The 72,089-nt window shown below is 38.5% G+C and overlaps 2 protein-coding genes and 1 long non-coding RNA gene across 5 annotated transcripts in view; 2 read left to right on the top strand and 1 right to left on the bottom strand.

Annotated features, from left to right (window-relative positions):
- Positions 1-1,111, bottom strand: part of LOC135277927 (spermatogenesis-associated protein 31A7-like) — a 6,051-nt gene extending 4,940 nt beyond the window's left edge. The window contains exon 1 of the mRNA XM_064384099.1: positions 881-1,111. Within this exon, the coding sequence (XP_064240169.1) occupies positions 881-1,111 (231 nt within the window). The remainder of the gene's footprint in view (positions 1-880) is intronic.
- A 3,090-nt stretch (positions 1,112-4,201) lies between these two features.
- LOC135278030 (uncharacterized) lies at positions 4,202-10,768 on the top strand. Its single transcript, XR_010345580.1, has 3 exons — positions 4,202-4,316; positions 6,856-7,656; positions 9,770-10,768. It is a non-coding gene; the product is annotated as an uncharacterized LOC135278030 (long non-coding RNA).
- An 11,053-nt stretch (positions 10,769-21,821) lies between these two features.
- Positions 21,822-71,811, top strand: LOC135278028 (integrator complex subunit 8-like). Of its 3 annotated transcripts, none has more exons than XM_064384396.1 (12): positions 21,822-21,941; positions 32,325-32,464; positions 33,980-34,270; positions 39,669-39,736; positions 46,758-46,899; positions 53,367-53,437; positions 53,806-53,981; positions 55,106-55,239; positions 57,415-57,525; positions 60,460-60,661; positions 66,095-66,216; positions 71,191-71,811. In XM_064384396.1, exons 6-12 carry the CDS (start codon positions 53,421-53,423, stop codon positions 71,440-71,442), a joined length of 1,014 nt encoding a protein of 337 aa, XP_064240466.1. In that variant the 5' UTR covers positions 21,822-21,941; positions 32,325-32,464; positions 33,980-34,270; positions 39,669-39,736; positions 46,758-46,899; positions 53,367-53,420; the 3' UTR covers positions 71,443-71,811. The 3 variants fall into 3 exon arrangements, with proteins under 3 accessions (XP_064240466.1, XP_064240465.1, XP_064240467.1); XM_064384395.1 differs by having other exon boundaries at positions 39,561-39,736; XM_064384397.1 differs by lacking the exons at positions 21,822-21,941; positions 32,325-32,464; positions 33,980-34,270; positions 46,758-46,899.
- The last annotated feature ends 278 nt before the right edge of the window (positions 71,812-72,089 follow it).

Here is a 72,089-nt window from a genome sequence, read left to right as displayed (position 1 = left end):
AGATCACACAGATGAGGCCAGGCCTTCAGCCACCTGCCCCAGGAAGGGGCTTATTATCACCCTCCTGCAGAGACCTCCCCCATCTCCTGACTGGTCCTCGCCACTGAGTCCCGGGGTTTCGTTTTGCCCTGACTCCTCCTGTGCTCCTCTACAGACGGACTGAGAGCTTGGGATGGAAATCCCAGTCCCTACTGTAAGGCCGGTTGCTTTGCTGGGAGCTCGGACACTCCCCCACTTCCTCGTCGGGAGCTAGGACAGGCTTGGACATGCTCAGATATGCTCACGCATGTTCCCTTCTCGCAAAGCCTTCCCTTAGGGAGCCCAGTATGCAAACGGGGCCTTGTAACCTTAGCCTCTTGCTAACCAATAGCAGTCAAGTCTTATTGACCAATAGCAGTTAAATCTTAATAGCCAATAGCAGTTGAGTCTTAACACCCAATAGCAGCTGAGTAATTCCAGCCAATGACAAGCCAAGTCCTAGATAAAGGCTTGTGACTATACCCAATAGCAGTCCTGCTCTCCCACAACCAATCGAGGTATTTTACTCCCTATAAAACCCTATGTCTGAGAGGAGTCTGTGTGACTTCTCCGGCTCCTTCTGTTGGACCACAGAACCTTGCCCGGGAGCCTGAATAAACCCTTCATATTGGATCTTCTTGCGTTGGCCTCAGTTTCTTCCCTTTTAAATTCGGCAAGAACCTAACAAACCTCACACCTACCAACCCCTGACTGCTCTGCCTCTCCCTAGAAGGACCATGTTCTGGTCTCTCCTGACACTTCCCATTGCAGAAGTCTCTCCACTGGATTTGGAAAAGTAGAACTAATAATAGAAAGATAGGAGAGAATTGTGCTGTGTGGGTCCGGCCTGAGGGCTACTTACCATTCTCTTCTTCTCAGGTGATGGTGAGGGTGGATCACAAAGGAAGTAAGAGAGGTAGGGGCGTAATAGGAAAAATAACTCCACGGCAAATACCAAGGTGAGGAAGATATTCAACATCCCTGATGTGGAGCTGGGGGTGTTTATCCACAAATCACTAAGAAGTTTTAGAGGAAACGGAAGATTCTCAATTTGAATTGGTATGCTGCCTTCAAGCAACTGAGCTCTGGGCATTCCCTTGGAGACTAGGGACTGGGGCCCAGGCCTGTGTCACAGAGCTGTGGCCTTCACCTCACAAAGGGCCTCTGATGTGGGAGGGGCAGTTAAAGGAGGAGGCTGAAGCACAGCTCCTCCCCACCCCGCAATCCCGGGATCCCTCCACCCTCCCACCTTCCAGATCCCTCCTTCCCACTAAGTTTTGTCAGTGACAGAACTCAGCCAATTTTCTGTTCTTTCTCCCTGGAACACAGATATCATCTGGTTCCTTTTAGCTGTTGGAGACGGTGGTATGAGGTTATCTATTTTAAAATCCTTGAAAATCTGAAGTTGACTCTGAAACTTTGACTATGTACCAGGGATTTTATTCTCAGAATCTCATTCGTCCTCAACTCCAGCTTTCGCACATAATGTTTTTGTATTACTTCAATCCAGGGACAAAATGTAAATTTGTTTTACTGTTATTTAGTTTTGTAAATTTTGAATAGTAAGGTTTTTTTTTTTTAAATTATTTCCATTTCACTTTCAATCTAAGGAACCTACCCACATACAATTAAGATAATTTTTAAAATTTTTAAAAATTTTATTTATGTGTTTATTTTCTTTATAGTTCTGGGATACATGTGCAGGACAGGCAGTTTTCTTACACAGGTAAATGTGTACCATGGTAATTTGCTGCATCTATCATCCCATCACCTAGGTATTAAACTCAGCATGCATTAGCCATTTTTCCTGATGCTCTCCCTACCACCGGCCCTCCCCCAACAGGTGCCAGTGTGTGTTGTTCTCCTCCCTGTGTCCACATGGTCTCGTTGTTCAGCTCCCACTTAGAAGTGAGAACATGTAGTATTTGCTTTTCTGTCCCTGTGTTAGTTTGCTGAGGATAATGGCTTCCAGCTTCATCTACGTGTCTGAAAAAGACATGATCTGATTCATTTTCATGGCTGCATGGTATTCCATGGTGTATATATACCACATTTTCTTTATCCAGTCTAGCACTGATGAGCATTTGGGTTGATTCCATGTCTTTGCTGTTGTGAACAGTGCTGCAGTGAACATACACGTGCATGTATTTTTGTAATAGAGTGATTTATATTCCTTTGGATATATAATAATGATATAAATACCATTATATATAATATATAATATAATATATAATGTCATATATAATATATATTATGGCTGATTAATATATTCTAGCTAATGCATGTATAATATATAACACATATTATATGTTATATATTATACATGCATTAGCTAGAATGACATGTGTTATATATTATACATGCATTAGCTAGAATAACGTATATATTATGTATTGTCTATGCATTAGCTAGAATATATTAATCAGCTGTAATATATATTATATATTAATATATAACATAATATATAGTATGTAATATATATTACATATTTTATATATAACAATTATATATATATAAAATATAATGGTATAAATACCATTATACACAGTAATGGGATTGCTGGGTCAAACGGTATTTCTGGTTCTAAATCTTTGAGGAATTGCCACACTGTCTTTCACAGTGCTGAACTAATTTACATTCCCACCAATGGTGCAAAAGCATTCCTTGACTTTTTAATAATTACCATTCTGGCTGGTGTGAAATGGTATCTCATTGTGGTTTGGATTTGCATTTCTCTAATCATCAGCGACATTGAGCTTTTTGAAATATATTTGTTAGCTGCATGTATATCTTTGTGTGTGTGTGTGTGTGAGAGAGAGAGAGAGAGATGGAGTCTTGCTCTGTTGCCCAGGCCGAAGTGCAGTGGTGAGATCTTGGCATACTGCAACCTCTGCCTCCTGTGTTCAAGCAATTCTTCTGCCTCAGCCTCCTAAGTAGCTAGGATTACAAGTATCTGCCACCATGCCTAGCTATTTTTTGTTTTTTTGAGACTGAGTCTTGCTCTGTCACCAAGCTGGAGTGCAGTGGCACAATCTCAACTCACTGCACCCTCAGCCACCCAGGTTCAAGTGATTAATCTGCCTCAGCTTCCTGAGTAGCTGAGACTACAGGTGTGGGCCACCATACCCAGCTAATTTTTTGTATTTTAGTAAAGACACAGTTTCACCATGTTAACCAGGATGGTCTTGATCTGACCTCGTGATCTGCTCGCCATGGCCTCCCAAAGTGCTGGAATTACAGGCATAAGCCACCATGCTTAGCTTAATTTTTGTATTTTCAGTAGAGATGGGGTTTCACCATGTTGGCAAGGTTGGTCTTAAACTCCTGACCTTAAGTCGTCTGTCTACCTTGGCCTCCCAAAGTGCTGGAACTTCAGGCATGAGCCACTGCACCTGGCCTCTCTTTTGAGAAGTGTCTGTTCATGCCCTTTGCCACCTTTTAATGGTGTTCCTTTTTTCTTGTAAATTTGCTTAAGTTCCTTGTAGATTCTGGATTTTATTCCTTTGTCAGATAGATAGATGCAAAATTTTTCTCCCATTCTGTAGGTTGTCTGTTTGCTCTGATGATAGCTTCTTTTGCTATGCAGACGCTCCTTAGTTTAATTTGATTCCATTTATCAATTTTTGCTTTTGTTGCAATTGTTTTTGGTACTTTCATCATAAAATCTTTGCCCATGTGTATGTCCTGAATGGTATTGCCTAGATTTTCTTTTAGCATTTTTATAGTTTTGGGTTTTAATTTAAGTATAATTCATCTTGAGTTAATTTTTCTATAAAGTGTAAGGAAGGGGTCCTTCCTCAATTTTCTGCATATGACTAGCCATTTCTCCCAGCACCATTTATTAAATAGGGAAATAGGGAGTCCTTTCCCCATTGCTTATTTTTGTCAGGATTGTTAAAGATCAGATGGTTGTAAATGTGTGGGTTTTTTTCTGAGTTCTCTGTTAAGTTCCATTGGTCTGTGTGCCTGATTTTGTACCAATATTATGCTGTTTTGGTTAGGCTTGTAGTATAGTTTGAAGTAGGGTAACGTGATGCCTTTAGTTTTGTTCTTTTTGCTTAGGACTGTCCTGGTTATACAAGTTTTTTTTTTTTCTTTTGGTTTTGTATGACTTCTAAAATAGTTCTTTCTTTCTTTCTTTTTTTTTTTTTTGAGACGGAGTTTCACTCTTGTTACCCAGGCTGGAGTGCAATGGCGCGATCTCGGCTCACCGCAACCTCCGCCTCCTGGGTTCAGGCAATTCTCCTGCCTCAGCCTCCTGAGTAGCTGGGATTACAGGCACTCGCCTCCATGCCTAGGTAATTTTTTTGTATTTTTAGTAGAGACAGGATTTCACCATGTTGACCGGGATGGTCTCGATCTCTTGACCTCGTGATTCACCCGCCTCGGCCTCCCAAAGTGCTGGGATTACAGGCGTGAGCCACCGTGCCCGGCGTAAAATAGTTCTTTCTAATTCTGTGAATAATGTCAATGGCAGATTAATGGGAATAGCATTGAATATGTCCATTGCTTTGGGCAATATGGCCATTTTCATGATATTGATTATTCCTATCCATGAGCATGGCATGGTTTTCCATCTGTTTGTGTCCTTTCTGATTCCCTTTAGCAGTGGTTTGTAGCTCTCCTTGAAGAGGTCCTTCATGTCCATTGTAAAGTGTCTTCCTAGGTATTTTATTCTTTTTGTGGCAATTGTAAATGGGAGTTCATTCGTGATTTGGCTCTCTGCTTGTCTGTTGTTGTAGGAATGCTTGTGATTTTTGCACATTGATTTTGTATCCTGAGAGTTTGCTGAAGTTGCTTATCAGTTTAAGAAACTTTTGGGCCGAATTGATGGGGTTTTCTAGATATAGGATCATGTCATCTTTAAAGAAAGACAACTTGACTTTCTTTCTTGCTATTTGAATATCCTTTATTTCTTTCTTCTGCCTGATTTCCCTGGCCAGAACTTTCAATACTATGTTGAGTCAGAGTGATGAGAGAAGGCATCCTTGTCTTGTGCCAGTTTTCAAGGGGAATGCTTCCAGCTTTTGACCATTCGGTATGATATTGGCTGTGGGTTTGTCATAAATGGCTTATTATTTTGTGGTATGTTCCTTCAATAACTATTTTAATGAGAGTTTTTAACATGAAGGGCTGTTGAATTTTATCGAAGGCCTTTTCTGCATCTATTGAGATAATATATGTTTTTTGTCTTTAGTTCTGTTTATGTGATGAATTACATTTATTGGTTTGCATCTATTGAATCAGCCTTGCATGCTGGGGATTAAGCTGAGCTGATCATAGGTTTTTTGGATTCAGTTTGCCAGCATTTTATTGAGGATTTTTGCATCGATGTTCATGAGGGATATTGGCCTGAAGTTTTATTTCTCTCTTTTTTTTTTTTTTTTGATCTTTTACAGGTTTTGGTATCAGCATGATGTGGGCCTCATAAAGTGGGTTAGGGAGAAGTCCCTCTTTTTCAATTATTTGGAATAGTTTCAGAATAAAAAGTACCAGCTTTTCTTTGTACCTCTGGTAGAATTCAACTGTAAATCCTTTTTTTTTTTTTTTGGTTGGTAGGCTATTTACTACTGTCTCAATTTTAGAACTTGTAATTGGCCTATTCAGGGATGCAACTTCTTCCTGGTTCAGTCTTGGGAGGGTGAATGTGTCCAGGAATTTATCCATTTCTTCTAGATGTTCTAGCTCATTTGGATAGATGTGTTTATAGTATCCTCTGATGGTAGTTTGTATTTCTGTGGAGTCAGTGGTGGTATCCCCCTTATCATTTCTGATTGTGTTTATTTGAATCTTCTCTCTTGTTTTATTTATCAGTCTAACTTGTGGTCTATCTTACTGATTTTTTCAAAAAACCAGCCCTTTGATTTGTTGATTTTTAAAGGAGTTTTTCATGTGTCTGTCTCCTTCAGTTCTGTTCTGAGTTTGGTTATTTCTTGTCTTCTGCTAGCTCTGGGATTTGTATCAACAAGCATTGTATCAACATTTGACAGATGATCCCAGGCACCACTGTCTTAACTCGTGAAATTGACAAATTGTTGGCACAAACAACTTCTTCTGCACACTTCTCCTCTCCATACATACACTAAGAGACTTGGCCAAATTCCAACACGGCCTCTATCAGCTCAGAGCCATGTCCCTAGGATGCCCCAGCCCCCTCTAAAGCACCTGCCTGGGAACATTCAATTCTGCTAAAAGAATTTTCTATTTGTCCCAGCCAAAACTTGACTGTAGGCCCCTGACCTCCGATTTCTAAGAGCCTTAACTTTAGAAAACCTGCAACTATAAACCTTTTCTCTGCCCCTTTAAGATGTAAATTTCCTACAACACAGAAATGTCTTTCTCAAAGACCTGGGAGCCATTCCTTAGAACTACAATGATCAAGAAGGACACAGGATTGTCTCCTGGTCTCTGTCTCTGCATAGGAGCCTAACTTTGATAAGCAGCATTAGCAAACACAGATGGCCTCATCACATTGACCATCCTTTCCCCAAACATCCATTCATGCTTTTCCATTAGCACATTGCAACATTTGCAAAGCCTTTTGCTTCAGTGGGGTTGAGGCTTTGTAACATACTATGAATTGATATGTCTATTCATTGATTGGAAGACAAAAATTAATCACTGAATTTCATTGCCAGGCTGATTTTTAGGATTAAAAGTAACCTGTGGTTACAGGTGCAACGTCTTTACATTTCTAAGAAAAATAAGAGAGATTTGTCTTTGGTTCCTTCAGACCTCACTGATTAATAGAGAGAATTGATCAGGTTTGGATGATACAGCACAACTCAGTTTATTAAAGTTCCAGGCAAAGAAAGCAATGGTTATTTTTCGTTCCAGGAAGTGAATTATTCTTTGGGACCACAGAAGAGAAGATTTGAAGAAAAAACAGGGACATATCTAAGGTGACTGAGTGTGCTCCATCTCATTAAATTAAGCTATTTTTTTTTTTGTTCAAATGGCTTCCCCGCACAGTACATTTCATATCTAAAGTGCTATTCCCTCTCCCATCATTTTATTATGTACTGAATTTATGAGAACCTCTTTCTTGTCCTCCTTCTTACTAGTTAAGAACACAGACCGTCCTCTCTTTGCACAGCAGTGCAGGGCCATAAAAATCACTATGTATCCTGAAGATCTGTAAAGTGACCTAAATTATCCACGTGAAAAATGGATTGTTCTGTGTCATTTAACAATTTTGGCCAAAACATTAAAAATCTCTTACTGTTGGTAATAAATGTATAAGGAAATAAAGCATATTAAAATTAGTACTAATTTTTTCACTGTAATTTAAAACATTAAACAACAGCCAATTAAAGTGTTTTATTTATTTACAAAAGTGTATCAAGCCCAGTTTGAACAGCGCTTGCCTCCTTCTTGCCATTTAGCTTGTGATAAGGAGCCAGCAGGGTTTCTATGCCTTGGTGAATTGCTGTACTGTTGGAACAGCATCTAACATTTTATCCTCCGCACCATCAATGTCAAGCAATATCTACAATAGTTCCTTTAATATGAAATTTGTTGCTGTCTTAGCTGGCGTCACTTCCTCTGGGGCTTCTTCATCCTTTTCATCACAGCAATGCTCCTCATTTATGTCAAAACACTGAGTTGCGCCAAGTTCCTCTTGCTGCATTTCCTGTGGTGAGCAAATTCTCTTATTCCATTTACATTGTATTTGAATTCCACTTCCAGTGTTATCACGTTTTTTATTTCTTTGCTGTGCGTCAATGGTTGTTGACCAGCTTTTTTTTCTGATGATTTATTTTAATAAATGTCTCATGGATTTCTCACTGGGAGACAAGGAATCAACACAATTGCAGACTTTGCTAACTGCATGCAACCTAGCAGATGCACAGTGATCAGTCACTGACAGGCTTTGAAAGAAGTGAATTGTGTCCCCCCAAAAAGGTATGTTTGAAATTCAGATCCCCAGTATCTCAAAATAATATGGGCTTATTTGGAAATAGCATCTTTACCGAGGTTCTCAAGTTAAAATGAGGTCATTAGGGTGGGTCCTAATCCAATAGGCTAACTGGTATCTTAGAGTAAAGGAAAATTTGGATACAGCTCCAGACACATACAGAAAGAAGATGATGTGAAGACACAGAAAGAAGATGGAGTGACATATCTGTAGATCAAAGAACAGCAAGGATGGCTGGCAAACCCAAACAGGAAGGAGAGGGGAGGAAGGATTCTCCCCTAGAGACATCAAAGAGAGCATGAACCTGCCGACACGTTGATTTTTCACTTCTAGTCTCCGTGAATGTGAGCCAATACATCTCTGTTGTTTTAAGCAACCCGGTTTTTCGTACTTTGTTGTAGCATCCCCAGAAGATTAATGCAGTCACAGATCATGATGCTTGTCTGTTATTTGTCTGTTATTTACTTACACCGGAATTTGTGAAATTAAGAGCTAGGAACAAAGTGTATATTTTATGCAGTTACTCACAGTTAGCATATTGTGGTAACTGAAATTGTAACCATGTTGTTGGGAGACCAGTGCTATTTGACTAAATTATATTAACTAAATTTGTGCTTATTAAAATGTACAAAGCCAGAATTGTTTTTATTTAGTTCAGGTATTTAGAGGGAAAGACTGTTTGCCTCTTTTCAGAGCCTTAGAGCATGCCCTGTGCCAGCAGGCCCCTTCCCCAGCTACTTGTCGCCTCGTCTCATCTTACCAGCCACCTCTTGACGTAGATGACCAGCAAGGCCATCTTTGACTATCAAAATGAAGTAGCCCCTCTCTACTTTGACCACATTTACTTGCTTTAGTGTTTTTATAGCATTTTTTATTTACTAAAATAATATTTTCTCATTATTTGATTCTTTTCTTGATTCAGTACTTCTGAAAAATGCAAATTAAAATTCCAGTGAGAAACCAAGGTGATTAACATTAAAAAGTGTGATACTATTAAGTATTGTTGAGAGTTTAAATCTGCCAGAACCTTTCACTTCACATGGGAGCGTAAATTGGAGAACAGTTCATTTTAAGTGGGTAAAACCAACAGTGTATACATCTTTTGATACAGTAATTTAAATGTTGGGTTTATACCTTAGAGAAAATCTCTTATGTCCAGGAGACTCTACAAGAAAAGGACATCTACTTTTTGTAATAGAAAAAAATGGATAATAACCCCAATCTAATAAAATGGAATGCTTGTTATAGTATTATCCTGTGATGGAATAGTATAAATCAATGCACAGAAAGTACAGATGAACCTGTCATAAGTATGACTCTTACGTATTTGATATTGAACCAAAAAGCAATTTCAGAAACATAGATGTGATACGATTCCATTTGCTTGAATTGCAAAACCATAATGTTAAATATGTAAAACAATAATGTTAAATGTCCTTTACTAATGCATTTATGTTGGCAAAATTATAAAGATAAGAAATGGGACTAATTAATAGGACAGTGTTAAGGACTCCAAAAATATGGGTAGTTTTTAATTCTTAGGCAGGTGGTGTGTACATCAGTGTTCATTTTATTTCTTACACCATCTTCATGACTTACACATAATATTTTGCTAGTTTTAAAACATAGGATGTGGTAATAATCCAAACAGACCAAAGGAAAAAAATGAATTTTTTTTTTTAATAAAAGACAGATAATGAGTCCTGTCGGGTAGGAAGCATAACAAAGGAAATAGAAAAACTCTCATGAATATTTTATTCAATAAAACTATGTTTGTGCTCCATAACACTTCAACATTTTAATGTGATTTTTGATGTTTCCTTTTTGCAACAGTGATTCTCAGTTGCCTCCCTCCTATGTCTTTACAAGCTTAAATCAAGTGAAGGTACTTCTGACTTTTTCTAAAACTGAAAGACAACATGAAGCTCTGCTTATTCTTTGATATGTGCACGTATGTGGCACTTTTCCACGATGCAACAGCAGCGGGCCTCTAGCTAAGCTACAGCAGCAGCTCTGAGAGGCAGAGGACCCTGAAACAAGGCTCAAAGAAAGAATAATCCATAACTGACACCAGGCAAGCTGCTGCTGTAAGCAAAGAAAGGAGGCTCACAGGGGTGCAGACTCAGGCCAGCTCAAGCTATTGTGGGAGAACACTGAGCACATATGTGTCAGCTGGAAAGGGGCCTGCTCAGGAGACAAAACAGGCATGAGAGAAAACTGAAAAATTAATATACGTAACTATCCTTGTAGAAATGTATAAATGTTTCGATTATTTTGCTTATCTAGTTATAATAATGTTTTTCTAAAAATGTTTATGTAAACTATTGTGTACATTTTTGTTGTATCTCATAATCTTTATCTTACAAAGATTATTTGTATTTGAATTGTGTAGTTATTTGACATTCTCCACCATGCTTCATGAAGAAACTGACATTCAAAGAGACCGGTTAATTCCCTTTGGTCAGTGGCTGACCTGGGACAGAGTTCAGATTTTCTGATTCTCAGCCTTTGTTGTTTTCACTTCATTTTAATGTGAATCTAAATGTATATAGGATCTAAACAAATATGGCATGTAGTATATTATTTCTTGTTTTCTCTGCAATGGATGCCAGGTGAGATAACTGTATTTACAAAAGCCCATCCAGTGGCTCAGGTTGCATCTATAGTTGCTATTGAATCATTAATTCAATGTCAGGATGGTAAAAGGAGGAGCTTCCCCAAACTGAAGCAGAGTGGCATTTGTCCCAGGTTGTAGAGTATTCCCTGCCATAAATAAAGACATGCTGGTTCTTGTTATTTATGCAGGCACTGGTGGTCCCATTAGCTCTTACATTTTATAGTCTTAGAGCAAGAATCTAAAGAGCGATTTAGGATACAGTGTAAAGATACTAGTAAATTAAGACAGTTCTGCAAGATCTGTAGGACTTCTATTTTTCTTCCATTCATCATTTATGAAGTATTCTTGCTGGAAATAGTTTATGTTTCTTCTCTCTTGCTGAGGGATGACTACTCAGCCAGGATGCTAAAACGTGCCTTGATGAAGTATGTTGTGTTTCTGTATGTTCTTGTTTCTTTCCCTGAAATGTGAGAAAGTAGAAAAAGATATTAATCATAAACCAAGTATTCATCATAAACCTTAAAATAATCAGTAGTACCATTGATTAAAATTATTAGACCCCAAAAGAAACTTACTCCAAAGTTAGCACAATACTAATAGAGAATAATAGAAGCTTTGCCAGGAATCACTGAGGCATAGTTCCTCATATGGGAAATATGGGAAGTAAAACCACCTGAGGAGCCACTTGATGGTAACTCAGGCTGTTTCTAGAAGAGTAGGCCGTGACTACCAAACTTTGTCAATTAAGGACTATTTATAATGATCTTTGAGGACTCCTTAATTGACAAACTGCAACTGCCAATTTAGGGAAAGAATGTCAGTTCATGACTGCATATTACATGACAGAATCACAAAAACCATTTCATAAGTTATTTAAAAAAACAACAACTGATGCTGATGCAGGGCAGGCAAACTCCAAAGTGGGGCTTAGCCTGCGAGCGTTCCTGGCTTCACTCAGGAGAGAATTCAAGGGCAAGCCAGTGGCAAGGTGGAAGAAAACACCTTTATCAAAGCAACACTGTTACAGCTCCTGTGGTGTCATAGCTCAGTGCCTGCTCCCAGGGCTGCCCCATAGGCAGGGTGCTGAGAATAGCTGCTCAGCCCAGTTTTGCAGTCATATGTATATCTACTTTTAATTATATATAGATTGAGGGGTGGTTTATGTAGAAATTTCTATGAAAAGGGTGGTAACTTTTGGGTCATCAGGTCTTGCCACTGAAAGGGGTGATAATGCCTGGGTATTGCCATGGCAGTGGTAAACTGACATGGCACACTGGTGGGTGTATCTTACAGAAAGCTGCTTCCACTCTGTCCTTGTTTAGCTAGTCCTCAATTTTCTTGTTTGTAAATGAGCAAGAGAGTCATGGCCTTGGAGTTTTATACCAGAAATGCAGTGGACCCCAGAGCACTCTAGACCCCGGAGCTAAACAAAATCACAGCATCCCATAACTGTGTCCACCCCTCCGTCACTGATTGGCTGCAATCCCACAAGTGGACCAGAAGGGAGGGTTCATTGAAAACTCTTTGCTAATTGACAAGTCTTTAAGAAGGAAAAGGCTCTTAAAGATTGGTATGGGATAGGGGAAGTGTTTGTGGTCACCATGGCACCCCAAGGCTGTGGCTCAGTCTTCTCTGACTACCCGAGACTCAGCCAAGCCTTTTTCTCTTTTTTTCTCACAAAACCAGCCTGTGCTAAAGCATATCCTCCTGGCCTACATACAGTGGCTATGACTTCCAAACTCGTCCTGGCTACTTCTGATTCGGTGTTGCCCACTTGATCTGTATGTTCCCATGCTGTGTCAACCTTATTGCCTGTCTTTCTCTCTGCAGATTCAAGGTGTTAACCTCCTCCATTCCTTGCCCCTTGCTTCTGGCTGTGAGTTTTAAACGATTTAGTTTGCTCTGTGAGTCTTTCTGTTTCATGACCTCTGCTATAGCTTGCCTGGTAGTGTTCTCGGAAGCTACAAAAACTGCATCAAGGCAATTTTTTAAATGATACAACCCTACTGCTTCCTACCTCTGGCTTCCTTAGTAGAATCATTTCTTTTAATTTTTCCTGTTTTTCTGCATATATTCTTCTATTTCTCTATATATCAATTTTAACTCCCAACTAATACCTCATTATAAAAGATAAGATGTTATTTATATTCCCCTTCACTCCTTTGTTTCTCCACCTCTATGTTATTATAGAAAACTTCTTATATTTTCTGTTGACTACTATGATAACTTAAAAAATGAACTTAATCTCTGATTTATGAGCTTCATTTTGTTAATACTTTTTTTCATTGAAAAAGTAATAAGTGCACAGAGTAAAACATAAATAGTATGAAAGGGAGCAAAATGAAAAGGAATTCTCCTTCTTAGCCTGGTATCCCGCTAAAGGCAGATACTGTAATCATTTATTAAAAATTCATCTATAAAGTTTATTTATAATTAGAAGCACACGTGTATATATATTCCCTTTATTTCTTACTCTAAGAATATTAAATGATCTCTATATTTTCCTCTCGAACTTTTATGAGCCCATTTTGAAACCAACTTTATTGAGGTACAATTTATATATAATAAAATATACTCATTTTAAGTGTCTGATCTGATGAGTTTGACAGATGTTAACAGTCACTCAATCAAGATATAAGGTATTTCCATACCTCTAAGAGGTCGTATTCCTTGGCCTCGTACTCCTGGCCCTAGCCAAACACTGAGCTGCTTTCTGCCACTGCTGGACCCATTTTAAAATCTTTAATTTACCTAGAACTTATTTTAGTGTAAGGAAAAAAGAGGGTCGAGCTTTGTTTCTTTCGGATAGCCAGTGTCCTTATTGAATCATCTACCTTCTCCCATTGTTTTAAAATGATGTCTCAGGCCTGGTGTGGTGGCTGACACCTGTAATCCCAGCCCTTTGGGAGGCTGAGGTGGGCGGATCACAAGCTCTGGAGATCGAGACCATTCTGGCTAACATGATGAAACCCCGTCTCTACTAAAAATACAAAAAATTAGCCAGGTATGGTGGCACACACCTGTAGTCCTAGCTATTCGGGAGGCTGAGGCAGGAGAATGGCTTGAACCCAGGAGGCGGAGGTTGCTGTGAGCCGAGGTCATGCCACTGCACTCCAGCCTGGGCAACAGACTCTGTCTCAAAAATAAATAAAATAAAATAAAATGCTATCTCTAGCATATATAAAATTCCTATATGTGTTTGAAGAGTATTAGCATTGATATGTCTTTCCCTTCCTGTGCACATCCCAAAGTGTTTCAATAACTGTAGTTTTATATTATTTTAAAATATGTGCCAGGGCAGTGCTCCGCACCCTACTGTGGCCATTCTTTTAAATGTTTTTTTCATGGCTTATCTTGCATGTTTGAATCCCAGATACCACCCATACATTTATCCCTTTAGAAGCAATGTGTCTAGTCCTCCTAATAATCCTGTTTTTTTTTTTTCAATTGAGATCAGATTAATTTAGAGATAATTGAACAGTTAAGAGGTATTTTAAATAAAAATGTAGAGATAATTGACTTGATATTTTTATATTATTGATTTGTCCTGTTTAAGATTAAATATATAATTTCATTTGTTTGAGTCTTATATTTCTACATAGAGATTTAAAGTTTTCTTCATGTAGGACTGCACGCATTTCTTGTACAATTCTTAAATATTTCTTGTATAATTCTTAAATATTTTGTCTTTCTCATGCTTTGATCAATGAGATGTGTCCTTTTACTATATTTTTGAATTGGAGCAGGGGTATAAAGGCATAGTAGCTAAGCATAGGGTTTTGGTGACAGATCCCCTTATTTAAATATGGTCTTTAGTTGTGTGAACTAGGGCAAGTTACTGAGTCTTTTTGTGAGACTTGGTGTCCCTCTTTGGTTTCCTTGGAGTCCCACTGGCCAAAGATAGTACAAATTGAGCTTGAAAAAGAATGATAGTTGGAATCAATCAAAATCTATCAAATATGTTTAAATCTGTGACTTTTAAATATATATATATGTATATATTTAAATGTAATTGATCACCTCTGGAGGATGATATTATCTTGAAAACTTGTGAAGACTGGGAAAGAATCAAGCCTTTCCATTTGAACTTTAGTACTGAAAATGATATTGCAAAAGGGTGAAAATACTCTTTAGGTAAATATTTAGGCTGATAAATGTGAAATAAATAATAAAATTAGAATATCACCATTTTGCAATCCTTGATTAGCTCTACACATAGAGCTTCAACATCCTTTAATATGAAAAAATAGTGAAGATTGAACATTTTGTGCCTCCTAATGAAAGAATATATAATCACCTTGAAAACACTATTGAAGAAAGAAGCCAGTCACAGGAAACCCAACACTATATAATTCCATTTATGTGAAATATCCAGAATAGGCAATTTATTAGAGACAGAAAGTAGATTAGTGGTTGCCTAAAGCTGATGGGGAGGACTATGGATTTAAAAGGATAATGGCTTGAGGGCATGGGGTTTCTTTTTGAGTTGATTAAAATGTTATAAAATTGACTCAATACTACAGCTAATTTTACCACATTTTTTATTATCTATGAATATACTAAAACCCACTGAATTGCAAACATTAAGTGGTTGAATTGTATAGGATATAAATTTTATGTTAATAAAACTGAAACAATAAAACTTAACAACAAAAAGAAAAAACAAGGAAAAAAAAGGAACACATTACCACCTATTATCCTGTGAGAAGAATAGAACCTGAGTCCAATCCCAGCTCTGAATCTAGATGCCCACTTTTAGGAATACAGAGAAGATGAACATGCTCAACTGCACCATAAGTATGCACTCAGCAGGGTCCAGACTGTATTTTTCAATACATAAAATATAAGGAAAAAAGAGGAATAGAGGGGAAACCTATGCATTAAAAAAAGCCTTGAGAGATATCAAATTTTTTTAATGATTGAGATTAAACTCTAACAGCTAAGGATGCGTACTTGGGTGATAAAATATCCAAGGAATTGATTAGTGTGAAGCCCAGGAGGGTTGAGACTGAGATAGTGAAAATGGAGGGGATTCTGGGTGGGGAGCAAAGTTCTCTTCCTGGAGCTGAGCAGTGGTTAAATGGATGTTCTTCTAAGAGTAATTCATTAAATTATACTTTTGGTTTGTGGCTCTCTTTTATCTTTATTTTACTTTACAATAAAAATGGGACAGTAATAAAAAGTGCTTACGATAATATGAATCATGTAAATATTATTTTGTGTAGAACATGCCTTTGGAAGGAACTGTAGTCATATGCCACAGAACTCAACTACACAAAGTAAAATGTTCCAAGCATGAAGGTCAAATGAATTACCTTTCCTTTTCACTCTCAATGGCTCAAAGTTGTACTGCAGTTTGGCTTCGTTCTGAATTTGGTTGTGGTTTTTTATTATTATTATTATTGAATGCTTCTCCCTAAATATGGTTTCTATTTTTCTTTTTTTGTGGCTTGTTTTTTTACTGTGGATAAAAGAAGCACATAACTTCATATTATCACCAAGACCATCTAGCTGCTTAATCTATTAATGTGGTTTCACTTCTTGAAGACTTATTTTCTGAGTTCTCTGATATGTCATTTTAATTTAGATTGGTTACTTCCTAAGCTGCTGTACAACTGTTAGCCCAGGCTTTAAAATTTTTATTTTATTTTATTTCTTGTTTTCCTTTTTTACATTGAGCTACTTGTTTGTGTCCCCTGTGTATTAGAGTCCATGCTTTTCTTTTTTCTTGGATTCCATATTTTCTTTTTACTTGCTGGATACGTTTAAAGGAATTTTTTTTCCAAAAAGATTGTGTGGGAGGTCCTTTTTTTGAGTTCTTGTGAGACAATTTCATCATTTTCACCTCATACTTCATTGAGAGTTTGGCTATTTACAGAATATGAGGTTCAAAATAAATTTTCTCTTAGAACTTTGAGACTATTTTTCAACATCCATTGTTGATTATTCATATGACACCAATCTAATTCTTATTCCTTTATAGTTAACCTTCATTTTTTAAATCTAAGGACAAACAGATCTTCCCTTTGTCCATGGCATTCAGAAGTTTCAATGATGTACCCTTGAATGTGTCTTTTTTATTTCTCTGCTCTGTACTTGCTAAGCCCTTGTAATCTATAAAGCACGTATCTTTCCTTAGGTCTGGGTAATTTTCTTCTGTTATTTATTTTCTGTTTTTCTCCCTTGTATTTTCATGGTTTTCTTTTTCTGAAATTCATCAGTAGGTTACTGGGATTAAATAAGGTTTGTATTTGAATTTTCTTTTTTAACATGCAGAGCATTGTTACTTTAAATTAGATCCTCGGCTGCCTAGACAAAAATATACTTCATATGCCTTACTTGCTAAGTTATTTCTGAAGCAAGAAATTAGTGCCTGCTTGATAAATAAGTGGAAATTATGCAAGTACAATTATACTAATGTTTAATAGCGCTACTGAATAATGTTGATGTAGTTTTAGGGAGACTTTAGTTTGGCAACACTTTTTTAATGTTTTTTTACCCAGGTGTGGTGGTAAACATCTGTAGTCCCAGCTACTCAGGAGGCTGAGGTAGGAGGTTGCTTGGGCCTGGGAGGTCAAGGCTGCAGTGAGCTGTGATTGTGACACTCCCCTCCAGCCTGGGTGACACAGCAAGACCCTGTATCAAAAAATTGAAAAAAATAAAAAGATTAAAAGAGAACTCCTTTGGTGCAGAGAGGAAGGATTAGAGAGGGAAAAGCCTGAAGGCAGACCAATAAAGAAGTTACAGCAAAGTTACTCTATGAGCAATTCTCCAAGAGTAGTCTCTACACCAGTAGCTCAGGTGGAGATCTGTTAGAAATGCATATTCCTCCAGCCTAGGCAACATAACAAGATCCTGTCTTTACAAATTATATATTAAAAAATTAACCAGCAATTCTCCTGCCTCAGCCTCCCTAGTAGCTGGGATTACAGGTGCTTGCCACCATGCCCAGCTAATTTTTGTATTTTTAGTAGAGATGAAGTTTTACCATGTTGGCCAGGCTGGTCTCAAACTCATGACCTCAGGTAATCTGCCTGCCTCGGCCTCCCAAAGTGCTGGGATTATAGGTGTAAGCCGTAGCACCCAGTCACATATTCTTGTGTTTTAAATGGAATAAGGTTTTGAGGTATTCATTTAGAAAAAAAAATGCTGAGTTACATGACTTTCATTTTAAAGCAATAGACAAAGTTAAATAAAAATTTTTAAACTTTTTTTCAACTTAATAAATCTTGACAAATTATTTGAGTTGACAAACTGTGTAGTATTCCCCACTGAAGGTCTCTTGGTTTGCTAAGAGATGGCTTTGGGTGTATTTTGGTAAACCTTTGGTCCTCAAATCTGCAGCTGCTTTCAGTTGTTTCCTCTAGGAGGGATGCTTTCAGACATTCTGGTAACCCTGGAATGGTACCATTGCTACTTACTCAGACAAAACAGTTCACCTGGCCCTTCCAGAACAAGTTGGGGTCCACTGGAATCATTGCTCTCTTTAAGTTAAAAAAGGAATAAAAAATAATTAACTTGAAAGCCAAAGTCACATAAAATAAATATTATCCAAAACTGCTCTATAACCATGTGAAACTTATTAATTTATTTTTTATTGAAGTGAAGTCTCACTATGTTGCTTAGGCTGGTCTTGAACTCAAGCTATCCTATTGCCTTAGCCTACCAAGTAGCTGGGTTTACAGGCACACACAAGCATGCCCAGCTAGCATGTGAAACTTAAAAAAACTTCAAAAATTTCCCTCCGAAACTTATTTTGATGAAAAAATTAAGAAATTAGGTACTAATCCTGCTTTTGCCATTTATTAACTTCTTTGTGATGTGAACAAATCACTAGTGGGCTGTTACTTTCTCATATTCTGAAACATAAAATAGGATTAGGAATGTGTTGTGGGGAGGTAAATATGAATCAAAAGAGAAATGTATTACAGATATTTATTACAGAGTTAAGGTAAAAAATAACAATCCAGAAGCTGGGCACGGTAGTTCACGCCTGTAATTCCAGCATTTTGGGAGGGTGAGGCGGGCAGATCACCAGGTCAGGGGTTCGAGACCAGCCTGACCAACATGGTGAAACCCTGTCTCTACTTAAAAATACAAAAATTAGCCGGGCGTGGTGGCGCACACCTGTAATCCCAGCTATTTGGGAGGCTGAGGCAGGAGAATCGCTTGAACCTGGGAGGCAGAGGTTGCAGTGAGCCAAGAGAGCACCACTGCACTCCAGCCTGGGCAACAGAGCAAGATTCTATCTCACACAAAAAATAAATAAATAAAATAAATAACATTCCAGAATTGACCAAATATAGTGGCTAGGAGACAAGTGGGATCACAACTGAAAAAGAAGGGTAATCAGACTAAAAGGAGGTATACAAATTATTTTTCTCTTCTCTACTCTTCCCACCCCAGCTGTAATGTTGATGCTGCTTAACCAATTAACATTACCAATAACTAATAACCAATTGATGTGTTAATTCAACATTATATTTACAGAGACTTTTATCTCCAATATTTATTACTGTTAACCCCAAGGCAGTACAATATCCTTACAAAAAATATTTAGGGGTGATATACTTGGCATTTAATGATTAAAGAAGGAAATGAAATATATACCAATATATTCATTTTCAAAGATATATGTATCCACATAATTGGACAAATACTTAGATTTTTTTTCTTTCGAGACAGGGTTTCATTCAGGTTGCCCAGGCTGGGTTTGGATTTCTAGACTCAAGTGTTCTCCCCACTCAGCCTCCCAAAGTGCAGGCATTACAGGCATGAGCCACCACACCAGGCCTACATTGCATTTTATTAGTTTCCTTAAAGATAATCCAAAATCAGACTATATACACTTCTGCAGAAAAGTACTTTTGAACTACACATTATAGTATCCTTTGCATTACCAGGTACTTCATGTTTAATACTTGTTGAGTACTAGAAATCTGTTTTTTAAACTTTTTATTTGAACTATGTTTGACTTATAGAACACTTGCAAAAACAGAACAGAGAGTTCATGTATATACTTCCTCCAGCTTTCTTTCTTTTCTTTTTTCTTTTTCTTTTGAGACAGTCTTGCTCTGTTGCCCAGGCTGGAGTGCAGTGGCGTGGTCTCGGCTCACTGAAACCTCCACCTCCTGGGTTCAAGCGATTCTCCTGCCTCAGCCTCCCGAGTATCTGGGATTACAGGCACCTGTCACGATGCCAGGCTAATTTTTTGTATTTTTAGTAGAGACAGAGTTTCACCGTGTTGGCCAGGCTTGTGTCAAACTCCTGACCTCATGATCTGCCTGCCTCGGGCTCCCAAAGTGCTGAGATTACAGGCCTGAGCCATCTCGCCCGACCTTCTTCTTCTTCTTCTTTTTTTAAGAGACAGTGTCTCACTATGTTGCCCAGGTTGGTCTTGTCTCAAATTCCTGGCCTCAATTGATCCTCCTGCCTTGGCCTCCCAAATAAGCATCAACAAATATTTATTGAGTGCAGTCTGTTAGACTAGTAGTGTTCTAAACACATGAGTACAGCAGAGAATAAAGCAAAGATCCTGCCCACATATAGCTTATATTCTAGAGTAATAGAAAAACACTAAAAAAATAAGTATATGTTAGGGAGTGGAAGTGTGATGAAAATCTATAAAGCAGGGTAAGGGAGATAGAGGATGAGACAAGAGCACCTGGGTGCAGTGGCTCATGCCTAACCCCAGCTACTCGGGAAGCTGAGGCAGTAGAACTGCTGGAACCTGGGAGGCAGAGGTTGCAGTGAGCTGAGATCGCATCACTGCACTCCAGCCCAGGCCTACAATAGCGAGATTCAGTCTCAAAAAAAAAAAAAGTAATGGACTGTCACATAAGACCCTTTGACAAGTTAACATGTAATGATCCGAGGTGAAGGAGCAAACCAGGTGCAAATCTGCAAGAGGCATGTCCCAGGCCACCTGTAGCCAATCTGTTTTAGATTTTCTGAACTTCCCAGATTACATTAAGGTAGGCTGCAGACACGATGAGAGCTAGTTTGTTTTCTGGTTACCCTCACTCTTTATCTGTCCCAGTCCAAAGAAGAGGGAGGTGTGGTTTACTAGGGTGCCCAACCTTGGCAGGCCCCCAATTCAAATTCTTGTAACCCTGGCTCCAGGAGCTGCTAAAAGCACAACTCAACTTATGAGGTGTTCTTTATTACTGGAAAAAGTCTCAGGATAAAAGCTCCATAAGCACATTACTCTTTTTTTTTTTTTTTTTTAATTGAGACAGGGTCTCCCTCTGCCACACAGGCTGGAGTGCAGTGGTGCTATCTCGGCTCACTGCAACCTCTATCTCCCGGGTTAAAGCTATTCTCCCGCTTTAGCCTCCTGAGTGGCTGGGATTACAGTCGCCCGCCACCACACCCAGCTAATTTTTGTATTTTTAGTAGAGACAGGGTTTCACCATGTTGGCCAAGATGGTCTCGAACTCCTAACCTCAAGTGATCCGCCTGCTAAGCCTCCCAAAGCACTGGGATTACAGGCGTGAGCCACCGCGCCCAGCCTCAAATTACACTTTTAAATGGCTATACCTATTTACACTCCTACCAGCAGCCCAAGTTTCCATTGTTTCACATCTTCATTCAACACTTGATATTTTTTAGCTTTTACTTGTTGTCAAACTGTTGGATAAAACTCAGTAAACAACCTTTAACCATTCTCTCTGATTAGCCTTTCTAACACCGTTTTTCAGGGATAGTTGACTGTGTCATCGCCTAGCACTTGGAAGTTGCTCAGTAAATACTGATTGAATGATGTCACTTTCCTACTTAACTTTAATGCTTTTCTAAATCCGGAGGCGGCCCCCCTTTTCTGAGGGCCTAGTAATCATGTATTCATTTCTATATTTCCAGAACCTAACAAAGAGTTTGAAAAATATCCTGCAGGCAACAGTAAATCAATGCTTTTTCGGATGCATGAATAACCAGTAGGATAATCGGTACCTCTGCGATGCACGCATTTCTATTATCGCACACACCGAATCATAACTTATTATTTGTCCACGCAGATGCTGAGGTCTGTAGCCTCAGCCTGTACACCGTGTCTGACAGTAGGCACTAAACCAGTATTTTTTAATTGACCAGTAAACTAGAATCAAATTTGGGAGCATGCAAAGGGAAACGCAAAGGTACATGCGCAGTGTTGCAGTAAGGGTGTCCAATCGGAGTCAGGCTGGCTGGACGGGGCGTCGCAGCGGCTAGGTAGTGCGCACGCGCAGCGTGCTCGTCCGCGATTGGCTGCGCCGAGGCGGGAGCCGTGAGCTTCTCCGGCGGCGAGGCGACCGTTGGTTGCCAGACGTTATTCTTTGCAGGGCCGGTGGTTTCTGTCAGATTTTCGCCGGTGCGTCCTGGACGAGGAAGCTCTGGAGGCTGTGACATCCTGTAGGTTCGTGCGGGACAATGCAGCGAGTGGTGCGGGAGCAGGCCTCCAAGGGAGGAGGGAGGGAAGGCGGCAGGAGCGACCGAGGTGGCCTCCTGCAGGCCTGCCGCTTTGGTTTGAAGTGCGAGGGACGCCCGAGCTGTTGGCCCCGGGGGGTCCCGGAGCGACTGGCGGGCGGTGGGGGCTTGGGGGTGTGCGTTTGTGTGCGAGGGGTGGTTCTGGGTAGAGGCCCCCGGGATCGCCCCTGCAGTCGTTGCGCGCAGGCTCCTGTGGCGTTTGGGTTTCTCTCTCACTCCGGCACTGGGAAGCTCCTTCCCCTTCCCCAGGGCCGGGACGGGGGGTGGTGAATGCTCCGCGAGCGCCCTGGAGATTGTCGGTACGCCTTCTTTAGGGGCTTTTATCTCTTCATTGGTCAGGTTTTTCTTTTATTTTCTTAAAACCTTTTAATTTCTTAAAACCTTATGAAAGATTTTCTAGGTAGGTACAGATGCTTCTCGACTTACTACGGGGTGACCTCCCGATAAACCCATCCTAAGTTGAAAATATCCTAAGTCGAAAATGTATTTAAAGCTGCTAGCCTGCCTTTGTTATCAAAAAAAAAATAATTTCAACTTTTCATTTTAGATTGGGGGTGCAGGTGCAGGTTTGTTGCATCGGTGTATTACCTGATGCTGAGTTTTGGGTACGGTTGATCTTGTCACCCAGGTACTGAGCGTAATATCCGACAGTTTTTGAACCCTTGCTGCTCATTTCCTCCCCTCTCTGTTTGTCTCCACTGTCTATTGTTGCCTTCTTTTATGTTCATGAATACCCAATGTTTAGCTCCCATTTATAAGTGAGAACATGCAATATTTGATTTTCTTTTCCTGCTTTAATTCGCTTAGGATAATAGCTTCCAGCTGCACCCACGTTCCTTTTTATGGCTGCGCTAGCCTAGCTTAAAACATGCTCAGAACACTTACCTGAATCTACAGTTGGGCAAAATCATGAACACAGACGGTTGTGTGGTTACTTGTACAGCTTCTCCTGAATGCTTATGGCTTTCTTAAAAGTCGAAGAATTCTAAGTGAAACCATCCTAAATTGGGAACCACCTGTATAGCCTGAGTGTCAAAGTCAAAGGAGCAACTTAAGGCATGACGTGAAATAATTGCTAACTAATGTAGTTGGAAGTCGAAAAGCAGAAACAGCAGACAGACTCTTGCTGGTTCTTTTCCTTGAACAAGAAACGAGAGAGAGTGATCTCTACTACTCATTCCTCAAACTACGCAAAGACTGGTTATATATACAATATTTACGTGTTTCATCATTTTAACATTGATGAAATTGGGAAGTGTCTAACCATCAGTGATAGTGTGTCACGGTTTAATTGACTACACTTTTTTTCTTGGAAAGGTAAAACAATGGTACATCTTACAATAAAATTTTTATTTTTAACATTTTTATTTAAAAAATGTCTTTTTTTTTTTTTTTTAAAGACGAGGTTTCACCATGTTGGTCAAGCTGGTCTTGAATTCCCGACATCAGGTGATCCGCCCACCTTGGCCTCCAAAGTGCTTGGATTACAGGAGTGAGCCACCACGCCCGGCCTAAAAAATGTCTTTTCCTGGGGGCAGTGGCTCACGCCTGTAATCCCAGCACTTCGGGAGACCGAGGCGGGTGGATCACGAGGTCAAGAGATCGAGACCATCCTGGTCAACATGGTGAAACCCCGTCTCTACTAAAAATACAAAAAAAATTCGATGGGCATGGTGGCGCATGCCTGTAATCCCAGCTACTCAAGAGGCTGAGGTAGGAGAATTGCCTGAACCCAGGAGGCGGAGGTTGCCGTGAGCCGAGATCGCGCCATTGCACTGCAGCCTGGGTAATGAGCGAAACTCCGTCTCAAAAAAAAAAAAAAAAAAAAAAAAAAGTCTTTTATATGGATTAGCAATCAAGAGTATAGCCTACAGTTGATGGCATTTTATATCTGATGAAATATGGTAATTAAAAAAATCGAATTAATGGTCCTTTGCCTGTTACACAGGTAACATTTTCATTTTAAAAGATTTGAGATATACAGAAAATAACTCAGAAGAGAATAAAAATTACTGGTTATTCTAACCAGACCTAGAAACAATTAGGATTAATGTTGTGGTATCTTTCTGGATTTTAATAATGATTGTGTATTTTAATATATAACATATCTACTTTATAACAGTGTAATTTACACTGTGCCATTAGATGTGTACATTTTGATGTTTTGATATACAGCTGTATATACACTCCCGTAACCAGACTACAATCTTATATAGATTATTCTATCACCTCAAACAAGTTCCCTCATGCTCCTTTGCGTTCTAGTCTTTTAAATGTACATAAACACGTTATCCTTTTTCTTTTCCTTTTTAAAAATTGGAATGAGGCCAAACATGTTTTGTGGCCATTTTTCCTTTGATTTATCAAAAAATATTTCTCATTAAACATTTTTTAAAAATGTGGTCCTCCCCATCAATGGTATCATTCACATAACAAATACTGAACTCCTTCTGTGTATTTGGTACTGGTGATATAGTGATGAATTGTACGTAAGATTTCATGCCTGAGTTAATAGCTCAGGGAGAATGATAGGGCAAATTTCATTGCAGTGTGAAAAGTACTTCGGTAGTACACATACAGGAAGGTCCTCCAGTCCAGTCTTTGGGAAGAGATGAAGAGGGCTCATGGTTAAGACTCCTAAAGGATAAGGTAGAATTAATCAGGCAAAGAAAAGTGGGAAAAAGCATTCCCAACTTTGTATAAGGGAAAGTTTGTTCAAGGCCTAGAGAAAAAGAGAACATGGCTAGCATGGGGAACAGTACTGACTCAGTTTTGGTGGTATATGAAGAGTGTGTTCAGTTGTGTGGCTGTACCATAATTTATCTAGTACTTCATTATGGACATATACTCGTTTCCTTTTCTCCCCCTACTGTAAGTAATACTAGCATGATTATTTTTGTTTATTTATTTATTTTTCTGAGACAGTCTCGCTCTGTTGCCCAGGCTGGAATGCGATAGCACAATCTCCGCTCACTGCAACCTCTGCCTCCTGGGTTCAGGTGATTCTCATGCTTCAGCCTCCCGAGTAGCTGCAATTACAGGTGTGTACTGCCATGCCTGGCTTTTTTTTTTTTTAGATGGAGTTTCGCTCTTGTTACCCAGGGTATAGTGCAGGATGGCGTGATCTCGGCTCACCGCAACTCTACCTCCTGTGTTCAAGCGATTCTCCTGCCTTAGCCTCCCAAGTAGCTGGGATCACAGGCATGCGCCACCACACCCAGCTAATTTTTTATTTTTAGTAGAGATGGGGTTTCTCTGTGTTGATCAGGCTGGTCTCAAACTCCCGACCTCAGGTGATCCGCCCGCTTCGGCCTCCCAAAGTGCAGGGATTACAGGCATGAGCCACTGTGCAAGGCCTCAAATTTTTATATTTTTAGTAGAGATGAGGTTTCACCATGTTGGCCAGGCTGGTCTCAAACTCCCGACCTCAGGTGATCCACCTGCCTTGGCCCTTTAAAGTACTGGGATTACATGCGTGAGCCACCTCATCCTGCCCAGCATGATTATTCTCATACATAGTTACTTGAGTATTATCTTTGACCTTAGGTTACATTGCCAGAATTGGAATTTCTGGGTTAAACAGATAACATTGGTAGTCTTGTTGATGCTTGCTGATGGCTTATGTTAAATAGTGTCATGTTGATCCTTGCTGATGGCTTATATTAAATAGTGTTTTGTGGTGTTGTTTTGAATTGGAGTGCTTGCTACTGTCCATTGCAGAAACGTGATGTATGTATGTAATGTTCTTGTTTTCCATCTGAACCCCTATCCAGTTCCTAGTGGAAATAGAGTTGAGCGAAAGTTGGGAAACCTGGTTCTAGTCTCTTGATTTATATTTTTAAAAATTCCACTGTTTTCGAATGAAATAGGATAGTAAAAACAAATTGAATTATAAAAATGTCTTTTAAATTGCCAGATTTCATTCATTTCAAATATTTGTTAGTGATTGTAATGTATCTGTCATTGTTACCAGACACATGGTAGTCATTAGCGGTGGAGAAAACAAGCATGAGATTGCTACCCTCATGTGGTTTGTGGATTATAGGCATGAGGAATAGAAAAGCAACATTTTTCATATTTTTATGTAAATTGTATTTCCTTACATTTTGAAACTTTTATGTATTTATTTATTTCTTTTTTGAGATGGAGTCTCACTCTGTCACCAGGCTGGAATGCAGTGGCGCAATTTCAGCTCACTGCAACCTCCGCTTCCTGGGTTCAAGCGATTCTCCTGCCTCAGCCTCCTGAGTAGCTGGGACTGCAGGTGTGCACCACCACGCCCAGCTAATTTTTGTATTTTTAGTAGAGGCAGAGTTTCACCATGTTGGCCAAGATGATCTCCATCTCTTGACCTTGGGATTCACCTGTCTCGGCCTCCCAAAGTGCTGGGATTACAGGTGTGAGCCACCTTGCCCGGCCTGAAATTTCTCTTTAAATTACTTTAAAGATGATATCATGATTAATCTATAATGTTATCAAAATTGACATTATATATACTTACATTTACACCATTTGTATTAGTCTGTTCTCACTGCTAATAAAGACGTACTTGCCATGTGTCACTACGCGTTTGTTTTTGTGTCTTCACATCTCCTCTTGTTACATTTTAAAGCATTTTTATAGTATGCGATTTGCCTAATAAAGCATTCTCATAGCAAAAAAAAATAATAATAATAAAGACATCTTTGAGACTGAGTGATTTATAAAGGAAAGAAGTTTAATGGACTCACAGTTCCACATGGCTGAGGAGGCCTCACAATCATGTCAAAAGATAAAGGAAGAGCAAAGGGATGTCTTACATGGCAGCAGGCAAGAGTGCTTGTGCAGGGGAACTCCCATTTATAAAACCATCAGATCTCGTGAGACTTATTCACTACCGTGAGAAAAGTATGGAGGAAACTGCCCCCATGATTCAATTATCTCCACCTGGCCTTGCCCTTGACACATAGGGACTATTACAATTCAAGGTGTGAGATTTGGATAGTGACACAGCCAAACCATATCACCATTCAATTTAAATCTTAAATTCTTTTCAATAGCCCTTGATAAAAAATAAAATCTTACTAGCTATCGAACTTGTTTTCTGAGGTCTTGCTGCTGTGTTGCCTAGGCTGGTTTTGAACTCCCGACCTCAAAGGATCCCCTCACCTCAGCCTCCTGAGTAGCTCAGACTACAGGCATGCACCACCAAGCTCCTGTTATCTTTTTAATAGAGACAGGGTCTCCCTATGTTGCCTAGGCTGATCTTTAACTCCTGGGTTCAAGGGAAGCTCCTGACTCAGCCTCCCAAAGTACTGCGATTACAGAAATGTTAAATGACCTTATTGTTTAAATTTAATCACAATGTTAAAGACAAAAGGACTAGGAACAAATCTCATAGCTATTACCCCCAAGATTTATTTGCCCAACAAATGTTTGTCAATAATAGTGATATAGAAACCAAAGAATAGGAAAACTGGTGTTGAATATTTATAAAATGCCATTTTTAAAGGAAAAAAAAAGTCAGGGAAATAGGAACCATAATCTGAATGATTTTCATGCCTTTGGCTGTTTGAGGAGCTGAGTGGATTCTTTATACTTGATTTCCAATGCTGCAGTTAAGATTTCTTGACTAGCCTTTGATCTTGAGATCCTTGGGGCTAGAAAAGTAATGAAGTAACGGGAAAAAATGAGTTAGCTGAATTTAGTAACACTGAGTTAGAAGAGAAAAAAGGCTGTTTCTTCTTACTGCTCAAGATGGGGGTCAGTATTGCTTATTTAAAGATTAGTTGCAGATATAAAGTAAAAATGGTTAGCACTAGAAGGGAGGAGAAAAAGAAATAAAAAAGAAGTGTGAGAAATAAAATTTACTGAAAAGTACCGAATATAAGAAATAAAAGTAGTTCCCTTCCTCACTTGAAAATCAGATTATTTTCTGTAGCAAAAATATATAATTTTATTGATATTCTCGATAAACAAATACTAATTTAACTGGCATTCCAAATTAAATTTAATCTGCAGTAGAAAATTGAACTAGGATTTCATTCAACAAGAATGTCTTGATGGCAACTAGTGAGATAGTTTCATTTGAGGCATTAGTATTGTCCACTGTATCCTTTGTCAATCTTAGCTTGTTTCTGTTTTGCTGTCCTTATCACTCTTACCCCCTGAGCTATGAATTTAGGTAAAAACTATCCCTAACTAACCTTTTAAATTTAGAAACGCTCATAGTTGATTTCTATCTACTTAGAATTGCCTGAATGCATTCTTTGCGTTTATGGGCAGGATACTTTATCCCCAAGATGATTTGTTCCTTACTAAGAAAGTACATGTTTGTATAGGAGTATGTACAGTGCTATATACATGATAGGTCATCAATAACTAAGAATCAAATGAAAATAATTTTGATTTTGTTTCCTGGTATTATCTAGCCCAGTGCTGTGGAGTTAATATTTACTGGAAAATGGTTAGGATTCAGTTTGATTGATGGAGGTGTATTATTTTTCTAGCACTGCCATAGCAAAAGACCACAGACTGAGTAGCCTAAACAACAAAAATTTATTTTCTCACAGTTCTAGATGCTAGAAGTCCAAGATCAAGATGTCAGCAGGTTTGGTTTCTATTGAGGTCTCCCAACTTGGCTTGCAGACAGCTGCCTTCTCCCTATGTCCTCATGTACTCTATTCTTTGTGCAACTGTATCCGTGGAGTATCTCCCTCTCCTCTTATAAGGATACCAGTCTTATTGGATTAGGGCCCCATCCTTAGGATCTCATTTAACCTTAATTACCTTCTTAAAGGTCCTATCTCCAAAAACAGTCACATTGCGGGTTGGAGCTTCAGCGTAGGAATTTTAGGGGGACATAATTCAGTCCACAATAAGAGCTGAATGATTATTACAAGATCTTAGGTGCCCTTTTATTGTATCATAAAAAAGATAAATCTGAGATTTGAAGCAAAATTCTTATTACAGACTGAAAATTTAACAACGCACATACTGCTATCAAATGCTTAGAAACTGGAGAACAGATATCATCCTCCAACCTCACCTCCTTAAGTGTTAGCACCTGACATATTTTATTATTTGTACAAAAACACAGAGAGCATACATGCATATTTTAAAATTCTTTACATGTACATACAAAACACATCTTTTTGCACATACACATATGTACATCAAAATATCTTTCATATAAACATTTTCCTATAATATTGCATAATCTTAAAAACTATTCTTACAATTTAACATTAGGTGTTTTTAATTCATTACTATCATAAATAATATGATGATGAATATCTATAAGCATATATTCTTTCTGTATAGATTCCTAGAAGTGGGCTTATAGGATTTAAAGGAAAAATATAAGCATAAGTGTGTATAAAGAGCTGTCAGAGCTTTCTGTGGCGGTTACAGGAGATATAGGTGTAGGTTATTGACAATGTTGGGTGGTAGATTTCTTTTTTTTAAAAAAACAAAAGGCTTTTTTTTTTTTTTTTTTTTTTTTTTTTTTTACGGATAGGGTGGAGGTAGGGAAAAGAAAGAGTTCTTTCATTTTCCTAGAAGTTTCTTTTCCATACTGCTGAAAATAGTTTTAGTAAATACACCAACTTGATTTGAAAATCTTTAGTTTTTTCTTTTTTTCTTCTACAGGTTTTACCTAGTCTAGAATTAGAGAAGAGCAATGAAATAGCAAATGGGGGTCTAAATTACCACTAGAAATCAATGTGAAAAACCCTTATAATGATGATATACTATACTATTGGTCCTCTCTTGTAGCTGTATTCCCCTTCTCATCTTTTTCCCCCTCTTCCTTACTCTTTTTTTCTTCTCTTTTCTACCCTAAATCCTTTTTCCTGTTCCCATATTGTGTTCTGCTTTTCTTCTTTTTTCCAGTTTTGCTTTTGCCTCTTCCCCTTGTATATCAGTTGGGAGGATTTCAGATGCCAGTAACAGATAATCTGAATCAAATGTGTTTAGTCCCCCATATAATTGGAAGTCTAAAGGTAATGCAGGCTGCAGCAACCTAACATCATCATCAAGGATTCTGGTTCTTTATATCCTCTGCCCGGCCATATTTGGTGTTAGCTTCATCTTCAGGCTGGTAGCAAGTGACTGCAGCAGTTCCAGACATCACAGATAGATGTGATGATATCCAAAGGAGAACAGGACTTGCTCTTCTTGTTTCTCTATGTTTAAGAGTGAGGAAGCTTTCCCCAAAGCCCCTCTGTGATGACTTCTTACGTCTTATTGGCCAGGATGGGTCGCACACTATTGGTGGAATCTCTTGGTGTCCTTTCTAGCTCTCCTTTTCTGGGCTGTTGTAACCATCTTTTAGCTGCTGGTATTATTGATTAAACAACTGAGAGCCCTTTTCTGGAGAATTATCTTTGACTGAATGAGAGCTGTATTCTCCTCTATAGTTTGCAATCAATGATTGGCTGATTTAGGGGTAAGGAGCTCCCTTGCCTCACAGTAATTTCAGGACCAAAGTTATGGTTCCGTTTATGCTCTACAGCTCCCTATAATTTAGCTCAAGGTAAATTATGGCTGAGGCCATTCTTGCTTAGTTTCTTTTCCTACCATTTTCTGATTCCATTCTTGCCTTTCTCCTGAGAGCTCTCCCCTAAATCACGTGCAACCAAATCACTGTCTTAGGCTCTGCTTCCAGTGAACCTAGTATGAGACACAAATGCTTTCGTATGTCAGTCATTGGCAAAGGAGGGGATAGAATTACTATGATTGACTTAATTAATCATTTGGGGTTGGATGAATGTCTGAAAGCCAACAATAGTGATCCTTCTACTGTTCTTTCTCTTCTTTCCTATACTCCCCAATCTTTATTTGTCATCATGGTGCATATTTTTTTAGAGGCTTAACTGAATCCATACCACCATAAATGTATTTTTTCCAACTCTTTCAATGATGTGTCTAAAAATTTAAAACTGACTAGATGTGTTAAATTTAAAAAATTAGCAATTGCTGGTCCAGCCGTGGGGAGGGGGACCCATTAAGTTTTAGGGAAGTGATCGTTAAATTCCCTGACATTAAAAATTTATGTCAGCCGGGCACGGTGGCTCAAGCCTGTAATCCCAGCACTTTGGGAGGCCGAGGCGGGTGGATCACAAGGTCAAGAGATCGAGACCATCCTGGTCAACATGGTGAAACCCCGTCTCTACTAATACAAAAAATTAGCTGGGCATGGTGGCGCGTGCCTGTAATCCCAGCTACTCAGGAGGCTGAGGCAGGAGAATTGCCTGAACCCAGGAGGCGGAGGTTGCGGTGAGCCGAGATCGCGCCATTGCACTCCAGCCTGGGTAACAAGAGCGAAACTCCGCCTCAAAAAAAAAAAAAAAAAAAAAAAAAATTTATGTCATTCACCTTAATGAAATAAATGCATTTTTATTTACTTTTGACATTATATTATGTTTATCTTTGGACAGCATTTTCTAGTCTATTATTTGAAAACCATCTGAAATTACATTGTTTATGCTGATATATATGTTCTTTTGGTACTGTTTTAATTATTGATACATGCTAATGTTTCTTTGAAATTTAGCCACAAGCTATTGCATACTGTATGTAATATATAGAGGGTATATGAATCCATCACAGTCTGTGTCAACCCTTTGGGCAGTGAAGATCTCAATTTGATCTGACAACTTTGAAAGGTAGTAATAATAGATGCCATTCAATGAATGTCTACTGAGTGTCACACATTTTACTGGGTACTTCATATACATTGTCTCTACTTTTCATTATAATTATTCTGGAAAATTATTATCTTCTTACTTCTATAAATGAAAAAAAGATCCTGAGTTTAAAGGGCTTAAACAGTTTGTCCAAGGTCACACACCTATAATAACAATAAGAATTGCCAAAGTTATAGAACATTTATTGTGTTCTAGGCACCAAAGTATATTATATGGATTGACTACTTTGATCCTCACAACACTAGGAACCACTATTATTTGCATTTTACAGATAATAAACTAGTGTAAATAACTTTCTCAGGGTCACTCAGGCAGGAAATGATGCAGGTAGGATTTGAACCTAAGCAGTGAGACTCCACTGAGCCTGCACTTAGTCACTATGCTATACTACTATGTAAGGATTTAGTATGCAATTAAAACCAGAGTTAAAAATTTACGTGGTGACTGATTTTTTTTTTAACTTGCTTTGACTGCTCTTTCTTAGTTTTAGGCAATTTGCTTGTATTTATTTCTTTTAGGGAAAAATTTCTCCAAACTTCCATTGCAGTTCTGCTATAAACCTGTGATTGTGATTGTAAAACAGAAACTTGACCTTTTCCTCATTTTTATCTCTCTTTAGGTACTCCAATTCAGAATGATCTGCAAGAATTTTTTGCATTAATTGATTTTGCAAATCCAGGAATATTAGGCTCTTTGTCATCTTATAGGAAAATATATGAAGAACCCATCATTTTATCGAGAGAACCTTCTGCTTCTGAGGTATAATTTGCTCTAATAAATAAGTTTTGAGAAAGCTGTATGTCTGAGGAAATCATCCATAACTTCGTATTGTTTTGATTTAGAAAAATTAAATCAATATAGTGAACTCTTTATTTTTTCTCCACAATCCTTCATTTCCTGCATTCCTTGTTTTGGAATATGATATCACTTGTCTAAAATTCATGAATAGGCACTTCACAAAGAATTATAAATGACAACATATAAAAATGTTCATCCTTACTAGTTTTGAAAAATGTTATACAAAATAACCAAAGTAACTTTTGTACTTTTTAAAATTGGTGTGTGTTTGTTTATTTAGAGATGGTGTCACTCTGTGTTGCCCAGGCTGGTCTTGAACTCCTGGGGTTCAAGTGATCCTTTTGCCTCAGCCTCCTGAGTAGCTGGGTCTACCACCTCCCCAACCTGGGTTTACTAGTAATAGCAAGTGTAGACAAGAGTCTGCTATTTGGAATATAAATTGTTGGTTGGAACGTACATTGGCACAACTTTAGGAAAGTTTGACAATGTATATCAAAAGCATTAAAATTGTGTATATCTTGTGGCCTGGCAATACTCCTTTTAGGAATTTATTATAAAGAAATTATAGCAGATTTATTTAAGAACTTAGCTATAAGGTATAGGGTGACCTCGTATCTAGAAAAAAAAAAAAAAAATTAGCCAGGCATGGTTGGGTGCACCTGTGGTTCCAGCTACCAGGGAGGCTGAGGTTGGAGGATTGCTTGAGCCTGGGAGGTGGAGGTTGTAGTGAGCTGAGATTACATCACTGCAATCCAGCCCTGGGTGACAGCATGAGACTCTGTCTCAAAAAAATAAAATACAATAAAAACTTAGCCGTAAGGGTAAAAAATTAGAAACAGGCCATATGTGGTGGCTCATGCCTGTAATCCCAGCACTTTGAGAGGCCAAGGTGGGTGGATCACTTGATGTCAGGAGTTCCAGATCAGCCTGGCCAACATGGTGAAAACCTGTCTCTACTAAAAATACAAAAATCAGCAGGATGTGGTGGTGCATGCCTGTAGTCCCAGCTACTCAGGAGGCTGAGGCAGGAGGTTCACTTGAACCCAGGAGGTGGAGGTTGCAGTGAGCTAACATTGCACCACTGCACTCTAGCGTAGACGATAGAGCGAGATTCTGTCTCAAAAAGAAAAAAAAGCAAACTAAGGGAAGCACAAATGGGAAACAAACTTTTTTAAAGTAGGAAAATGGTTAAATTATGGTTTAAGGTAGGAAAATGGTTAAATTCATTGAATCTAAGATTCTACCAATTATAGGATATATCATTATGTTATTTAGGAGACTGACTTCATTTAATTAAATGGTTATGCTAAACATATAAAAAGATGGTTGGTTTTTCTATCTCTATACTCATATTTTATTTCTTTTAAAATTTATTGTGAGGCAATTAGTAAATGATTTATCATGAAATCTTTAATATTCATTTTAAGTGTATTTTTATCTATAACATTTTTATTTAAGTCTTCTATTTTTCCATAGGAAGAAAAAGAGTTGGGAGAGAGAAGAGCATCTGAACTTACTTGCCTTACTGGCCTCTTTATCCTTAGAAGAACCCAAGAAATTATAAATAAATATCTCCCACCTAAAATAAAGAATGTAGTCTTTTGCCAACCAGTAGCACTCCAGATTGAGCTGTATGGAAAGCTGTTAAATTCTCAGGTTGTCAGGTTCTGTCTTCAAGGATTGTTGGAAAATAGTCCTCATCTAATTTGTATAGGAGCTCTTAAAAAACTGTGCAATCACCCCTGCCTTTTGTTCAACTCTATAAAGGTAAGTGCATAGTAATCTGAAACTGTGTCAGGGATATGAGGGTTCTATGGTATATGAATCTAAGAGGGCAGATAGGCCTAATTTCTGAGGTTGCATTTGTGGGTTTTCAAAAACCTAGCAGGCACTCTAGTATGGTTCTGCTCTAGAGCTTATCCAGCTTTTTATATGTTCTTCAGAGCATGTCTACATTCCTAGAGCTGAAGTAGGGAAGAGATGTGTTTGAGGTACTGCCTTCTACAGTTTGTGCCCCATCCCCTTTGGTACCTTGTGTAATACTTTGCCATGGTCTCCCTTCCTATTTTATGTTAATATCATCTGTCAGTTTTGTTTGTTTGGTGCTAGCAAATACAAAATTTGCCATTAAAAATAATTTATTGTTTTTCTCATTTTGAAAGTGATACATGATTGTTGCATAAAATTTGGAAAATTCAGAAAATCACAAAGAAAATAAAAATCATCTTAAGCTCAAATCATGGAAAATCACATTTGGTATTAATAATATTAGCTAACAGTTATTAAGCACTCATTATATACAGGTTGAGCATTCCTAATCTGGACATTTGAAATTCAAAATGCTCCAAAATTAAAAACTTTTTGAGTGCCAACATGATATCGTAGGTGAGAAATTCCATAACTGACATCTTTGCTTTCTGATGTTAAGTGTACAGAAACTTTGTTTCATGCACAAAATTATTAAAAATACTGTATAAAATTACCTTCAGGCTATGTATATATATCAAACATAAATGAATTTCATGTTTAGACTTGGGTCCCATGCCCAAGAGCTATATATATATATGCAAATATTACAAAATCTGAAAAAATCTGAAATCTGAACCACTTCTGGTCCCAAGTATTTTGGATAAAGGATGGTCAACCTGTACCAATCACTAAGTACTTTATTAGTGTTATTTTATTTATTATTTACCGAAGTCTATTTATCAAGTACTATTATTACCATCCCCATTTTTTGGTGAGGAAATAAGGGCTCAGAGATATGTATATATAATCTTATTCTAGAGAAACTTAATGATGCTATGCTCATTATTTTATTTTTTTAAAAATATTTATTTAAAAAAAATAGAAATGGAGTCTCATTATATTGCCCAGGCTGGTCTCAAGCTCCTGAACTCAAGTGATCCTTCCACCTTAGCTTCCCAAAGTGCTGGGATTACAGGCTTGAGCCGCCACACCTGGCCTATGTTCATTATTTTTAAATCTGTTTGTTTGTTTTTTCCCACTAAATGTGAATGTTTTCTTAAATTAGACACCTTCTACAAGTGTGATTTTTAATGGCTACATAGCTGAGGTTTACTATTTGGATATTTAATGAACACAAGGCAGCTTGGAGTAGTAATAGTTTTTTGTTCTATAGTTAGAATTCAGAATCAGTTCTCGCTCTACTACTTACTAGTTCTGTGGTTACGGACAAGTTTAACCACGGTCAAGTTACCTTAGTCAGCCTTGGTTTTCCTATCTGGAAGACAGAGACAATAGTAGCTTCCTGAAAATGTTATTGTGATAATTTGATAAGAGATTATGGAAAGAACTGGATAAAATATTTGGCCATAGAAGTAGCACAATATTGATTGTTTTTGAGACAAGGTCTCACTCTGCCACCCAGGCTGTAGTATAGTGGTGTGATCATAGCTCACTGCAGCCTTGACCTCCCTGGGCTCAGGGCTCCTACCTCAGCCTCCTGAGTAGCTGGGACTACAGGCACATGCTACCATGCCTGGCTAATTTTTACATTTTTTGTAGAGATGGGTTTTGCCATGTTGCCCAGGCTGGTCTCAAACTCCTGAGCTCAAGTGATCTGCCCACCCCAGCCTCCCAAAGTGTTAGGATTACAGATATGAATCACTGCACCTAGCCACAGTAACTATTAATACCCTGTTATTCTCAACTCACTGTGAATAATTTACACTCTTATTTTTTTCTTTAAGCAGAAAATTATAGTTTGCCAAAAAATAATCCTCTAAACAAAAACTATGGGTGCTACATTATGGTTGAGGTTATTGATTAATACTTAAAAATGAAGTGCTCTACCAGAATTCTCCAACTTTATCCTACAATGGATTGTATTTACTTAGTTTATCATAGGAGAAGTCAGCGTTGTGTAACTCTGCAGTAGGTGGAGTTGCAACAATTTATTAAGCAACTTTTAAAGAGACTGATTCTATATACAGTGATAAAAATTAAACTCTTTGGGCATGAAGCCCAGTAAAAATCGCCAAAAATTTCTTCCTTAAAAAGAAGACCTTCTGATGGCCCAGAGTATACCAGTTAATTTAGAATATGCTTGTGCATTCTTGAAGAAAGCAGCAGGGGGCTCTGAGTGTTTCTCCACTGTTGCCATGCAGTCACTAATAATAGGCATAGGATACTTCAAATAGGGTACCTAATTTACAATCTGGCATTTATTCAGAAAAGCCTTTTCTCTAACTTTATAGCAAATAAGGATTGATGTAAAAGGGCTGAAATGAGCCTTCTCCATGTATAACTAACCTTTAAGCAATGACTTGTAATTGTGTTTCTATTGAAACTAGATTGTTTCCCAAGTTCAATTAAGATATGGGTTTTTCTTTAAGAAATGTGAATGGAACGTAACCTGTAACAATATGCTAACTCATAATTGAAGGGTATTGAGTTACATAGAGTCAGAAGAGATAGTATCCTGATTAGCTTGATATGAGAAGTTAGACTGGTAAATCTCTATGATGAAGATGCTGCATCAGGCTGTCACAGTATAAAGATACTATCTATTAGTCAATTATTAATTAGTAGTACATATTATAATGTCCTGGGAAGCTCTTTTTATTATTATTATTATTATACTTTAAGTTCTGGAGTACATGTGCAGATCATGCAGGTTTGTTACATAGGTATACATGTGCCATGGTGGTGGTTTGCTGCATCCATCACCCCATCATCTACATTAGGTATTTCTCCTAATGCTATCCCTCCCCAATCACCTCACCCCCTGCTATTCCTCCCCTAGCCCCCATCCCCCAAGCCATGGTGTGTGATGTTCCCCTCTGGGAAGCTCTTAAAATTATACTAGTCCAGGTCTCAACATTTATGTATTAATTCAGAGTTTGTGAGAGTAGGACCCAGGCATGAGAATTTTTAAAAAGCCTTCTCAAGTGATTCTAATATGTGTTCTTGGTTAAGAACTTGTGCATTAAAATTGCCCATCTTGGCCAGGGGCAGTGGCTCACACCTATAATCTCAGCACTTTGGGAGGCTAAGGTGGGAGGATTGCTTGAAGCCAAGAGTTCAAGACCAGTCTGGGCAACATAATGAGGACCTGGTCTCTTAAAAAAAAATATCACCCATATCCCTGTATTCTGATTTAATAATCACCAGACAACCTTCTGCTAGTGATTTGACTTTCCCTGGGGGCGTTCTTTCATAGGACAGAATGCATATGCATAGACAATTGGTTTAAATAGACAGGTCTCATTTATAGGTCAATAAATTTTCATTCTGACCTATTCAGTCTCTTAATTTGGTTAATATGAATAATTCCTTTAGAGCTTAAGCACATTCAAGTTTCTGAAGATGAAAAACTGTATACTAGACCCTGGTCCTGTGGTCCTTTGATGATCTTTCCGAGTTGTAGGTGGAGCTAACCCAAAGCAGCCAGCAACTACTTCTTTCTCCTCATATGTCCCAGTGATAGAAATATCTTAGAGTTCCTAGTTTTAACCAAATGACTATACCTAAATATTGCTATATTTTGACATTAAGCCAAATTAAAATTAGTACTTTGTGCCTAGCTTTTTTATACATTTTACACGAGATTCGCTGCCCTTAAGATGTTTCTGATATTACTTAAGAGGGAGTGTAACACACGGGAAAACATTTGTGAAGTATAAAAAAGTAGTTCAATCTTGAACAACCCTAGGGTTAGGGTTGCTGACCCCTGCATGCATTGTTGAAAATCCCTTTATAACATGTATGACTTTTGACTCTCCCAGAACTGAACTATGAATAGCCTACTGTTGACCAGAAGCCTTACCAGTAACATAAAGTCAGTTCACTCATATTTTGTATATTATATACTGTATTTTTATACTAAAGTAAGCTATAAAAAGAAAATGTTAAGAAAATCATAAAGAAGAGAAAATATTTATTATTCAATAAGCGCAAGGAGATCCTCACAAAGCTCTTCACATTGAGTAGGCTAAGAGGAAAGGAGGCAGAGGAGGGGTTGGTCTTGCTGTCTCAGGGGTGGTGGCAGAGGTGGGAGAAAATCTGAATGTAAGTAGACCTGCATAGTTCAAACTCATGTGTTCAAGGGTCAACTATATATCGTTAACTGCTTAATTAGATACGGTCAAAGCTGAAATGTACTGTGTAACCATAAGCGTTAAGACTCAGTGCAAACAGGCTATGAATAATCAGGTAGAATTTGCACTGGGTCCTCAAGTATTTATAGGATTGGGGTAATTGAACAAAATGAAAAAGCATTCCAGACAAGGGGTATTGGTTGAACAAAGTTTCAAAAACAGTGATAAATCTAGTAAATATGGGAGAGAGTGAAGAGATCTGCCAATTTCTAGTAATTTAACCAAAAAAGTGACATAGTCATTAATATCTCTGATCTCTAGTTATATGTTTATATACAGGCTAGCCAGTTTTGGAGGGGGAATTTCAGAGGTGCTGATAATCACCTTGGAATAAATTTATTCTAAAACTATTGGTGAAGTAAAAACCATTGTTGTAAGAATAAATTTCTCTGTTAATTGATTGGTGAAGTTCTTCCTTTTTACAGAAGAAACTGGTAAGATTAAGTAAATGATTGTACTTGTTTTTGAATGTAACCTGGGAGGTGTTGTATGAAGCCCACAGTTCAGGAGAGGAAACTAATAGTGAGGGAAGGAAAGAGAGGAACAGAGAAAAAGATGTATCAAAGATGCAAAATATTAGGGTTTTGGAGAGGATGGATTTTGTATCACCGTTTTCCCTTTATTTCTCTCTCCTTTCTTTGTCTGCTTCTACCTTCTGTAATTACATGTGGGAAATATTAATACTACACTTGTAGGGTGAAGGTAACAGACATTATGAGCTGCATTAGAACTGCTCTGAAAGTAACTCGGTAGAATGCATATTACCTTTTTTTAAAATGATCAAATCATGACGTATAAAGATTTACCTAACAGTTTCTTGGACTTTTCAGATAGCTGTTAATCTTTCCCTTTTTCCCTCCATAATTTTAGCATTTTCCCCTCCTAATTAAAAAACACAAACATGAGCCAGCATTAACAATCATCCTTTTGAATAGGAAAAAGAATGTAGCTCAAATTGTGATAAAAATGAAGAAAAGGGTCTGTACAAAGGCTTGCTAAGTGTGTTTCCTGCTGACTACAACCCTCTCTTGTTTACTGAAAAGGAGTCAGGAAAACTACAGGTGCTGTCAAAGCTCTTAGCTGTTATCCATGAACTTCGACCTACTGAAAGGTAAGATCGATTTAACAAACTTGGTAAGTGCTCATAGAGTTTCACTTTGCACTATGTCTTTACTTTCTACTTCCCTTTTAAAATAAGAAAACATTAAAAATAAGTTGTTTTCTTCTTTGGGAATATGATTAGCTCCCAGTATTTCGTAAACTTGTGATTAACAATGTGTAAGTTTTCAGAGAAACTAAATATATGTATACTTTTTAAAACCTAGTGATACTTTCTGATATATTACGCTTGTTTCTCAATTTTCTTTGGAATCCTTTCTTCTTTTACTGTTTCTTAAATATTGATACAGCTTAGGATCTTCTCTTTAACTTTCTCACTCTTAACACACTTCCTGAGTGCTCTACTCCCTGTACTTTCAACTATCACGTGCGTGCACACACACACACAGGACCGTACCATGTTCTCTGTGTGTGTGTATGTTTTTTTTTTAATCAAATGACTATATATATTTTATATCTTCTTGGATACCAAACCCATATGATATTGAAACAAATTTATATCTCTAGTTCAGTTCTCTCTTCTAATTTCTACATCTTTAAGTATTGAATGGACATCTAAATCTATCTTGATGTCCTGTAGTAAGCTTCCCATGACCAAAACCATGTGACAAAACCATCATTATGTTATTGCAAGCCTGATCTTGTCCTATTATTCCTTGGTACCATAATGCAAGCAAAAACCCTGGAAATTACTATAGACTCACTTTTCCTCTTCACTTATCCCACATTGTCAGTCACTCAATTCTATTGATTTTGTTTTTTAATTTCAAGAATCCATCCTCTTTTTTCTGGTACCAAGATTTTTGTTTTACTTCGTAAAATTACTGATTTGGGTTATGCTGGTCTCTTATAAACTACTTTCCTCTTACTTTCAGCCCCCTGACATACTCAATATTGCCCTAAATTATATCTCTAAAATACAAATATGAGTATTTCACTCCTTTTCTTAAAAAATCATTTGAAGACTCCCATTTATCTTCCAGAAATTTCTAAATTCTTTAGCACATTAGGCAAGACTCTTTGTGATATGGTTAATGCCTCCTTTCCAGCCTTATCTCTCATCACTCCTTCACATATACCGTGTGGTCCAGTCATACCAAACCACCTGCAGAACCTGTAATTTGCCCTACTTCTGCTCTGCTCTTAGGTGTCGCAGGTTTCTATGCCAGGCTTATCTCTGCTTCTGTTTCTTCTGGCCAACTTTTTCTCTTTGTTAAGTCTCAACTCAACAGACCAAGTGCAGTCACTTATACTTATAATCCCAGCACTTTGGGTGGCCAAGGTGGGAGGATTGCTTGAGGCCAGGCATTGGAGTCCAGCCTAGATTACAGAGTGAGACCCCTTTTCTACAACAACAAAGACTCAGCTCACATGCTTTCTCCTGTCTCAGATTGAGTTTGATTCCCCTCCTCTGTACTCTCATAACATCCATACCAATGGAGCGCTTCTCACATGTTTTATTAGATAATATTTGGTATGTTCAAAAGGGCATGTGAGGTGTATATATGCAGATTGTGACCTAGTTTGAGTATAAGAGTGCAAACTTTCACTTCAGCTTCTATTTATGTCTTACTATTAATCTTCTTACTTTTTTTTTTTAAACGGATTTTTTTTTTTCTCTTCTCTGAAGGGTGGGCAGGATAAGTGTTTGTTATTGGACAAAGGATAATGAGTGAAAAGAGTTTTAGGGGAAATGAGAAGAGATGCAGTTTGAATATAGGTGTGAGAATTTATCTTTGAAGATGTCATAGGGAAAAGTTTCCCTCTTGTGGCAAGAAGGAAGAAAGGAATGAAGGAAAATATAATGATTAAGAAAAATAAAAATATTTGGGGATTAAAGTTGGGGTGGTCTTTTTCTTTTCCTTGAGACAGGGTCTCGCTCTGGGGCACAGGCTGCAGTGCAGTGGTGTGATCTCGGCCCACTGCAGCCTTGACCTCCTGGACCCAAGTGATCTCCCCACCTCAGCTTCCTAAGTAGCTGGGATTACAGGATGTGCCATCATGCCCTGCTAATTTTTGTATTTTTGTAGAGATGGGGTTTCACCATGTTGCCCAGGCTGGTCTCTTAACTCCTGAGCTCAAGCCATCTGCCCACCTCAGCCTGCCAAAGTGTTGGGATTATAGGTGTGATGGTCATTTTTACTGCTTGTTGGTACCTAAGAAACCTAAAAACTGCCATGTTTCACTGAAGGAGAAGCTACACTTTCATAAGTGGCACAGGCTGGGTCTTTGTTCTGTTGCTTCACATTATCTGAAGAGATGGCCTTTTCTTTAAAAAAAAATTGTGGTAAAATAAACATAACATAGAGTTACCATCTTAACTGTTTTTGTGTGTATAATTCTGTAGTGTTAAGTACGTTCATATCCTGGTGCAATCACTGTTCAGAGCTCTTTGCATCTTATAAACAAAACTGAAATGCTGTATCTATTAAATACCAGCTCCTTACTTTCCCCTCCCCTAGCACCTGGACTACCCTTCTACTCTCTGTCTCTGACTATTCTAGGTACCTCATATAAGTGGAATCACATAGTTATTTTTTCTTTACGATACTGACCAATTTCACTTAACATAATGTCCTCCAGGTTTATCCATGTTATAGCATGTGTCAGAATTTCCTTTTTTAAGGCTAAACAATATTCCATTGTATGTATATACACATTTTGTTTATCCAGTCATCTGTTGATGAACACTTAGGTTGCTTCTGACTTTTGGCTCTTATGAGTAATGTTGCTGTGAACATGACTGTACAAATAACTTTTCAAAACCCTGCTATAAATTCTTTTGTATATAAATTCAGAAGTGGAATTATTGAGTCTTACAGTAATTCTATTTTTAATATTTTGAAGTACTGCCACACTGTTTTTCATAGTGGACTGCACCATTTTCATTTCCACCAACAGTGTATAAGGGTTCAAATTTCTCTATATCCTTAGCAACTTTGTTATTTTCTATTTTTTTGATAACAGTCATCCTAGTGGGTGGGAGGTGGTATATCATTGTAGTTTTGATTTACATTTCTCTAATGATTAGTGATATTGAGTACCTTTTCATGTGCTCTTCGGCCATTTACAGTTGTCCCCCCATCTTGTCCTTGGGAATACATTCCAAGACCCTGAGTGGATGCCTGAAACCACAGATAGTACCAAACCCTATATGGATTGTTTTTTCATATACATACATACCAGTAATAAAGTTTGCTATATAAATTAGGCACAGTAAGAGATTAACAACAATAATAATAAAATAGGACAATCGTAACAGTATAGTATAGTGAAAGTTAAGTGAATGTGCATTCTCTCTCTCTCTCTGAAAATACCTTACTGTGTGTAATATTTTTGTTTTGTTTTGTTTTTTCTGTGTGTAACATTTTTGAACCGAGGTTGACCATAGATAACTGAAACAGTGGAAAGCAGATCTGCAGATAATGGGGTACCACTGTGGTCTCTAAGTGCCTCTGTATTTGTCTTTCCTCTGTGAGTCCTCTGTCTTCCTGCTACAATTTGAACTGATCTCTAATCTTGCTGCATAGCTGTCATCCTGGGACTTTTAAAAAGCCATCATCTAGTGAAAAAAAAAATAAGAAAATTGCTAGGTACAGTCCAGAAAAAGTGAGAAAAAAAGAAAAAAATAAGAAAAAAAAAGCCATTGCCTATGCATTAGTCTGTTTTCACACTGCTATAAAGGAATACCTGAGACTGGGTAATTTATAAAGGAAATAAGTTTTAATTGACTCACAGTTCCACATGGCTGGGAGGCCTCAGGAAACTGTAATCATTGCAGAAGACAAAGGGGAAGCAAAGACCTTTTCACAGGGCGGTAGGAAAGAGCGAGCTAGCAAGAGAAGGAAAAACTGCCTTATAAAACCATCAGATCTCGTGAGAGCTGGAAACCACCCCCATGATCCAGTCACCTCCCACGTGGTCCCTCCTTGAACACGTGGGGATTATGGAGATTACAATTTGAGATGAGATTTGGATGGGAACACAGAGCCAAACCATATTAACTTATAAATTTGTTTTTCTTCTCTTCTGTGTTAGAGTTTCTGTTTTCTGAATATCACATTTTGCTGGAGCACAACTCACAGTAGTTTCCTAAGAAAGAAAGATGGGAGATTAATCTTTTTGACTTCTTGCAGATCTGAAACTGTCTTTATTCTGCCCTACCACTTGACTGACAACTTCCCTGGTTATAAACTTCTAGGTCAAAACAGTATTCCCCTAGAATTTTGAAGATAGTGCTTTATATGTTGTCTTCTAGTTTTTAGAGTTGCTTTTGAGAAGTCTGATGATTTTCAAATTTCCATTCATTTGCATATGACTTATTTTTTCTTCATCAAAACTTGAGCAACTTTAATTCATTCTTCCTCCTTTGAGTTATAATCTTGATATGCCTTAATATGAGTCCTTATTTTATTCATTGAGCTGGGAACCTTTTAGTAGGTCCTTTTTATCTGAAGGTTCCATGTCTGGTAAATATCCTTTCTCTCTCTTAAAAAAATTTCTTGTTTTCTTTGGAATTCTTGTGAGATGTTGAACCTTGTGAATTGATTCTCTAATTCTCTCTTGTTGGTCATCATTATTTCTTCTGGTTTCTTCTTCCTTCTTCTTTCTTCTTCTTGTTCTCCTTCTCCTTCTCCTTCTTCTCCTCCTCCTTCTCCTTCTTCCTTCTTCCTTCTTCCTTCCTCCTCCTCCTCCTTCTTCTTCTACTTTCTTCTCTTTTTTTTTTTTTTTTTTTTTTGCAACAGAGTTTTGTTCCTGTTGACGAGGCTGGAGTGCAATGGCACAATCTCAGCTCACCACAACCTCCGCCTCCTGGGTTTAAGCGATTCTCCTGCCTCAGCCTCTGGAGTAGCTCGGATTACAGGCATGTGCCACCACACCTGGCTGATTTTGTGTTATTAGTAAAGACAGAGTTTCTCCATGTTGGTCAGATCGGTCTTGAACTCCTGACCTCAGGTGCTCTGCCCACCTCCCAAAGTGCTAGGCTACAGGCATGAGTCATCGCACCCAGCTCATTTTTTCTTCTTAATGTATTTCCTGACAATCTCTCTTGTTATTATCTTCCACCTTTCCTGTTAAAGCTTTATTTTGTCTATCATTTTAAATTTCTAAGACATTTTTCTAATTCTTGATTGTTCCTTTTGAAAAATTGCATCCTCTTCCACTGAATGATAGCTCTTGTTTGAGGCCATTAATTATTTTCTGAAAGTTATCTTCTGTTTTTTTTTATTGCTCTGTTTAATTCAGGTTTCTTTCTTGTTTGTTTTAATTTTTCCTTCTCATGTTGAGGCTCACTTCAAATAGTTGGCGTTCCTTGGTGTCCACAGTTAAGAGTGAGGCAGTAAAACATTAATTGAAGACTGTACACATAGGCAGGGCTCATTGACTGGTAACCATCATTGGGTAATCGGGTGGCAAGGTGGCTTTTTAGTTTGAGGACTCCGTATCTGTGGATGTTTTCTGTGGAATCCTTTAAGTCTTTCCATAGATGAACCCTTTAGTAATATCTTCCTTGGGCTGGCATGTGGGGTGCCTGGCTGCTGTTGTTCTGGTAGTTGGCAGGCAAAGGGGAGAGAGATCTTATTCAGTATCTAGACTTTCATTAACAATTTTTTTTAAGACAGGATCTTACTGTATTGTCCAGGCTGCACTGAAACTCCTGGATTTAAGCGATCTTCCTGTTTCAGCCTCCTAAGTAGCAGGGGCTAAAGCTATATGGCACTACATTGGCTGTTCTGCCTTCTACAGTCAGTCCTCTGGTCTAAGTTTCTTTGGTTTATTTCCTTTTTTTTTTTTTTTTTGAGAGGGAGTTTCGCTCTTGTTACCCAGGCTGGAGTGCAATGGCGCGATCTGAGCTCACTGCAACCTCTGCCTCCTGGGTTCAGGCAATTCTCCTGCCTCAGCCTCCTGAGTAGCTGGGATTACAGGTACGCGCCACCATGCCCAGCTAATTTTTTGTATTTTTTAGTAGAGACGGGGTTTCACCATGTTGACTAGGATGGTCTCGATCTCTTGACCTCGTGATCCACCTGCCTCGGCCTCCCAAAGTGCTGGGATTACAGGCGTGAGCCACCGCGCCTGGCCTTCTTTGGTTTATTTTCTCCAGAGAATAAATATTTTATTTGAGAAAGAAAAGTCAACTGATCACTTGGGAGCAGGGCCTGTGTTCTATGTACCAATGTTGTAATAGCTCCAGTCTAAACTCCTTCCTTCTGAGGTACCTTAGCAAGATTCTGTGATGCAAATGAACTTTAATTTGTTTCTTGTTGGAATTTCCCTTTTTGGGCACGTAGGTGTCACTTTTTGTATACTCCTAAGCAGGTGACTGCTTCACTATGCTTTCTGTTTTCAGATATCTTCAGAGTTAGTGTTTCTGTTCATTTTTGGGAAATAAACATAGCCAGAGGAGCCACTCTGGTGTTCCTCTATCTAGTCCATTCTAAAAGTGCTTGGAGGGGCCAGGCGCCGTGGCTCATGCCTGTAATCCTAACACTTTGAGAGGCCGAGGTGGGTGGATCAGTTGAGGTCAGAAGTTCAGCCTGACCAACATGGTGAAACCCTGTCTCTACCAAAAAATATAAAAATTAGCTGGGCGTGGTGGTGCACACCCGTAGTCCCAGTTACTCAGGAGGCTGAGGCACAAGAATTGCTTGAACCCAAGAGGTGGAGGTTGCTGTGAGCTGAGATTGCACTACTGGACTCCAGCCTGGGTGACAAAGCAAGAGTCTGTCTCAAAAAAAAAAAAAAATGCTTGGGGGAAAAATTATGTATAGCAGAATTTCATTCTGTTGCCTGATATGTAACTAAATTGTCCCTTGATAAATTCAAAACCTGTCTGCTTGCTTTCTCCCCACGATTTGGTATATATTTATTAGTATGCTTGAATTGCTTGAATATCCTAAAATTTTACCTCTCAAAAACAAATGGCTCATTCTTGTGAATATAATTTTGTAATATACACTTTTCTTTTACACAAAAAATAACGCTAGTTGATGTACTTTTGTGTTCTACAGAAATGAAGCTCTAGATGAAATCTGTTTTAAAGTGTGTGCCTGTAATACAGTCCGTGATATACTGGAAGGCAGAACAATTAGTGTTCAATTCAACCAGCTATTTCTTAGACCTCATAAAGAGAAAATAGACTTTCTTCTTGAGGTAGGACATGTTTTTCTTTCCCCTTTTGATTTATAATTTGCTTTAAGCTTACCAGTAACCTCTTAATTGCCAAATCCAGTGCCTTTTTTTCTGTCTGCCCTGCCTTTCTGTGTTCGACAGTTGGCACTTGTGACAGATTATGCCGTTCCGCCTTGTCTTCTACTGTAACTCTTTTTCTAGTTCTCCCCCATGTTTCTTCAGAATCTTTATTGGAGTCTCCTCAGTCTTTCATCGACTTCTTCTTTGCTCTTCCTTTAGTGTTTCTGTTTATAGAACTTTTATCTTTGGCTCACTCATTTTTTATTCACTTCCAAAGCTTCACTCATTTGTTTCATCAGCTGTTTACTAAGAACTCCCAAATCAAACCTCTAGTCTCTCCTGTGTGCTGTGGGGTCTGTGTTTCTGCTGCATCACTCTACCTCTGTCTTAACAGTCTTAATGTTACAGACATTGAGAGAAATGTATAAAGCACAGGTAATACCACTTCCAAAGATACAGTGTTGCCAGCTCTCTAGAAGCGTTTGTTGTGGTCTTTACAACCTCCTCTGCCTTCCCTTGAGGCAGCCACTGCCCTGGACTTCTGTGATCATCATTTTCTTGCTTTCTTTTCAGTTGTATCCCCTCTGTATGCATCCTGAAAGAACAATCTTTAATTTGCCTGTTTTGAACTTCATATAAATGGAATCATACAATATGTGCTCTTTATCTTCTTTCACTAAACATTGTATTTGTGAGATTTATTCAAGTTGTATATAAACACAATTTTTTTCATTGCTTTAAGATGTTAGAATATTATATGGACCACGCCACAGTTTCTTCATTATTATGATGGGAGACATTTGTGTTTTTTATAGTTTATGGCTGTATACACATAGGATGATGAATATTTGTGTTTATAGTTTTTGCTGCTTGGAACATACTTGTACATGTATCTAGGTGCACATACGCCCCAGTTTACAGTATATACCTAGGGAAAAAGATATCTGCAACATTATTCTTTAATATCCAAGTGGTTTGTACCACCAGCATGCCTGAGTGTTCTCATCGTTCAGTATCCTTGTTAACATTTGCTATTGTCAGATCACCTGTGAGGTGGTTTTCTAACAGTACCTCATTGAGGTTTTCATTTCTACAACTCTTCATTTAGTTTTTACTCATGGATTTTGTTTTTTGAGGTACCTTTTCCAAGTGTTATGCCTCTTTTTTTTTTTTTTTTTCTTTTTTTTGAGACAGAGTTCTGCTCTTGTCGCCTAGGTTGAAGTACAATGACTTGATCTCAGCTCGCTGCAACCTCTGCCTCCCAGGTTGAAGCAGTTCTCAGGCCTCAGCCTTCCAAGTAGCTGGGATTACAGGCATGCACCACCATGCCTGGCTAATTTTTGTATTTGTAGTAGAGACAGGTTTCGCCATGTTGGCCAGGCTGGTCTCGAACTCCTGACCTCAAGTGATCCTCCTGCCTTGGCCTCTGAAAGTGCTGGGATTACAGGAAGCAGCTGCTGCACCCAGCTGGGTTATGTCTCATTTTTCTATTAGATTGTCTGTCTTTTTTTCTGGAAGTAGGTTTTTTATTTGTTTTTTTTTTTTTTTTTTTTTTTTAACCAATTTTAAATATTGCAGGTATCTTCTCTGCATTTGTCTTTTAGTTCTCTCTCTTTTATTCTGAGACAGGATCTCACTGTGTCACCCAGGTTGGAGTACAGTGATTCGATCTCAGCACACTGTAACCTCCAACTCCTGGGTTCAAGCCATCCTCCCACCTCAGCCTCCTGAGTAGCTGGGACTGCAGGTGCGTGCCACCATGCCTGGCTAATATTTTGCATTTTTGGTAAAGATGGGGTTTCATCATGTTGCCCAAGCTGGTCTCAAACTCCTGAATGATCCACCCACCTCGGCTTCCCAAAGTCCTGGGATTACAGGCATGAGCCACCACACCCAGCTGAATTTTCTTTATATTGTTCCAAAGTTTAATATCAGATTTACCATGTTTTTCCTTTATGACAGTGATTTCTGTGTCTCGTTTAAGAAAGCTTTTTTTCTATCATGTCATGAAGATTTTCTTCTGTGTTATATCTTCTAAAAGTTTTGTAGCGTAGCCTTCCTTTCACATTTAGGTCTTTAATCAACCTACAGTTGCTTTTGTGTGAAGTAGGGTGAAGTAGGGAGTGTTCCAGCACCATTTATTGAAAGGTTAATCTTTTCCACCAATCTCTAGGGCCATCTGTATCGTATGCCAAGTGTCTATACATGTATGGGCCTGTTTCTGAGCCGTTTTGTACCACTTTGCTATTTGTCTGTCCGTACCTCATTATGTCTATGTCCTGATACCATCGAGAGCAAGTTCTTCTACCTTGTTTTCAAGGTCATATTGGTCGTTCTTGTCCTTTGTATTTTTATGTGTATACATTAGACTCAGATTGTCAAGTTTCACAAATCTGTTGAATTTTTGTTTGCAACTACATTAAATTTAGAACCGAGTTTGGAAAGAAAGGATGTCTTTTTTTTTAAGCTTCTTTTTTTATAATAAAATTAATGGACAGCCTCCCAAGCCAAAGTATGCTCAGGGAGACCCCCTGAGAATTTACATCTTTACATTATTGGATGTCCTAATGCATGAATGGGTATGGCTCTTGATTTCTTTTTAGGTAGTCTTTAGTGTCCTTTAGAGCTTTCTAATTTTTACATAGAAGTCTTAAATTTTTTTTTCATAGTTCTTTAAACGTAGACTTGAAAATAGCTTATGCTGCCGAGCTCAGTGGCTCACGCGTGTAATCCCAGCACTTTGGGAGGCCGAGGTGGGTGGATCACAAGGTCAGGAGTGCAAGTCCAGCCTGACCAACATGGTGAAATCCTGTCTCTACAAAAAATGCAAAAATTAGCTGGGCATGGTGGAGCGTGCCGGTAATCCCAGCCCTCAGGAGGCTGAGGAAGGAGAATCACTTGAACCTGGGAGGGAGGTGGAGGTTGCAGTCGGCTGAGATCGTGCCACAGCACTCCAGCCTGGATGACAGAGCCAGACTGCATCTCCAAAAAAAGAAAAAAGAAAATAGTTTGTGCATTGATATAGAAGTATAAGTGAACTTTCTAATAGTTTTCTATCCAACAACTTTGCTTAGCTTTTAAAAATTCCATTAATTATTGTATGAATTATTTCATTTTTTATGCATGCAGTCAGTCATCTGTTAAAAATGCATTTTGTTTATTCCTTTTCGAACCTTTTAGTTTTGATGTCTTTTTACTTAACATGCTGGCTGTTACCTACAGTGTCCAGAAGTATGAATAGTGAACTGCCTCATCTCACTCCCAGTCTCAGAAGGGAAGCTTACACTACTTCACCGTTTAGAATGATGTTTATCGTAGGTTTTTCTTGTAGCTATCCCTTATCTGATTAAGGAAGTTTCCTTCTTTCCTTAGTTCACTGAACGTCCTGTTTTTAAAATAATGAATTATTTTTAGATTCTATAAATTTTTTTTATGTCTGTTGTAATGATCACATAATTTCTCTCTTCTTACCTGTTATTGTGATAAAGCATAATTGATTTTCAAGTATTAACACACCTTTGCACATCTGGAATAAACCCAGCTAGGTCATGATCGTTTTTTAATAGAAATTGCTGGATTTGATTTGCTAATATTTGTTTTTTTTTCTATATTCACTTATGAGATTAATGCACAGGTTTTAATTTTTTGTTTTTTGAGATGGAGTCTCACTCTGTCATCCAGACTGGAGTGTAGTGGTGCGATCTTGGCTCACTGCAACCTCCTTCTCCAGGTTCAAGTGATTCTCCTGCCTCAACCTCCAGAGTAGCTGAGATTACAGGCATCCGCCACCATGCCTGGCTAATATTTTTTGTATATTTAGTAGAGATGGGTTTTCACCGTGTTGGCCAGGCTGATTTCAAACTCCTGACCTCCAGTGATCCTCCCACTTCGGCCTCCCAAAGTGCTAGGATTACAGGTGTGGGCCACCACGCCTGGCCAATGCACTTATTTTTTTCTTTCTTGTCTTGCCTTTGATACTGGTGTCAAGGTCATACTTGTCCTGTAAATAAGTTGAGACATCTGTCTTTTTCATTGTCTGGAAAAGTTTGTGTAAAAATGAAGTCATTGCTTCTTTCAGTTTTGGGTAGAATTATCAGTAAAGCCTGGGCCTGTGTAACTTTTTTGTGGGAAGGTTTTTGCTCCGTGATTATAGAGCTATATTCTCATTTTTCTAAACTTAGTTTTAAGAAGTTATTTTCTACCTCACCAGAATTTAAGTAGAAAGAAAAAAAGGAAAAAAAAGAAGTCATTTTCTAAGGATCTGTTCACTTCATCAAAAGTTTATTAGTATTAAAATTTATGTTTTTCTTTTTCTTTTTTTTTTTTTTTGAGACAGAGTCTCTCTCTGTCTCCAGGCGCCAGGCTGGAGTGCAGTGGCACAGTCTCAGCTCACTTCAACCTCTGCCACCCGGGTTCAGGCGATTCCCCTGCCTCAGCCTCTTGAGTAGCTGGGACTACAGGCACACACCACCATGCTCAGCTGATTTTTGTATTTTTTTGTTAGAGGCAGGGTTTCACCATGTTGGCCCTGATGGTCTCGATCTCTTGACCTCGTGATCCGCCCACCTCAGCCTCCCAAAGTGCTGGGATTACAGGCAGAATTTATCTTTTTAATATTAAAGCATCTACAGAGATACCCACTAGTTCGAGTTTTTCTTTTTACAAATTGAAGTGAGTGAAATTCACATAACATGATCTGTTCCTTAACAAAAGTTAACATATGCTCCCTACATTATTCCATAACACATGTACAATGCATCTTATTATGTGAATAAACTTTTGTAAAAGGAGACTCAAATATTTATTATTCACCATAATATCTTACATGTGGCAGCAAAGAAGCAAAATTATTAGAATGCAAGTATATTTCATATACTCCAAGATACTCAGATGTTATTTACTGATAGGTTAATTTGTTAATCAGAAAATGGTATTTGAATATAGTAAATTTTTTTTTTTCAACACAGTAATTTTTAAATATTAGGCTTTTTTTTTGTTTTTGTGTTTTTGAGATTGAGTGTCCCTCTTTCGCCCAGGGTGGAGAGCAGTGGTGTGGTCTTGGCTCACTTGGCAACATCCGCCTTCTAGGTTCAAGTGATTCTCTTGCCTCAGCCTCCCCGAGTAGCTGACTATAGGCGCACACCACCACGCCCAGCTAATTTTTTTTGTATTTTTATTAGAGATGAGGTTCACCCTGTTAGCCAGGGTAGTCTTGAACTGTTGACCTCAGGTGATCCACTTGGCCTTCCAACGTGCCCGACCTCCCAAAGTGCCTACCAAGCCCGGCCTGTTTTTTTTTTTTTTGGTTTTTTTTTGTTTTTAAATGGTGCCATTGAGATATAACTCGCATACCATACAGTTCACACATTTTAAGTGTATAAGTCAGTGCTTTTTAGTGTATTCCTAGAGTTGGGCAATTATCACTTCACTTTTTTCACCCCAAAAAGATAATCTCTTACTCGTTACCTCTCACTCCTTGTTTTCCCTCAGCCCCCCACCACCTGAGGCAGCTACTAATCTACTTTCTATCTCTATAGTTTTGTCTGTTCTGGATATTTTATATAAATGGAACTATGAAATAGATGGTCTTTTATAACTGGCTTCCTTCACTTAGCATGTTTTCAATATTGTAGCATGTATCAGTACTTCATTCCTTTTTATGGCTGAATAATACTTCATTGAATGAATGTGCCATAGATTTTGTGTGTTCATTCATTAGGTGGTAGACTTAAGGTTATTTCTACTTTTTGGCAACTGTGAATACTACTTCTATGAACATTCTATTTTATGTGTGTGTGTCAACGTAGAAAATATTTAACAATTTCTTGAGATTATGGACTTTCACACTATTTTGGCTTCTTATGAATAATGCATGGGGAAGCATCCTCATCTAATGAATAAATTCAAAATAATATTACGAAAATATTATTTGTAGATGACTAATATAACCATGACTAGTTTCTTTTCTTTGTTTGCATTGTTTACTTTTTATACTTTGGTTATCTTTTTAACTATTCATGAGCTACTCATGAATATAAAACCATTAATCCTATTTTCATGATAAATCAGTCATTCTTTTCAACCATTTTCTTTTTGTTTTTATAAATATTTTATTCAGCTCTTCTGACAGGAGCTACTGATTTCTATGGTTTATCACTTAATATAATTTGGCAACATACTTGATAAATTCTGCGAGAACTGTACAGCATGGTAGCGAGGTTATTCTTTACTGTGTGTATACAGTAAATCCCCTTTTTAATGGATTCTTACTCCTTGGTCTCATCTCCTGTTAAGTTGCTTAACCAAATCTGTCACTGGTATATGATTGAAAAAGAAAAATTCAGTTGTTTTTAAATCTAACCTTTTCTAATTATAATCTACATTTTTTAAAGTACCCATATTCAAATGAAAATTACTAAAATTCCTAGGTATGTTCAAGATCAATAAATTTAGAAAAAGCTTCAGAGTCTTTGAAAGGAAACATGGCTGCTTTTCTGAAGTAAGTACCTTTATTTTCTTTTTTGTTTTTTAAACTGTGAACTGAGTCCTGTGTGTTACTACTTTTGTTTTTGTTTTGGGTGTCTTACAACCAGGCAGTAACTGGGGTTTGAGAACCCATTAAGTTCAAATTTGTGTAGCCATGTAAGATGTTAGGATTTTATAGTTACCTTTTTTGTATATTGTGGCATTGACATCACAATTTTAAATAAGGACCGAAGGGAAATTTTAAAATCTATTTCAAAATATTATTATACAGTTTATGTAATGTTGCCTTTTTAAGTGACTTATTAAAGTTCATTGATATGATTGTTTTTCTCAAACTAAATTATACACTTTTTTGTTTTACAATATTTCTTACTGATCTAGGAACGTGTGTCTGGGATTGGAAGATCTGCAGTATGTTTTCATGATTTCTTCACATGAGCTTTTCATTACATTGTTGAAAGATGAAGAACGAAAGCTACTTGTTGATCAGATGAGGAAGAGATCCCCTAGAGTAAATCTGTGCATTAAACCTGTAACTTCATTTTATGATATCCCAGGTTAGCTCTCCAGTCTGCCAGCTAATATGTTGGCATGTTTTGTCCCTCTATTCAAATTACCATGGAAACATATTTGAGGATTCTCTCTTATTTGTTGTAATTAACACTTTTGTTGGTAATTAATAGAAATTCACCTCTCTTTGATATCAGATTTCTGTATACTCAGTTATGTGCGAGCTCGGCCGACCCAATGATTAGTGCAGAATCAGGCCTAGATACATGAAAAATTTTAGCTGGGGGAATAGACCAAGGTAACACTGTTGCCAATATGTTCATGCAGGTAACAACAAAAATGGGGAGAGGAGTGGTGAGAGATGCTGGGACCAAAAAGAGGACAGACGTTCGTGCATGTCAGTCTGTATAACTGTGCTAGTATCTGCTGGCTGAACTGCTTTGGCAGTATTGCCATTTTTGGCTTATTTGTTTGATTTTTTTTTTTCCCATTTTTGCCTTTACAAATACAAGCAGAAAATACAGTGCTATTTTAAAATAAGAAACATAAACTTCAAAATTTAGTATAGATGAGAGAGAATTCGGTTGGTTTTACAAAAGCACAATTTTAGCTTCTTTGATCTTCACTAGATTTAAACTGGTTGAATGTCCAGTTGTAGAGGAAAAGAGTAAGGTTAACACATATAGAACTGCTGGAAATGCATTACTGAAGACCGCCTCTGATAGCTGAGCTGTAATTAGGGATTTTGGTAATGATTTTCGGGTCTCTGGGAAGAACATGCCCCCTTCTCTCTCAGAAAACACATGCTTAATGTTTATTACTCAAAATTAACATTTTATAAATACTTTTGTTAGTATATTATGTTCAAAAGTAGGAACCTATATGTTAACTCTTTTCATATATTCCACATAGTTGCTTTGCATGAACTTAATATTTTTATCTTGTTTATATGTTCGTTATCTTTATTTTTAAAATGCATGCACTTACTAAATGTAGATATAACAAAGTTGTGTTAGGTTATCTATGTGAGGATAAAGTTAATATGTAATATACACTATGATCAGTTCTCAAGATGATAGCAGCTTTTAATTTATAGATATAATAATTTAAATTGTCATTCTCAGAGCTGTATTTTTGAATTAAATTGTTGAAACATAAATCTTTGTTTTAGCCTCAGCAAGTGTCAACATTGGTCAGTTAGAGCATCAACTTATATTGTCAGTGGATCCTTGGAGGATTAGACAGATTTTAATTGAATTACATGGTATGACTTCAGAGCGCCAATTCTGGACAGTGTCTAATAAGGTAAGAAACCCTTTGTCAAGACCAGATACGAAAATTGCCCTTGTTTTTTAGTTAATTTAATAGAAAAGCTGTTCCCTGACCTTTTTAATAAGGACCTCTTCTGCTTAACAGTTTTAAGACCTTCCCATGACCATAATTGCATTTTTAAACATCCATTGACAGAGAAAGTAGAAAATGTCAGAAACAAAAAGATACCGTTGAGTAGCATCTAAAAATGAGATTTTCCATTTGTTGACAAAATATCTACATGCATTTTGTTTATGTTTTTGAGATGGAGTCTCTCTTTGTCACCCAGGCTGGAGTGCAGTGGTGCTGTCTTGGTTTATTGCAACCTCTGCCTCCCAGGTTCAAGTGATTCTCCTGCCTCAGCCTCCCAGGTAGCTAGGTAGCTGGGATTATAGGCACCTGTCACCATGCCTAGCTAATTTTTATATTTTTAGTAGAGATGGAGTTTCACCATGTTGGCCAGGATGGTCTTGAACTCCTGACCACAAGTGATCTGCCTGCCTTGGTCTCCCAAAGTGCTGGGATTACAGACATGAGCCACCATGTCTGGCTGCATTTTAAATATAATTGTAAATATATGTAAATGGTATATTATTTATGCAGTCTATAGCCAGTACATGCTGTGTGTTGTGTAGGGTATTTTATTTTTGGTTTTTTAATACCCTCTTGAAATCTAAAGCCTACACTTTGGAATTAGTTCATTAATACTTCATTATAGAACATTTTTGGTTTTAAATGTTCCTTTAAAAAAATCCCAGCTAATATATTTACCTGTTTCTGAGTTTATTTATTAGAAAGTTTTCCTGCATAGAAAGTACAAATAGAAGTAGTTTCTAAGGCACCATTTCAGTGGAATATAGCTTAAAGATAGAAAGGAAGTAATCTACAGATACAGGAGAAATTAAAGCAATATGGTAATGCTCCTAACTATATCCTTACTCCAGCCAGAAATATGGGTTTTTTTTTTTTGAGACGGAGTTTTGCTCTTGTTGCCGAGGCTGGTGTGCAATGGCGCAATCTCAGCTCACTGCATCCACCTCTCAGGTTCAAGTGATTGTCCTGCCTCAGCCTCCCAAGTAGCTGGGATCACAGGCATGTGCCACCATACCCGGCTAATTTTGTATTTTTAGTAGAGACGAGTTTCTCCAGGGAAATCTCAAACTCTCACCCTCAAGTGATCCACTCAACTCAGCCTTCCAAAGTGCTGGGACTATAGGCATGAGCCACTGTGCCCAGCCTGTATTTTTTAAAATAGGGTTTAAACATACAAGTACAGAAAAAGGAAAAAAAATGCTCTAAAAATTAGTTGGGCTTTTTTTTTTTAGCATTGATGCTATTTATTAGTGTGAATCTTTAAGATGAGGGCAGATGCAGTGGCTCATTCATGTAATCCCAGCACTCTGAGGAGCTGAGGTGAGTGGATCACTTGAGGCCGGGAGTTCAAGACCAGCCTAGCCAATGTGGTGAAACCCTGTCTCTACTAAAAATAACAAAAATTAGCCGGGCATGATGGTGTGCACCTGTATTTCCAGCTATTTGGGAGGCTGAGGCAGGAGAATCACTTGAATCTGGGAGGCAGAGGTTGAAGTGAGCAGAGAGCACGCCACTGCACTCCAGCATGGGCAACAGAGTGAGACTCTGTCTCAAAAAGCAAAAACCAAAAATTTTAAAGATGTACAAGTATAGCATAATAGTTAATTATAGGACATTCTGGGATTAACTGCCTGCTTTAGTTTGAATGTCAGCTTCATACTTAAATAGCTGTATAATCTTGAACAAGTTATTTAACTTCTTTGTGTTTCAGTTTCCTCATTTGCAAAATGATAATAGTAGCATAATAGTACTCACCTTAGTATTGTTGTGAGGATTACCTGAATTAAGATATATAAAACTCCTAGTCTTTGTCTTTTTTTGCTAACAGTAATCCTTCAGAAAGTCCCAATCCATTATTTATTACGCACTGATTGTAGTGAATATGTTCATTTTCATCAGCGTTATATTATGGCTGTCATTTTCCTTTCTCTTTAAGAGACCACCTGTGAATTATTTTTTTTAGTGCGATTAAAGATTATTGAAAGAGTCTTATCTAGATTTGGCTTTCTCTGTGTGCGTGTGTGTGTGTGTGTGTGTATGTATGTGCGTATATATGTATTTTTTTGTTTCTTTTAGTGGGAAGTACCTTCTGTCTATAGTGCTGTTATCCTGGGAATTAAAGACAATTTAACAAGAGATTTGGTTTATATTCTTATGGCCAAAGGTTTGCACTGCAGTACTGTTAAGGTGAGTAAAAGTGTGTATCAAACACCTGTTAAGAATATGCATTTATGGGGCCAGGTGCGGTGGCTCACATCTGTAATCCAGCACTTTGGGAGTCCAAGGTTGGTAGAAGAATATGCTTTATGGCCAGGTGCCGTGGCTCACACCTCTAATCCTGGCACTTTGGGAGGCTGAGGCAGGCAGATCAACTGAGGTCGAGACAGCCTGGGCAACATGGTGAAACCCTGTCTCTACTAAAAATACAAAAATTAGGTGGGTACCTGTAATCTCAAATACTCTGCAGTCTGAAGTAGGAGAATCTCTTGGGAGGTGGAGGTTAGAATGAGCTGAGATTATGTCACTGCACTCCAACCTGGGTGGCAGAGCAATACTCCATCTCAAAAAAAAAAAAAAAAAAAAAAAATCATATGCTTTACTAATTTTAGCAGGAAGTCAGGAACCAGAAATTCTTTTCCTAATCTCTGAAATTACAATCATGGCCTAAAAGGATATTTGAACAGGCATTCTGGTTTGTTCTTTTTCCTTTACCCTTATAATTAAAATGGTCTTGATCAAGTAAATGGATACTGCTCTGTGCCTTTTAAAAGTTTAGAGAACATGCAAAGATATTACTTGTAGAATTCAGTTAGTAAAGATTGTGTTCCAAGATTAAAAAACAAAATGTTTGAAGTTACTTTTGTAGTGTATTTTACATGAGTTTGCAGTCTGGGATGTTGAGACTTAAGTGGAATGTTAAATCATATAAAATAGTGCAGTTGCTTGACTGATGATACACTAACTTCTGTAGGAAGGTTAAAGACAGCATTTGGAAGGCAGAAATGAACTAAAATTGAGAGTTAAATAAGTTATCTATGTCCCCACACCAGCAGCATCTGTGATATTTGATAACTTTTATTTGAAGACAGGGTGTTGCCCTGTCACCCAGACCGGGGTGTAGTGGCACGACCACGGCTCAGTGCAGCCTCAACTTTCCTGGGCTCAAGCGATCTTCCCACCTCAGCCCCCTAAGTAGCTGGAACCACAGGCATGCGCCACCACGCCCAGCTTATTTGAAATAAATTTTTTTTGTAGAGACAGAGTCTTACTATATTGCCCAGGCTGGTCTTGAACTCCTGGGCTCAAACAGTCCTTCCACATCGGCATCCCAAAGTGCTAGCATTACAGGCATGAGTCACTAAACATGGCCAGAACTTGCTGGAAATACAAATTCTGGGGCCCTATCCTAGACCTAATGAATCAAATTCTGGGATGGGGCACAACATCTTTTAAAATAAGCCCTCGAAGTAATTTTGTTGCATGCTAAAGTTTGAGAACTGCTGCTCTAGATCAACATTGTCCAGCGGAAACATAATGCAGGCCATGTATGTAATCTATAATTTCATAAAGTGAGGTTGATTTAAATGATTTATTTAACTCAATATGTCTAAACTATCATTTCAACCTGTAATTGATAGAAAAAGTTGAGATGTTTTACATTCTTTTAAAAATATATGTGATAAGTCTTCCAAATCCAGTAAGTATTTTATACTTTACAGAATAATCTCTCAATTTGGACCGGTCACATTTCACATGCTCAACAGCCATATCTAGCTAGTGGCTGCCATATTGGGCAGTGCATCATGAGACAATTGTAAGCCATTGAGAAGTTTTAATAGAGGAATGTAGTTAGCATTAGCAGCTTTTCTCCTTCCACACCTCACATAACATTTACTGGGCACAGAGACTGTTCTGCAATTTCATATACATTTGTTATTTCATTTGTTCATGAAAAGTTTGTGAAAGGTATGATCTCAATTTTAAAGGTATTACATTCTCCAAGGGCACACAGCTAGTAAATGTCACAAGTGTTAGAAAGGATAGAAGAAAACATATTAGCGAAATATTTAGGAGGTAAAATCTGGAAGCAATTGGTAACTGATTTAACGTCGAAGGCAAGAGAGGGAGAAAGAATTGAGCGTGATGCTCACACTTCTGGTTTGGGAGTCAGAACAGGTGGCAATGCCAGCAAGTGAATGTGCAAAAGCACATTTTGCAGAGCAGATAATGAGTCTTATGTTTACATTTTTAATTTGAGGCTATGATCGGAAACAGCCTGAAGCTTGGAGAATGGTCTGGACTGGAGTTACAGATTTGGAAGTTACCAAAGATCACCCAGAGAGAATATGAAGAGCATGAGACCCTAGGGAATGCAACACTAGGTCCAGGAAAGAGTGGTGTGATGGGTGTGAGCAGCAGACAGATGTAGAGGGTGTAATTGCTAGGGGAAAAGAAAATGTCAGGAAAAGGATGATACATAGCACCGAGTTGCAGCTCTTCATTCCTGTAAGATAACAGACGAGTGTTCAGTAGATTGGACGATTAAAAGATCTCTGGCTTATGAGAGCTATTTCTTTGTAAAGATGGGGGTGGAAGCCAGATGATTGGAGTGAAGTATGTGGAGAAATAGAATCTAGTCTTTGGAAACATGTGACTAAGATGAGTAGGAAAGGACTTAGATAATAGCTGATTTAATTTACTTGATTTGTTAGCCGATTTTATAGGCTAGTAGGGTGGTGTGCGAAGATCTTAGAATGTGCAACCCTTGAATGGTCTATGATCTAATTCTGAATATGTTGGATAGAGAAGGGTGCTTGCAATAGAATTTTACACCCATAAAATATGGAAGTCTTTGGTTATTTTATAACTTTTATAAAACTTGTTTAACAATATAGCATGTATTTTATATTGTTTATTGGATTTTTAAAATTACGAATGTATTAATATTTATTGGACTAAATAATACAGGGATGAGGAAAAGAGAGTCTAGCATCACTACCTGAAATAAGCAACGTTAACCTTTTGAATTAATCCTTCTCCTCTTTGCTCTGTCATCATAAAGACACACATTTTTTGGCTCCAAAGGAAAGGTGACCCAGGCTGCTCTTTTTCTTTTCACAGGACTTCTCCCATGCTAAACAGCTCTTTGCTGCTTGTTTGGAGTTGGTAACAGAGTTCTCACCAAAGCTTCGTCAGGTCATGCTGAATGAGATGTTGCTTTTGGATATTCATACACACGAAACTGGGACAGGGCAGGCAGGAGAGAGACCGCCATCCGACCTTATTAGTAGGGTCCGAGGCTACCTGGAAATGAGGCTTCCTGGTAAGACTGTTTCACAAAGACAAATTTCTGAAACTCAGTACTCAAATAATTGTGGGGGGAAATTTAAAATAACATTCACTTGAGTCTGTCATCTTTAAAAAAAAATTATTTCACTCCTAAAACAGAATTTGGGTTTGGTGTTCACTTGAGAACGTTGGGAAAAATGAAGGAAACGGTTCGTTCCCTGGGATTTCTGTAACAAGGTACCACCAACTGGGTGACTTAAAACAACAGAAGTGTATTCTCTCCCAGTTCTGGAGGCCAGCTGTCTGAAATCGAAGTGTCTGCAGGGCTGTGCTGCCCCCAGAGGCTCCAAGAAAGACTCTGCTTTGCGTCTTCCTAGCTTCTGGTGGCCCAGCAATCTTTGGCTTGTGGCTACATTGCTCCAGTCTCCGCTGCTGTCTTCACATGGCCTTCTCCCTGTGTATGTCTGTGTTCTCTCCTTATAAGGACACCGGTGGGTCATTGGATCTAGGTTCCACCCTAATCCAGCTGACCTCCTCGTATCTAATTACATCTGCAAAGACTGTTTCCAAATAAGGTCACATTGTCAGGTTCCAAGTACAAATCAATTTTGGGGGATACTTCTACACAGTAGAGAAACTATATTGCAATTTTCCGGTGTTTGAAACAATTAGAATGTCCTTGAGTGTACAGGTTGAAGTTTTATTTTCTCGTTAGCAGCCACAAAATGCCCTCACACTGATTGCCAGTGAGCTAGAAATTCACCTGTGTCTACTTTAGGAACAGATCTTGGGTGCTTAATTCCGATTGTAAATGTCTTACTATGAAAAGGGGCTTACCATATAAATGATCATCTATGACATATATAAATCGATCATCTATGACATATATAAATCTTTCTTAGTTAAAGCAGCTTCTTTCTTTTCTATTTTAGGAGTATTTAGAGCAATTAAATCATACTGTACACATTTAATAGTATAAACAGTGAAATTGCATTGTAAAGGAAGGTGCTAGTAATGTGTCGGAACAGAAACAAGTGCTACCGTCTTGAGTCTTTTGGGTTAATTTCTAATTACAGTCTAATTTCCGAGGCCAGGCATGGTGGCTCACGCCTGTAATCCAAGCACTTTGGAGGCCAAGGTGGGCAGATCACCTGAGGTCGAGAGTTCAAGTCTAATTTCCAGCAGGGTCATGCAGTCATAGATCCCAACTTTTTAGTACCCTATAGAGAGAACACCTTTGACCTTTAACACATCAGTGCTTTTAAATGTTGTAATGTCTTCATGAGAATTGATCTAACAATATGCTGGCATTAAAGCACACATGCTGCTGATATACGTTTCCTTTTTAAAAGCTGGAGGTAGGTGAGGTAGGTTTTCCATACAGGATTTTTCTAAAATCAAAAAGAATGTTTAAACCCTGTTCGTTGAGTGCTAACTACATGTTAGGCATTGTTCTAAGCTTTAGGTGCATAACTCATTTAGTCCTCGTAGCAGCTCCATGAAGCACCTGCTATTTCCTTATCCCTATTTTATAACTAAGAAACTGAGGTGCAGAGAGGTTGAGGAATTTGCCCACAGTCACACAGAAAGAGACAGAACTATGACTTTACTCTGTCAGCCCAGCTTTGAAGCCTATGCTCTTACTCTTTGAAATGGTTGAAATGCCTTTAAATAATTAGTCTTTGTACTACCGTTTTGGCCTAACAGTTTGTAGTTCACATCAGTTTTTTGGGGATAGGGAGGGCTTACTCTTTGAAATGGGTGAAAATGCCTTTAAATAATTAGTCTTTGTATTACCGTTTCAGCTTAACAGTTTGTAGTTCACATCAGTTTTTTGGGCGTAGGGAGTGTAAAGGACTGATAGCGTTGCATATAATTTTTGTAAACTCCTAACTTATTAAATGTTCAGCAACTTGTCCTGTAGCTTGTGCTTATAAACAGTACCGAAAATTAAAAAAAAAAAAGTACTGAAAATAAGAAGGAGTATGGATGTGGTGGCTTATGCCTGTAATCCCAGCACTTTGGGAGGCCGAGGTGGCCAGATCACTGGAGGCCAGGAGATTGAGACCAGCCTGGCTAACATGGAGAAACCCTGTCTCTACTAAAAATACAAAAATAGCTGGGTGTGGTGGTGCATGCCTGTAATTCCAGCTACTCGGGAGGCTGAGGCAGGAGAATCACTTGAACCTAGGAGGCAGAGGTTGTGGTGAGCTGATGTCGCTACCACTGCTCTCCAGCCTGGGCAACAAGATTGAAACTCAGTCTCAAAAAAAAAAACAAATAAAATAAGAAGGAAAGGTGCTATTGTTTCAAATAGGAAGAACACTAAAATGATCTTTTTCCACAGGTACAGTTCTTGTCTTTGACTTCGACCAGGCCTCAATTACGGACTAAGCTATCTGAGTCTGGCATAGCCTCGTGGCTGTGATGCTCTCACAGCTCTGTACTCCAGTACCGCTGAAAGCGTCAGGGTTGATAGGCATGGTCTCTCCATGGAGAGCATCATCTGCCACCTTTTCTGCTCTCCTTTAAGGAAAAAAATTCCCTAGTCATAGAAGGCCGATTTCTGGATGAATTAGATGCATGCCCCTCTGTAGAACACAGAAGGGGAAGCACTCTTTTACATGGGTTGACCTGGCTTTATTATCAGGAACAAGAAGTGATCGTAACTGACAAGAAATTCAGCTTTTTAGTTACTACAGAAATAAGGGGCCAGGCGTGGTTGCTCACCCTGTAATCATTCCAGCTCATCCCAGGCTGAGGCAGGAGCACAGCTTGAGGCCAGGAGTTTGAGACCACCCTGGGCAACATAGTGAGACTGTCTCTACAAAAAAATACAGAAATAACCTGGGCATGGTAGTGTGTACCTAGAGTCCCAGCTATCATGGAGGCTCAGGGAGGCTGAGTTAGGAAAATTGTCTGAGCCAGGGAGATCAAGGCCGCAGCGAGCTGAGATGGCACCACTGCTCTCCAACCGGGGTGACAGAGCGAGACCCTGTCTCAAAAAAAAGGTAGGATGAGGGGGCTACAAATTTATTGTAAGACCAGTTATATGTCTGGAGAGAGACCTTGACTTTTAATACCTTTGTAGCTAAGTAGGATGCCTTTTTTTAAAATTTTAAAATTTTTAATTTTTTTTGAGCCAGGCCTTCTTTCTATTCCTCTGGCTGGAGTGCAGTCTCCACCTCCTGGGCTCAAGCAAGGCTCCCAACTCAGCCTCCCTTGGTAGCTGGGACTACAGGTGTTCACCACCACAACTGGCTAGTTTTTGTATTTTTCTGTAGCGATGGAGTTACGGAGTTTCGCCATGTTGCCCAGACTGGTCTCAAACTCATGGACCCGTTTCTAGATTCTGATTCTCCCTTAAGAATTATTCCTCTAGGCCGGGCACAGTAGCTTGTGCCTATAATGCCAGCACTTTGGGAGGCTGAGGCAGGTGGATCACAAGGTCAGGAGTTCGAGACCAGCCTGGCCAATCAATATGGTGAAACCCCATCTCTACTAAAAATACAAAAATTAGCCAGGTGTGGTGGCACGTGCCTGTTGTCCCAGCTACTCGGGAGGTTGAGGCAGAAGAATCGCTTCAGCCCAGGAGGTGGAGGTTGCAGTGAGCCGAGATCGTGCCACTGCACTTCAGCCTGGGCAACAGAGCCAGACTCCACCTCAAAAAAAAAAAAAAATTATTCCTCTAGTCAGCCGGCATTACTAATCAGAGTGTCAGGTGATGAAGCTTTGAGTGAGAGTGCCCGATGATGAAAGGAATCCTTTTGGCAAAATGTATAGAACTCAATGATGTGCATGTATTTGGGGAACTAATCTCACTTCTGTCTTCTTCTTTTTTTTTTTTTGAGACAAAGTCTTACTCTGTCACCCAAGGTGGAGTACAGTGGCACGATCTCGGCTCACTTCAGCCTCCACCTCGTAGGTTCACGTGATTCTCCTGCCTCAGCCTCCTTAGTAGCTGGGATTACAGGCGTGAGTCACCGCACCTGGCCTGTTCCTTCTTTAGAAGATGATGCAAATAATGTATTTTTATTTTGCTGTGTTCTTATGCATCTTTTTTGTTATGTCAAATCTTTTTTTCTTTTGGAGTAAGTTGAGAGTTAAATAAATAGTCATAGGCCCTATCTTTTTAGAAAAACTGAGAAATATAGTTACCCTAGAAAAGGAGGCGTTTAATAAATCTCCCCATTTTCAGCCTTAACGTTGTTATTCAGGATTCATTTTGGTTTCTTTGCCTTTTTCCTGAAGTACATTAAAACCTGATGTTACGTACTTTGAGCCACAAAAAATCACAATATATTAGGGTATATTTAACAATTATTTATTTCAAAGGAAGTAATGTTCAAAATAAGCCTGGGTTATTTTTTTCATATTACTTACCTAAAATTGTTTCTGGTGCAGTAAATGTTTGTTGAATAACTTGTCTCTTATGAGTATTTTAATCAGAAAAACAAATAGGATAAATATGTCAACTCAGATTCTATTACAGTTTGATGGTTTACCTACTTTGCTGTAAATGTGCTGAAAGTTTATTCCATACTATTTTGTACTTGTTTTATTTGTGTGATTGTTGTCTGCTCATTTGAATGATAAACTTCTGGAAGATAAGTGTCTACTCTTAGATTTGCACAAAGGAATTTTGACTCCTAACGATCGGTGATTTTGTTGATTAATGGGGGGAACATGCAATCTGTTGTTGGGAAATTTTGCAGAAATGTGTGAAATGTTAGTATTTTTTTATTTTTATTTTTTCTGTAGCCATTGGTTTTCAAATTTTATTGATTGATTGATTGAGACAATGTCTTGCTCTGTCATCCACGATGGCTGCATTGGCATGGTCATAGCTCATTGTAACCTGAAACTTTTGGGCTCCAGAGATCCTCCTGCCTCAGCCTCCCGAATACAGGCACATGTTGCCACTCTTGGGTAATTTTTAAAACATTTTTTGTCGCCAAGCATGGTGGCTCACACCTGAAATCTCAGCACTTTGGGAGGCCGAGGCATGTGGATCTCTTGAGCTCAGGAGTTCGAGACCAACCTGGACAACATAATGAGAACCCATCTCTACAAAAATGCAAAAATTAGCCAGGTGTGGTGGGACCTGTGGTCCCAGCTACTTGGGGAGGTTGAGATGGAAGGATCACTTGAGCCTGGGAGGTCAAGGCTGCAGTGATCCATGATCACATCACTGTACGCCATATTGGGTGACAGAGGGAGACCCTGTCTCTTCAAAATTTTGTTGTTTGTTTTTGAGACAGGGTTTCACTCTGTTGCCCAGGCTGCTCTCAAACGCCTGGCCTCAAGTGAACCTCCTGCCTTGGCCTCCCAAAGTGTTGGCATTGCAGGTATGAGTCACCATAGCTGGCCAGTTTTTTTATTCAGTTGAACTCTGGGCAAGTATTTGCTTTGTTCTTACTTTAGTGTTGTGATAGTAATTCCACCTGTTTTCTTCTTTGCTTTTTAGATATTCCTCTTCGTCAAGTTATAGCTGAGGAGTGTGTTGCCTTTATGTTAAACTGGAGGGAAAATGAATACCTTACGCTCCAAGTTCCTGCATTTTTGCTTCAGAGTAATCCATATGTGAAGGTAATTAATGTTTAAATAAAAGAATTATTAGGATAGTATTATTATACTTGTTTAACTTTACACTACTTTGGGCATGTGTCTAATTTCTATGATACAAATGATTGGAGAAATGCTGGTTGATAGTTTTTGATAATTCATGCATTTCGTCGTGCTCTAATACATTTTTTAATACCATATAGTTGATGAGCATGTAGTCACAGATTATTTAGTTGACAGACAACACATTGGTGTAATCCTAAGGTAGTGAGAGATTCACTTTCTTTGCTTTGGTTGCTATAATCATACTCTAGAACTGATGGATACCATCAGGGATGCACTTCTTCTTGTTTCCATTTGAACACTTTACCCTCCTTTAGAATTTTACCCTTCTAAGTTTGATATGTCTGAATCTCTTAACAAGTTTGCTATTAGTAATTATTCCTCTTATGAAATAATTTATTTAGCAAATCAGTAGTAAGTTGTTTATTTTGTTGTTTTAATTATATCCTTTGCAACCTAAAGTGCTTCTGAGTACAGAAAATACCAAAACTAAAGAGAAACTGGAGGTATTTGCTAAGATTGTATGTTTCATATGTTAATATTATACACACTCTGAATAAGTAGTGGACTTTTCTCACTTTCTGGTCTTATAATTAAAAAAATAAAACATGGGATTTCACATAGTAAGTCCCTCTCTCCCTTTTTGGGTGTATTTGGTCCTTCAGATTTTCTAATTATTTCTAATTGTTGCTATTACCTTTTGTTGTTTGTCCTTATTTGCCCCAACTTGTCTTTAATAATACTTAATCCTTTAAATCTGTGTTTATCCGGGAACTCTTGTAAAACTGTACCACTTTGTAACATTTGTGTTTGGTTAGTTGTTTCTTCCTTCATATTTCATGTATGTCCTTTTAAAACCTGAGCTCATTTCATTTGTACCCTTTGAGGATTTATTGAGAGTTTGTTGATTTCTTCAGTTTTCCCCACCCCCCTTTTTGTCGTCTTTACACTTGCTCAGGAAAATTGCCATACTTGAATTATCCTTTTCTTTGAAATTTCAGACATTGAATTATATCTATCTTTTTTTTTTTTTTTTTTTTGGAAACGGAGTCCTCTCTGTCGCTCAGGCTGGAGTACAGTGGCACCATCTCGACTCACTGCAACCTGCGCCTTCCAGGTTCAAGTGATTCTTGTGCCTAAGCCTCCTAAGTAGCTGGGTTGACAGGTGTGCACTACCACACCTGGCTATTTTTTTTTTTTTTTTTTTTTTCATAGAGATGGGGTTTTGCCATGGCTGGTCTCGAACTCCTGACCGCAGGTGATCCACCCACCTGGGCCTCCCAAAGTGCTGGAATTACAGGCATAGCCACTGTGCCTGGCCTGAATCATACCTATCTCTTTAGTGAACTTTCTGGCATATGAGTTCTTAATATCTTGGGCACTTGTCTTCTTATGCCCAACGGTCTTTTCTTAGCCTTAAGAAAATCAGATGAGGGAATCATTTTGTTCCAACGTTACTGTCATTTACATGTAGAATTGTAGCTTGTTGTTGAGTGCTAAGACAGTGTAGTAATTTTTCTCTTTACCTCTGGCAGTGAATTCTGTGAGCTGTGCAGCAGGAGAGATAGGCATATGATTGTGTAATGAATGCTTGCGGGTCTGCAATGTGTAAGGACACAGGAAATTGTTTGGTAGGTTGCCTAACTCTGAGAGAGGCTGTCTCACTGCTTCCTGCAGTTCCCCTGATCTGGTCCAAAAGAGGAAGGATGTGTGGTGACTTTGTTAAAGAAAAGTCACTTAGGTGTCTCATCATGTCATCTGGTGGTTAGGGTTTTGTGTGCCACCTTCCATACATAATTGGCCTCACTGCCTTGTTAATGTCAAGGAAAAAGGAATTAAAGAAGTTTAGAATGAGGGATTGTGTTTTGAACAAAATACAATTTGGATCAGTTTCCACACTTCCAATGTAGTGTGGAATACACACGCCACACACACACACACACACACACACACACGCACGCCCATGTAGGAAAAAGTCTGAAAGGATATTAACAGCCATTATCTCTGGATAATGGGATATTAGGTGCTTTTAATGTTTTCTATTCTGTTACATATTTTCTTACTCGAATTTGTATTATGTAATCACAAATAGGAACAGAAAATTTGTAAACGTGTGACTAAAATACACCCTTTTCAAATAATATGGTCTAGTGTACCCCTTGGATCAGAGTGGGAGGCAGTGCCACATAATGGGAAGGGCACAGGATTTATAGGCACTTTCATGGTAAAAGTCTAGGTAGCAGTAGGAGGGGTTGGCAGTCACAGTGGTGCTAGTGTAGGCTAAAACCTTAGGTTGTTCCTGTGGCCTGCCAGGCCTCTTAAGGTGTGCGTGCTTCTTCTCCAGGTGTAGCTCCCCTGCCCCCTGACCTTCCAGCCCTGTGCTGGCAGCACTAGCATGCCCATGCCATGTTTCTCATTCTGCACCTGTGCACATGATGTTTGTCTTCTTAGCCTGGATGTCCTTCCCAGCTTTGCCTGTTCGTGTGGTTTCTCTGATGCTTTCTCATATTCTTTTCTGTGTACATGAGTGACTCGCTTCCTCTCTTTGCTGCCTTTGTACTGTTGTCCTGATGCGCTGCTGTTGTACCGTTGAGGTACTTCTTTTGTTGTGTTTATGCTGAATACTAAGTTATTTATCCACTTGTCTTCTCAATAATGAGCTGCTTCAGGGCACTTGATTTTTATGTTGTGCTTTCTATGATGCCCAGCACATAGTAGGTGCTCAAGAATGTTTGTGGAATTCAATTGGTTTGGGGCCTAAGACCTCTGAAAATTCTTTTTTTTTTTGAGACAGAGTTTCCCTCTTGTTGCCCAGGCTGGAGTGCAATGGCATGATCTCAGCTCACTGCAACCTCCGCCTCCCAGGTTCAATTGATTGTCCTGCCTCAGCCTCCTGGGTAGCTGGGATTACAGGCGTGCGCCACCATGTCCGGCTAATTTTGTATTTTTAGTAGAGATGGGGTTTTGCCATGTTGGCCAGACTGGTCTCAAACTCCCGACCTCAGGTGATCTGCCCGCCTCGGCCTCCCAAAGTGCTGGGATTACAGTCGTGAGCCACCGTGCCCGGCCCTGCAAATTCTTTTAAACTTATGTAATAAATTTAATGACCTAAAGTGCTATAAAGTATATAAAAAAATAAATTCAGTGACCTAAAGCATGTGATCACTGACAACGGCAGAAGTGTTTGAGCTAAGAGCTACCGTAGCCCTGGCATTACACTGCAGTAAATAGCTGCGTGTATTGCGATCCCAGTTGTCAGAGACGAGTATGTTAGGGGAGCATGCTGACTGAAATGTCTGCTAGGCTATTGGTCCATGTCCATTCACCTAGTATAGGTAGGGTTTTTATGTCATTGTCACTAGCTTTGGAAAGCCACAGTACTCTTGTTAATTTTCATAATCACAGAGTTGTGGCTATGGAGAAGAATGTCTTTGTTCTTAGAAGATATATATGGAAGCATTTAGGGATGAAATGTTGTGCCTAACTTAGTTTAATATGGTTTAACAAAACAATTTATGTAGATATATAAAGCAAGCATGGCAGAATAGTCACAATGTGTCAGGTATTTATTGAACTATTCTTTTGATTTTTCTGTTTAAAATTTTTCATAATAAAAGAATGTGGGAAGAACCGCCAGTTTTTGTCTTTATCACAATCTTGCCACCTCCTTAAAAAAGCCACCTTAAGCAATAGGGACCGCTAGAAAACTTTGTAGGTCCATTTCAGTAGGAACCAGGGGTTCCTGATGAATTCAAAATTGCTCGCTACTGCACCCTCTACAAGAGGCATGGGGTGTAAAAGTTAGTAAGAACAAGGATAAAGGGGCCCAATTCTGAATTTGGCTGGGTGCTGTGGCTCATCCCTGTAATCTTAGAACTTTGAGAGGCTGAGGCGGATGAATCACTTGAGGCCAGGAGCTCGAGACCAGCCTGGCTAACATGGTGAAACCCTGTGTCTACCAAAAATACAGAAATTAGCTGGACATGGTGGCACATGCCTGTAATTCCAGCTACTCAGGAGGCTGAGGCACAAGAATTGTTTGAGCTTAGGAGGCATAGGTTGCAGTGAGCCAAGATCATGCCACTGTACTCCAGCCTGGGTGCAGAGCAAGACCCTGTCTCAAAAAAAAAAAAAAAAAAAAAAATTCTGAATTTGATGTAAGTCAGTCTTTCTCTGCTTTTTGCTTTTAGCCTTTCCACTCTTTATTTCTGGGTGCTCCCTACATCTCAGGTCCTTGAGGCTGCTTTTATTCACATCAGTCGTTTCATGTAACCTGTCCTGCCTTACTTACCTGTCCTCCTCAGATGAACAGTAGCTTCATTCCCAATTACTACTAATTTTCTTAGAGAAAAATTGCTTTAAATCTGTATCTCTTATTTCTGGCAACTTCAGTTTCCTTATTCCTTTCCTTACTTTTCTCATTAAAACAATTTTTTTCAGTGATTAAAAGCTCTGTGTGTGTGTGTGTGTGTTTGTGAGAGAGAGAGAGAGAGAAATCTAAGCATTATTTTAATCTCACCCCCTGGGCTTTTACTACAGTTAAAATCTTGGTGTATGCCTTCCATTACGCCTTTTCTTTTTTCTGTGTAACTAACGTGGGATCGTACTATGTGTATTTAGCAACTTGTGTTTTTTTCTGCACTTGATAAATCAGGTGTCTGTTTGCATTGTCTCATTTTCATTTTCACTAGATTATAATTGTTCAGAGACAAAGTTTGTCTGCTTGAACCAGAGGATCTTTCTCAGATTCAGATCTGTCAGTAGACAGCGAGCCCTGAATTCCTCAGTTGTACAGAATGCACAGCATAAAATAACTGTGCTTAGTCTGTCTGGGCAGTCAGTCGTTGCATCTTTCCTCCAGTGTGCCTTGATAATAGAGCTAATATGCATAACGTTACAGATTATCTTTTGTGTTTTTTGTTTTTCATGTTATAGCTTGGACAGCTTTTAGCAGCTGCATGCAAAGAGCTTCCAGGCCCTAAAGAAAGTAGACGGACAGCCAAAGACCTTTGGGAAGTCGTTGTTCAAATTTGCAATGTGTCCAGTCAGCACAAGCGAGGAAATGATGGCAGAGTTAGTTTAATAAAGCAGAGGGAATCTACGCTAGGTATCATGTATCGGTATGTATTGGTATATTTCTGTCAGTTGCATTTGATTTCTTACTATTTATCCTATTTATTCTATTAACCTATTAAGGGTTGATTTCAAGAACATCAACTTTTATTCTGTGTATCATAAAGACGGACAGTCTCAGGAGTTCTGTAGTATTCGTCTGTGATGCACCTGTGTGCCATGGCCACCTTTGGAAATGTCTTCTGTTTATATGTCACTTTAAGAAATCATTTAATTAACTAGAATTCAAAATCAGCAGTGTTTCAGGTTGAATAGTATTAAAGACTTCACATGTGATTAAAACAGGGAAGAAATGTTACTAGGTTAGTATAACAATAGACTATTACATTCTTTTTCATACTTGCAGAATTGGAGCATTAAGAATAAACCTTCACCTGTAATTTTCTTTCTTGATTTCTATTATTAAATGTGTATTCAAAAATTTTTGTTTTGTAGGAGTGAACTGTTTTCTTTTATCAAAAAATTACGAGTAAGTTTAATAAAAATTGCTCTAATTACTGTTGCTGGTTTTTGTAGAATATGACTAAAAAATATTGGTTACTTCAAAAACTGATTGAATTATTATTATTTTTTTAGTTTATTTTTTTTAAGAGACAGGGTTTTTTTCTGTCACCCAAGCTGGAGTGCTGAGGTGTTTCACTCCATCTTCTAACTCTTGGGCTTAAGCAATCCTCTCACCTGAGCTTTCTGAGTAGCTGGGA

Source organism: Aotus nancymaae, unplaced genomic scaffold, assembly GCF_030222135.1.
Source record: "Aotus nancymaae isolate 86718 unplaced genomic scaffold, 86718_ANA_hifiasm-v0.15.2.pri h1tg000036l, whole genome shotgun sequence".
In the NCBI taxonomy this organism is placed as follows: domain Eukaryota; kingdom Metazoa; phylum Chordata; class Mammalia; order Primates; family Aotidae; genus Aotus; species Aotus nancymaae.
This window is presented reverse-complemented; position numbering and strand designations above follow the sequence as displayed.

What these genes read in the sequence shown, in the direction of transcription:
- LOC135278028 (XM_064384396.1), top strand. An exon ending in TTCATTTTATGATATCCCAG is followed by an intron (nt 53,982 to 55,105) that starts GTTAGCTCTCCA and finishes TCTTTGTTTTAG; the next exon opens with CCTCAGCAAGTGTCAACATT. An exon ending in TGCACTGCAGTACTGTTAAG is followed by an intron (nt 57,526 to 60,459) that starts GTGAGTAAAAGT and finishes TTCTTTTCACAG; the next exon opens with GACTTCTCCCATGCTAAACA.